The sequence below is a fragment of the Neolamprologus multifasciatus genome, chromosome 19 (genome assembly GCF_963576455.1).
Source record: "Neolamprologus multifasciatus chromosome 19, fNeoMul1.2, whole genome shotgun sequence".
NCBI classification, from domain to species: domain Eukaryota; kingdom Metazoa; phylum Chordata; class Actinopteri; order Cichliformes; family Cichlidae; genus Neolamprologus; species Neolamprologus multifasciatus.
This window is the reverse complement of record NC_140457.1, coordinates 16,881,170-16,942,117: the sequence shown is the minus strand read 5'-3', so window position 1 is coordinate 16,942,117 and position 60,948 is coordinate 16,881,170. Positions and strand designations below refer to the sequence as shown.

The 60,948-nt window shown below is 43.1% G+C and overlaps 4 protein-coding genes and 1 pseudogene across 5 annotated transcripts; 4 read left to right on the top strand and 1 right to left on the bottom strand.

Annotated features, from left to right (window-relative positions):
- Positions 1-1,801: 1,801 nt before the first annotated feature.
- Positions 1,802-7,766, top strand: LOC146496340 (peptidase M20 domain-containing protein 2-like). Its single transcript, XM_085142355.1, has 7 exons — positions 1,802-2,352; positions 2,738-2,886; positions 3,008-3,150; positions 4,137-4,291; positions 4,605-4,731; positions 4,904-5,011; positions 5,138-7,766. The coding sequence occupies exons 1-7, from the start codon at positions 1,939-1,941 to the stop codon at positions 5,272-5,274; spliced, it is 1,233 nt and encodes a 410-aa protein (XP_084998481.1). The 5' UTR covers positions 1,802-1,938; the 3' UTR covers positions 5,275-7,766.
- A 704-nt stretch (positions 7,767-8,470) lies between these two features.
- On the bottom strand, positions 8,471-22,981 carry LOC146496339 (gamma-aminobutyric acid receptor subunit rho-1-like). The gene is made up of 10 exons (XM_085142352.1): positions 22,344-22,981; positions 17,996-18,046; positions 17,802-17,908; positions 16,767-16,834; positions 15,291-15,514; positions 14,495-14,577; positions 14,090-14,230; positions 13,451-13,603; positions 11,198-11,394; positions 8,471-9,224 (listed from the first exon to the last, which is right to left on the bottom strand). The coding sequence occupies exons 1-10, from the start codon at positions 22,448-22,450 to the stop codon at positions 8,922-8,924; spliced, it is 1,434 nt and encodes a 477-aa protein (XP_084998478.1). The 5' UTR covers positions 22,451-22,981; the 3' UTR covers positions 8,471-8,921.
- Positions 22,982-25,787: 2,806 nt separating this feature from the next.
- LOC146496338 (tonsoku-like protein) lies at positions 25,788-40,271 on the top strand. Of its 2 annotated transcripts, XM_085142341.1 has the most exons (28): positions 25,794-26,557; positions 26,657-26,752; positions 27,733-27,875; positions 27,979-28,162; positions 28,246-28,375; positions 28,496-28,667; positions 28,760-28,874; positions 28,959-29,110; positions 29,231-29,383; positions 29,460-29,585; positions 29,698-29,896; positions 29,988-30,043; positions 30,135-30,224; positions 30,638-30,710; positions 30,781-30,944; positions 31,527-31,650; positions 31,749-31,987; positions 32,119-32,605; positions 32,686-32,891; positions 33,419-33,525; positions 33,663-33,819; positions 34,409-34,487; positions 34,576-34,883; positions 35,070-35,241; positions 35,340-35,515; positions 35,600-35,673; positions 35,793-35,926; positions 36,348-36,875. In XM_085142341.1, the coding sequence occupies exons 1-28, from the start codon at positions 26,533-26,535 to the stop codon at positions 36,542-36,544; spliced, it is 4,338 nt and encodes a 1,445-aa protein (XP_084998467.1). In that variant the 5' UTR covers positions 25,794-26,532; the 3' UTR covers positions 36,545-36,875. The 2 variants fall into 2 exon arrangements, with proteins under 2 accessions (XP_084998468.1, XP_084998467.1); XM_085142342.1 differs by lacking the exons at positions 34,576-34,883; positions 35,070-35,241; positions 35,340-35,515; ... (1 more) ...; positions 35,793-35,926; positions 36,348-36,875 and adding an exon at positions 39,833-40,271 and having other exon boundaries at positions 25,788-26,557.
- An 11,630-nt stretch (positions 40,272-51,901) lies between these two features.
- LOC146496337 (tonsoku-like protein) lies at positions 51,902-54,327 on the top strand. The gene is made up of 6 exons (XM_085142359.1): positions 51,902-52,342; positions 52,529-52,700; positions 52,799-52,974; positions 53,059-53,132; positions 53,252-53,385; positions 53,800-54,327. The coding sequence occupies exons 1-6, from the start codon at positions 52,007-52,009 to the stop codon at positions 53,994-53,996; spliced, it is 1,089 nt and encodes a 362-aa protein (XP_084998485.1). The 5' UTR covers positions 51,902-52,006; the 3' UTR covers positions 53,997-54,327.
- Positions 54,328-60,751: 6,424 nt separating this feature from the next.
- LOC146496336 (tonsoku-like protein) overlaps positions 60,752-60,948 on the top strand; it is a 2,921-nt pseudogene continuing 2,724 nt past the window's right edge.

Genomic DNA, 60,948 nt, shown 5'->3' with positions numbered 1-60,948 from the left:
CAGGGCAATAAATGAACAAATAAATAAATCGACCCCCTGAGGCTCATCTGTGTTTGCTTTTTCGATAAATGTTCAGTTCACTAAATTATTCAAGTTAACCCACGAAGAGAACACTGAACACTGATTTATTTTATTTTTTACTTTCACTAAGCAGAAGCAAAAGGAGTCTCCTACCAAACGTGGCTCTGGGTCCCTCTAGTGTGGCAACAGAGTGAGTAGAAAAGCCTGTGGAGTGTTTTCTCTCATCTAATCAGTTCCAACCGCACTGAGACCTCGTAACTGATTGGTATCGCTGGGTAATCGCAATTTCCATTGCAAGCAAAAACGGCAGTTTGGTTTATTGACATTATATTGTGAGAATTTTTTAACAATGTGGAATTACAGTTCACTTGTATCACGTAAATTATGAATATTCTGAATAATTTTAGATCTCCACCGATAATTTTGATTGATAAAAGCTATTAAGAGGAACATCCTTGGCACTAAATAGGAATTTATGCTCATATTAGACTCATTACAATTATATAGAGCATTTCTAAAATTCTAGTTCACTACTTTTTCACTATATTATATCTACACCTGTAAAGGTGCTTTGAAGATGAGTGGAACAAATTCAGAAATTCATCATGACATAAAAGTAGTCAGCAGTACTTTTCAAACCAAGTATATCACTGTGACATTTTGAGTCATTTTGAAGCCTCAGCATTAGCGTCTTAATGTTGACATGTCTTTTTTTGTTGGAGCCAGAGTGAACCATAATTGCACAAGAGGGCATTGCAAGTAATCTGCTAACACTAGCAAGTTTTGGTTGCAAAGTCCACCCATAAACTGAATATTGGTGCTTGCAGCGCCTCTTGGGGCCTTAGGCAAAATTCACAGGATTCCCCTCCGGCTACTATGACCAATATCACCCCACCAACAACAACATTCCTATTAAAGGAGAAGTAAAACACCACTCATGTTGTCCTTGGTTTTTTTTTTGTTGGTTTTTTTTTTTTTTTTTTTTTTTTTTGGGGGGGGGGGGGGGGGGGGGGGGGGGGAGTTAAGTACAGAATCATGGACACCACTGGGGACAGGATTAAGTGGATTAAGTGGGGTCTGCTCTAGTCTGTTCATGCTGGGCCTGCCCACTGCAAATTTTTCACAATGACACTGGTGTAGTTTAAATTTTGTCTTAAAACTGTGTTGCAGACTGGACGGTCTGTTAAAGGATGGAAAAGATGCTCCAAAGTCATCAGCAACACAAACACAGCGAGAGGTCAGGTTTTGTGAGTCGGGTGAAAGCTCTGTCTGCCTGTTTCAACATGTGTCAGTCAATATAGCTATGACACTAGCTAACGCTGTAATTAAGTTGTTGGGGTTTTTTTTAAAGAATATTATGTTCTTTTTCTTGCTGTAGAGTTGGGCGTTTTAACATAGGAGTTAATGGGACGACGTGGCCATTTGAGGGACTGCAGTTTTAAGCACTTAACCCACGGGTGTCAAACTCAAATACACAGGGGGCCAAAATTCAAAACTGGAACAAAGTCACGGGCTAACATTAATATTTATTGAAAAAAAATCTTCCTCTAGATATAAGAATGAATCTTTTCTTATGGACTCAAACAAGTTTTGCTGAAAAACTGAATATATATATTAGCTGTATAATACCAGTAGGCCAGCTCTAGTAGTAATTTGGTATGGCTTTGCGGGCCAAATGTAATTAGGCTGCGGGCCAGAGTTTGACACCTATGACTTAACCTGTTTGCGTTCATTTATTTAGGACATGTGAAGCCACAGCGGACGGCGCGCCCCTCTGGGTGATCCAATCTACCACCAGCCGAGAGCAAATTCATTTCAAATGTAGGCTACACGCCAGTCAGCCAGCAGAGGGAAGCACATCAATGCTTCACTGGGATACATTTCCTGTGCTTTTAGGAGTCCAGCTCAAACGCCTGCATGCTGTCGGGCGATATGGAGAAACGACAGCAGATGAAGGACGACCTGCAGCGGTGCATAGACGCACACAAAGACGAGCTGCACAGTCTGAGTAGAGACATTTGGAGCAATCCTGAAGTCGCCGGTAACGAGAAACATGCGCACGACCGGCTTGTCCGCTTCTTTTCTCAGGACCAGACATGGACGGTCCAAAGTCACTACAAACTTCCGACCGCGTTCAGGGCCAGCTGGGGTCCAGTTGGTGGCGGGGTGGGAGATCCAGTGTTGAACGTGGGGTTCTTGTGCGAGTATGACGCCCTCCCGGGTATCGGCCACGCGTGCGGGCACAACCTGATAGCAGAGGTGGGCGCTGCGGCCGCTGTGGGGCTGAATGCTGCTTTAGAAAACCAGACCGAGCTCCCGGTGCCTGTGAAGGTAACTGTCGCCGTGTTTAACGGACTTAAACAAGTCACACCATGAAAACCGAGTGCGACATACTGTGAAGCTGAAAAAAATCCCAAGCACTCCTTTAAATCCCCAGCTCTGTTTGCTGTGACTCAACAAGTGCAACAAATGTAACATGATGTGAATAATTAGCCTTATTTTTTATTTTTTCAATAATAGGAAATAAACTTCTATCTTTAGAATATGTTATGATTAAATGTCTCAAAGTGGTCTCATGTGGGGGGGGGGGGGGGGGGTGGATTTGTTACTCCAGTCTTTATTTAAAAGTGTTTCTGTTTTGATGAAAACCAAAAAAGAAACTAACATTCCAGTGAGCAGACCTGACATTAAAATATACTTTTACTCTTTATTATAGATAACTGTTCTGGGAACTCCTGCCGAGGAAGCGTTAGGAGGAAAGATTGAGCTAATCAATGCCGGGGCCTTTGCTGATATTGATCTCGTCTTCATGGCTCATCCAGCTCAGCAGGATGCTTCGTTTCACCCTTGCATCATGATCGAAGAGTGAGTTCTTCTTCACTGCTTCATTTCAAATTCTTTTACTTCTGTCTTAATCTCTCACAACGAACACCTAACCTTCACATTTTTTCGGGAACTCTTAACCGACCGTGCTGATGTTACACAGGATGTTAGTGAAGTACTATGGGAAGGCGTCTCATGCAGCTGCATACCCTTGGGAGGGAGTGAATGCCCTGGATGCGGCCGTCCTGGCCTATAACAACATCTCTGTACTCAGACAGCAGCTCAAACCAGACTGGAGGATTCATGGTGAGGAAAATCTGTCGCAGGGTCACTTAAAGCTTCAGACTTTAGTCTCGACCTTGGTGAAAACGAGCATCTCATCTTTGATCCATCCTAGGAGGAGACACAAATCCCGGAAGGAAAAAAACCCCTCCTCCTTTCAGTGCCGTCAGGTGCCTCCTCATCCTTTACTTCCTCATAGTTTATTAGTTCGTCTAGCCGATAGCTAGCTCATCATTATCTGTCTGTCCATTCACAGGAACTGGTACGCCTCCTTCAGTAGGGGTCAGAACTTTCATACAATGATCACCTGATAGGTCTTCAACTACATTTTGTTTGTTGTTTGTTTGTCATTTTAAAGGTGTTTTTCCATTTTTATATCATAACCTCCATGCACGCTGCTTATAATTTCACCAAGTTCTCCTAGAATCATTAATATGGTTTATACTATCACATGCTGATGTGTTCACATACATTATATAGACTATATGCATATTATATCATGCATAGTACTAAGTTACATATACTTTACAGCTGCAGGAGGTTCTCTGCTGTAGAAACACATGCCATGAAGCTCCCGGCATACAGTTTTTGTACTGATCTTAATGCCAGAAGAGGTTTGCACCCTGCTGTGTAGCTCTATGTGGTCTAACACTTCATGCTCAGCTGCTGTGGTTTCTGCACGTTTCCACTTTGCAATAATACTTCTTAAATTTGATTGTGACATATCTAAGAGGGAAAAAACTTCACAGACTGACTTGGTGCATCCTGCTACAGCACAATGCCCATTTCAGTGGGGTCTTTGGAACAAACCATTCTAAAACAATTGTTGGTCTTTGACGTGTCAGTGGATTTTAATACTCATTAGTTTGTGCAGTGCAGTCCTCCAAAGACAAGGCAACTTATGACTTTCTTTCTGTATCACACACTTCACAGTATCCTGTGAAGTGTGATTGATCATGAGCCGGGTGAGCTGCTGAATTATTGACGTTCTGATTTTGTCTTTGCTACAGGCATCATCAAACACGGAGGAGAGAAGCCCAACATTATCCCGGCATACACTGAATTAGAGTTTTATTTGCGCGTCCCGTTGCCCAAAGATCTTTGTGACCTGAAGGCTAAAGCTGAAGCTTGCTTCAGGGCAGCTGCCGGAGCGACCGGTTGCCAAGTAAGTTTACGTAAAAGCGTCTTCAGTTTGCTTTCCTGTATGTTGGAGACACGTAGAAGCAGTCTATGTTGATACAGCAGTGCTAGAGAGTACTGCTGTTATATAACAATCCCCCTTTTTACCACATCTCCATAATTACTGTCCAAGTGCTGAACTTGTGTTACATAATTCATGATTATCTTCAGGCTCCTTTTCTCCTTCGTCTGCATGTGCTTCAGGCAGGTTACATTACTATGCATGCATGGCCTTATGTGCTGTTACACATGACAGGCCAAATGTGCTATGGTCTTACATTTACTTGCATTTCCATTAGGTGGAGATCACCTTCCCAACCCCTACCTACTATAACATTCTACCTAATGCCACACTGGCAAGCCTGTATGAAAGCAATGGAAAAGCTTTGGGAATTCACTTTCCAGAGCAGACAGCCAGCTTCTGCGGTAAGCATAAATGACAATATTATAAATCACTTCTGTCCCTGCTCTGTGCAAAAGAACTGTATACAACGAAATGTCTAACAGCAGAACTGTAATCTAGTGTTTTTTCAGCATTGTTGTTCACTGAATCGACACTGAACCACTATCACAGTGAATTATATTCACCCCTTGGCAGGTTCTACAGACTTTGGCAACGTGTCATTCATAGTCCCTGGTATTCATCCGTTTTTCTACATCTGCACTGATGCATTAAATCATACGGAGGAATACACCGAAGCAGCAGGTATTTTGGCACGTGGCTTTTGTGAACTGATGTTTTATAATTAAACCGAATCAGACTGTGGTAAGGGAAATTTAGCCATCATCTCTTTCATGTTTACTCTGTGCTTTATATTTCTTACTCTGCCAGGAGCTGAAAAGGCCCAGTTGTACACCCTGAGGACAGCCAAGGCCCTGTCTATGACAGCTGTGGATGTAGTGTGCTGTCCTGATCTGCTTAAGAAAGTGAGAGACGACTTTAGACTGGCCAAACTGAAACAGAAGTGACTGGAAGGCAGTGATTGTCATGGTCCTGGGTCCTTTTGACCCAGCATTTTGTGTTTTCTATTAGTGTGATTGTTGGTTCTGTTCTTCCTCTGTTTAGTGTTTACTCTGTTCTGCCCGTGTGTTCCTGTATCAAGTCCGCGTTTCTTAGTCTGTGTCCTTGCATGTGTAAGTTCCTGTTTTATTGTGCAGGTCTGCATCTTATGTGAGTGTTTTCAGTTCGCCTCCCTAGTCTCGTCACGTTAATCACTCCCACCTGTGTGTAATCTCCCTGTGTTCTCTGAGCGTTTTTAAGTCGTGTCTTCTGTCTTAGTCGTTGCTGGTTTGTCTGTGTTGTTCCCCTCCATGTTCTCGTGTATTCTCCCTGCATCTCTGTTTCTCGACTCAAGGTTTCAGGGTTGTTTTTGCGTAGCTTTTCCCAGTTTAGTTTATTCTTAGGTTTTGGTTTTCTTCCTCCTCGTCCCTGTTTGTTTCACCCTTTTGTTAATAAAGCTCGCTCACAACTTAAGCAGTCTGCATCTTGGGTCCGTTTATATTCTCACACGGCCTGCCTCGGCACCCCGTGGCAGTGATAGAACTCCCTCATGACACTGAAATTAGAAATACATCTAGGAGAAATTATAAGGTTTAAATAACAACAAGTAGGCGCTTTATATTTTTTGCTGAAGATCCTTGAGCGTAAGAGAAAAACCCCACAACAATCAGATGGTCCCCTATGTCCAGGCACTTGGTGACAGTGAGAAGGAGAAACTCTGTTTTAACAGGAAGAAACCTCCAGAAGACTCAATATCAGGGAGGAGCAGAATCAAAAAGAGAACAAACTGAAAGCAAACGATAGAAAGAAAAAAGAAATGTAATCGCATGCTGTAGTGCATCATTGGAACTCCTCCAGCAGCTTGAGCCTATTGCAGCTTAATTACAGGATGATTCAGGGTCACGTGATCCAGCCTTAAATGTAAGCCTTATCAAAAAGAAGGTTTTAAGCTTAATCTCAAAGGTAGAGAGGGTGTCTGTCCCCCAAATTCAAACTGGGAGCCGGTTCCACAGAAAAGAGGCCTGAAAGCTGAAGACTCTGCCTCCCATTCTACATTTAAAACTCTATGAACCACAAGTCTCTGGTAGGACAGTATGGTACTATGACTTCTTTAAGATATGAAGGACTTTGCATGTGAGGAGAGGGATTTTAAATTCAATCGTGAGTTTAACAGGGAACAAATGAAGGCATCTAATATCTTTCTAGTCTGTGGTAATGGACAACATGAATTTACTGATGATGAGTTTGGCATACACTCACAGTTTTACACCACAAACCTCTAAATAAATCAACCCTAAATGTATTACTCTATCCACGGATAGCCCTAGTGTACTTGATTGCATGATCATACTAACTCTCTCTCAGTCATTGAGATTTCTAGGCGTACTTTCATCAGCTACACAGCTTGATAAAAAATCTTGGCTCTCAAGAGTGGGCCCAGATGTGGAAAATCAGGTTATGGACATCTTTTTGATGCTTTATCCTTTTCTGCCAGCTTTGATGTAGTGATGCCTTTGTTCGCATTTTTTTCACTAGATTAGAAGATGGTGCACAAAGTTTAAATTGACACCTTCGGGATGTTGCTTGGATCAAAAAAAACCAAAAACATGCTTCAGCATATCCCACTGTCTCACTTTTCTGTGAGGAAAGCCTTAATGTAATTGTATATGTATATATCCTTTTACACACATATGGGTTGTTAATGGCATTACATAATATAGTATATGATTTGTTTTAAATGCTCACCAGCACTCAGACATGTGCCAGAGCGAGAAGAAAGACCTTGGAGCTGTGAGCAACCCAGTGACTAATAACAGTAAATCCTCCAGGACTGTTTAAATATACTGTGTAAGTGAGCAGAAAAATGTGATTAAAATAAAGGGATCAACTGTGTTCAAATGATCCAAAGTGTTGTGTTTTAGGTTTTAAGCATCTCTCTGTTTCTACGATGTTCAGCACTCAAGCTCCGATTTTCAGAAACCAAAACATTTATTAAACATCTTCCTATACATGACAGTTTTAAATACCTGTAATATTTTTTTTTTAATATCTTTTGCCTAACAAAGTATAAAGTTGTTTTTAAGCTGAAAAAGACGTTAAAACTAGCAACTAACAGGTCACAGCGAACCTCAAAGCCTCACAACACCAAACAGAGGAAATGAGCTTCAGTTGTATTTAAAAATAAAAGAAGAAACATTAAAAAATAAAAAGAGTTAATATCATAGTCGGTGCATGGGACTTCTAACATACATTTTTACATTTGTTGTTTTAATAGACTGCATTACTTTGCGTTTTTTTACTCAACGTTGTCAAGTCACACAAACGGAGCGCAGTAGCTTGACAGTAAAATAACTGCATTGATACAAATTTCACAAGAAAATTGAAGCTAAACTGAATCATATTAACATGCTGCAAAGGAAACGTGGAACTTCAAGAATAAGCTCTGAATTAGTCTTTTTTTTTTTTAAATAAAAACATTTACTTTCATTCAGATGTTTATTTGCTTTCGTGCAGAGTTGGGAGAGTGGGTTGATATCACTTTCATGTCTGCAGTAAATATGAAGGTCTAGCCAGGAGACGGCTGAGCTGAGCACACAAGACTGGGGAAAAGGGGGAAGCAGCTGGGCGAAATTTGCCAACTACCACCTCAAAGGCTGACTAATTAACAAGATGTAATCTGTTTTTTTTTTTAAATCTTTATAAAAATTGACATTCTGTTGGGAATTTAATTGCCAGACTCTTTCTTGCCTCTGAGCGTTAGCTAGGCAGTCATACCGTTAGAAAAATAGTAGGACTTCTGAGTATTAGCTAAGCATTTATACCGGTAGAGAAATAGTAGCACTAATCCCCCTATAAAACCAGGCTTTTATGGTTGTTTCTGTATGGATTCAGTCAAAAGATATAACTTGCTGTAGTTATTATAGAAATGCTGGTAGCTTTGCACTGGATGGAAACATGTACCTTGGCTGTTTAACCTGGTTAGGGTTTTTATGCTAAGCTAACTGGCTATTACTGGATTTAGCCATATATTTAATTACAAGTATGAGAGTGGTATCAAGTTTCTCACCGCTAGATAACAAACAAACATATTTCTCAACATGTTAAATTATACCTTTAAATATTTTTAGTCTCTTATTGATTGTCAGGTGTAGCTCATAAGAAGAGGAAAAAGGATCCGTCTATTTGCTGGCAATGCTAGCCAATGTCAGTATGTTTTCAGTTCACACTTTCGGTGTTGAAAGTGTGCTTGGAGTCACTGCATCTAGAACTGAAAAGAAGTAGTTAGCCTGAAGAGTGACATAAGTCCATGTACGTGCAGCTCTGCGTCCTCAGGCAACAACAGCATCCAGACATCTTTCTGTCACCAGAACTAGATACAGCAGAAACCAGAGAACTAATCGATGACTGTCCTGTTTGTTGGTCGCTCATATTTCTTTTTTAATCATCGGTGTTAAGTGGCTGGGTCAAGAAGGCAATGGTCACCAATCTGTTAGTGGTCCCCATGCATCTCATGTGCAGTTTCTCTGTCCCAAACACTTCAAGTGCAGCATCATCTTTCCTGAGCTGAGCTCCTGTTGTCCCAGCATGCACAAAACAGCATTTCATGCATCACAGGTTACAAGTAGATGGACCAGTAGATGATGTTAAAAAGGATATAGGCTCCAGGAAAGACGACCCTTGAGTACTTGTCTATGGCATGGGTGTCTATCCAGATGTTCACGTAGCCTCTAGATGCCTTCACCTGGCCTGTGATCTGTGGGTCGTTCAGTGCCACTTGGGCCAAAATTCGTTCCTGGCGGCCCCCGTTTTCTGGCAACCCATAATTTCCTGTGATGTTGACATCTGTGGACCCATATCCAGTGATCTGGGGGTCGATCATCATTTCATCAGGGTTGCCAATGCCGCATGTACATGGAAGCTAGCGAAAAACACACGAAGAGTTATGAATTACAGTAGACTTTCTATCATTATAAATAAGTGAATTCCTCCTATATGTATGATTGTCTGCACACTCATGGCCTTTAAATAACTTTGGTAGGAAACATTTATGGAAGGATGTTTGTGCTGGAAATCTTCCTCGGGGTACGTGGGCAATTTGGCTCCATATGCCGCAGCAGTTGGCAGATGAAGAATACCAATATAGTTAAAGAGCTGTAGTCCCAGAAATAATTTGCCATAGCCTTGAGAGCAGCTTAAAGTAAGCCAGTTAAGAAAATATATCTGTTTATTGGAAATGCATATAAATTATTAAATCATGTTTTCATCAGTTTATAATTATTTTAATATGGAAAATATTTCAGTATAAAATTCAGGTCAGCCTAATCAGAGTCGACTTAGACGAAACTATTAATACGTCTCGTAAATGTTTCCATTCTTGGTTTTATTAACTGTCTTATTTGCAGTAACCACGTACCAATAACAAGATTTAAATTAAGAAAAGTAGAGCATTTTCACAGATTGGTAGTACAATTAAAATTGAGATATATTAGGTATATAAACATATACACAAAGTGCATCTGTTGAAGGTTGTTACTTGTGCGGCTCTGTAACATTTCCAGCTGCTACTTTTGACACTAACCACTAGTCTGCAGTGCACATTCAATGTCCATCAGTGTGTCAAAACAGAAACCCTTCATCTTGAATTTCAATTAGCATTTTGTGGAAGAGGAGGAAGTCTCAAGGACCACTTTCTCCAGCAATGTCAATTGAAAAGTTGAGCACACTTATCTTTGGGCTTGAACATTATAGACTCTTCCTCTGAAAACAGCTGCTTGGTCTCTCAGACCCAGCTGTCATCGATATGATCCTCTAAGTGAAAGCTTGTTCATTTTGACACTGATGTTGTTCACATTTCGTGCCAGTTTAAGGTTCGTAGGGGAAATTGCAAACTTGTGTCTGTATAATTTGTCAGAACAAACTTTTGATTGACTAAAAACAACTATGGTGGAAACAGCTTTGCTCTTTAAGGTATGATTGGCCAAATATAAATATTTTTTTTGTATAAACAGAGCATTTTGATCACTTCTTGTAAGCAATGACATATTAGATTCCCTTATTTATGGTCATGATGATAATGTTTTGAAACGTTCAGTTAATAAAGTAATTCCAGTACAATGCGAGGTAAATACAAACCTGAGATTTATGACATGGCCAAGAGCTTCAAATGAAAATTTTAGAACTACAAAGGGAAAAATGTACTGTACCAAATATATGACGTACTGTGGAAATTCGAAAATTAGAAATTAGAATGAATATCAAACAGGTAAGCAGTTACAGCGCCTAACCTGTCATAAAACAAGAAAACACATATTTTAGAATTCTGTAAAAAAACTTGTTTAAAACTAAAAATTTTATTATTATTTATTAGGTAAATAAATGTTTTATTCCCAAATCTGAGCCAGCACACAAGACTTTAATCAAGTATAATATTTTTAAAAACTAATAGTTCTGTTCAGGAAATGCAAGAAAAATAAGTAATTTGAGATTTTAATTAAAAAAATAATAGTGTGCTTTATTACTCTAAATTTGAAAATGAATGGATGACTAAAATAATTATATTTTAGCATTAACCACTAAATACATAAAAAATAAACCTTACATCGGGCAGTGGACAAACAAATTTGTTAAGTACGGTTTTAGGTTGTAGCTTTCACAGCTTATCCAAAAAAAGAAAAGAAAAATCAGATACTTGCATCCTTACACTACTTCTAAAACTAAAAAAATGTGTCAGAATAAAACATGCTGCTGCATAAGTCATTACACCGATGTGGTGAAGATAAAGTATCTGTGTAAAATTTGTCAATGTGAGCCATTAAAAAAAAATCAAAAGTTAAGTCTGTTCTTAACCAGAGGCAAAGTCAGAGGAGGGAAAAACATGAAAGGAACACTTACTCTCTCCCTCAGCTTCCTCTCTTTCCTCTCCTGTACGGTGGAGAGGTAGTTCACCGCTGCGTACTCTATCACCGAAAGGAAGACAAAGACAAAACTGACCCACAGGTAGATGTCCACAGCTTTGATGTAGGAGACCCGAGGCATGGAAGCATTGACCCCGGTGATGATGGTGGACATGGTCAGCACGGTGGTGATGCCTGAAGGGAATCGAACAAAGTTTAGTCACAGCTGTGTTGCTATTTAGTCTCCCACAGATTAAATAGCTCAGAAATGGCTACATTTGGGGTGTAATAAATCTGAATCTTTATGTTCACTATAGACTTTGGTGAGATTCCACTAATAGCTTCCACCTACTCACTGTGAAAGCTGATGGGAAACTGGGGGTCTGGACCCCCTGAAAGGATTTGAGATGATTAGTGATAAGGATAAGGAAAAAATGCACTAAATGTCTTCCCTAAAATTTTTCCACTAGTAAAATTTGTCCCAGCTCAGATAGTTATTACATAATACTGTGAAACGTACGATGATTCATGCTTTTCCTAGGCTGACTTCTAATAACCCAGCTCATGTCAGTCTTTTCTGCTAGCACCACTTGGCTTAAATTGGGGGTTTTGAATCAAACGACTGTCGGATGGATTGCCAAGTCAGCGCTAAACTCCCTGTATAACTTCACTATCAGCTAAAGATTCAGAGTCTTTAGTTTCTTAATAATTTTTTCTTGTGTTGGTAGCTGGTTAGCTAGCCTTACCATGCTAACACGCATAGTGAAAATGATACGCAGCGTTTACCCTAGTGTTTTCTAGCATAGCTGATAACTCTTTGCTTCAAGAATGAAATGGAAATTTTACTTATGTGGTACATTTGCCACTCCAACTGTGCTTTACATAGAAAGAAGTACCCACGTACAGTTTAGAACCTAACATGCAGATGTAGATGATGAAGCGAGATGGAGGCAGATGACCTGCTGTGGCAAGCCCTAATGGGAACAGCTGAAAGAAGAGGAATGATCCTAACATGCATGTCTGAAGAAACTGGAAAGCACCAGTAGAAAACCCACTAGGAGACAGGGAGCATGGGGAACACGCGAGCTTCACAAGCCCCAGCCAACCAAGAGGTTGTAACAAAGAAGCTTCTTCTATTATTTAACAGTGCCAACCACAGCATATACAGCACTATGCAAAAGTTTGGCTCATTGATTATTTTGCTAGGAAAATGAGAAATAGATACAGTAATTTATAGAAATATACAAACATACATGGGAACATTGCTGTAGACACTTATTGTTCTACCTCTTTCCTGATCTCTGTACACTGACAAAGATTTGATCCAAAAAATGTAAATTTAGATTCATCACTACATAAGACCTGTTGCCACTGATTTTTAGTCCACTTTTAATCCACTTTAGTCCGTTGTGTAATTTGCCTCAGCATTTTCTCATTGTTTACCTTCCTTAAGAATTTTTGACAGCTTCCACTGAGATTATTTCTCATTAAGCTTTAGCAATAGTTCACGTGTCGCGTCTTTGCAGGATATTTCTTCTGTATTTCCATATGTCTTTCCCATATTTCTTTTCTGTTGACTTTCAGATAGTGTTCATCTGCTGCAGATAGCTTTTTAGGCCTTTCACATCTTCTTTTCTCTCCTCACATTTTTTAAGGACACACTGCACATAATGCCAAGGTCAGCCAAGTTTCCACCAGTTAGCTCCTTGGGAAAGACTTGGTTGGTGCAAAAGATACTATTCAATGCATGTCAAGCTGTCTTATCTTATGGAGATTTTTCAAAGACTCGGTTAAATAAATGGGAACAAATGATGTGTTTTTGCTGCTAGTAACAACGTGCCTGAAGATATAAAACTGGTCATTGTAAAGCGGCTCAACAAACAACAAAACATTCCTCTGAAAACGTTCAAACACAAGGAATTAAAAAAATGTCCCAAGTGCTCAAGAGAGTTACGAGAAAGTCTGACTCCAATGAAGCAAAAAATAAAGAAAGGAAAGGTGGCTCAAGTCTTTTGCACAGCACTATAAACATGAAAAAAAAAACCCAACCCCACATATTGATTTACTTCATCGTTCATTTTTGCGCTTTATCTCACTCGGTGGTAATATGGCAAGAAATGAAGGTCATTTCATTGGATTTCTGGAATGATCTAATTTACTGTATTAATATATAATCTAGTCTTTAATCTTTAATCTCTAATTAAAATAAAAGTAAGGTAAAATAATAGTTGATTTGAGTAGCGCGGCGTACCTAGTGGTACCCTGGCGGGGACAGCCCTTCGGTCAATCCAGAACGACACCCAGGAGAGCATAACCATGAGAGTAGCAGGGAAGTAAGTCTGCAGCAGGAAGAAGAATATGTGGCGCCGCAGGGTGAAGTGGATGTACAAACGATTGTACCAGCCTAGGAAGAAGAAATATCACCATTATTCACACATTGTCATACGCCGGCTGGCATATATACCATACCAGCACTTTAAGCAGAGGTTCTCAGCTATTCTGGCAAAGAATGATAGGACACCAAATCCTTTTTATGCTTCAGGTTGCTCTGGAAAGTGACATATGATAATCAAAAGGCTGCCAGGCTCTCAGTGTGGCTTTCTAGCAGCATACAAGTAGTTGGCAGGAGTCTGATTGATTTTGTTTCGCAGTAAGGATAAAATATTAGTGTAGTCGTTTTGGTGTATAATTCAACGGACACCGTTTTCTTGTATGGAAGATTTGATCCTTTAGCTGAAAAAGACTTACAAAGGGAAATTAGAATTATTGAAGTTTTAATTCAATTGTGATTTAGTTTTGCATGCATTACGCACGCGCGTTTGTCGCATTTACATAATCGGTTTGATTTCGGTGTCTGACTTAGAAGTAGGCGGGTTGTGGATTACGGTACCTGTGCTGCTGTAGAAAGCCAGCTTGGTGGTGGTGTGAAATTTCTGGATGAGGAACTGGGACAGAGATATTCTGTCGTCTGTGTTCAGGGATTCGTTTCCTTTCTTCCAGTAAAGCATCAAGTCGTCATCTGTGTACGCATCTGCAGAGGAAATGTGAACAAACAGACAGATAACGTCAGTCCGAAATAAAAAAACAGAAGAAACACGACAAAGGTGCCGAATCCAAAGCCCCAGTAGCTTCTCGTAGATGCTGAGAGTTTCAATTACAATCCTAGGACTTTCCCAGACTTAGCACTGGTGAAGTTATGGGAATAGAATTAGAAAATGAAGAGAAAAGATTCCCAGAGAAAATAACAGATGTGTCTGACAAACATGTTTGACCAGATTCTGTTCAATTCACTCACAGCTCTCAATCTCCAGCGAGCAGGTTTGGGTGTCCAGGGGAAAGCGGCTGAGATCCATGTTGCACATAGCAGTGACTGTGACTCTGCAGGGAAAACAGGCAGGACACATCAGAGGAGCAGGAATGTCAGCTTCAAAAATCTCCTTATGCAGGTTTCTAAAGTTCAAACTTTTGAAACAGGTTTCAAAAGCTGGTTCTTTTGTGCATCATAATGAGACTCTGACTTGATGTGTCCCTTTTATAAAGCCGTTTTTGAAAGAGCATTATTAAAGATGTTTTTTTTTCCATGTCCCTTCTTATACAGTCTCCCACTGGAGTGTTGTTTGAGTTCTATCCACTCTCACACTTGTTTTCTCCAATTTTAATCAAGTGTCCTTATGCCACAGCGTCACTGGAACACAAACGGGTTTAGAAATGACTTTCCTGATTGAATAGAGGTTAAAAAAATGACTTGACTTCTCCTCTCCACTCTGCCACGCTGATTAGAATAATCAAATGCTGGTCCACGAAATGCTGATGGACCTGCTGCGATGTTCCACACGGGAAATCAAAGGCGACCTTTTTAGAGATGTTTGTATGACCTTCTTATATCTGGTTGTGTGTTTTAAGGTTGTTTTGTTTCTCTCTTTTTGGAATGAAACCTTTTTATATTGTGGTGGTTTTCATTATTTTCATTAAGCCTTCCTTTCACTGTGCCTATTAAATATAAAGTGCTTGCGAAAAGCACTTTCAGGGTTAAAAGCTCTCAGAGTGAGCGAGTCTTTCTTTGCCATGTTGAGACACGCCGTGCGGTTTACCTGAGACTGTAGAGCACATTGCCGTCAGGATAAACCCTCAGCATGACGTTGTCGGTGGTGGTGTCATGGATGAAAGAGCGCTTAGAGTGAACAAAGAACATGTCAGGAACCCAAATTTTCTTCACCAGGCGACTGTCGAAGGTCATGCTCTGGTTGTTGTTGCTTGGAAAGGAAAGCCGCTCGTCCTTCCAGTAATGACGCAGGTACAGCGTCATGGTAAAGTCCTGCAAGGGAGAAAGAAACGAGAGTGTTATAAAGTATTCGGATCTTCACTTTATTATAAACTAAAAAAAAGTCTAGCATTCGCAATCAATCTTGTGTCCCCTGCGAAAAAGTAAGTTATGATGCTGTTTGACTGATAATAATGACGATCAGTGTGTTGGTCACTACTTTATGGACAGTTTACGTGGTTTAGTCCAATGTTTCCCAACATAAAGGTCACAAAATAAATCCGTGGACTCTTGAGTTAAAATGAAAAAGTGAGTATTCGTTTAATTTGTGCCTTCTTTTATCATCTCACCTACCTTCATCAAACTCGGTAAAACTTCCTTAAACTGAGTTAAGAAATGGCAAGTTCTAATACTGCAGTAATTAAGGTGTAATTAAGGCTTATGTTCATATGTTTGAGTAGAAAACAATTCTAAAGAAGAAGAGAGAATTGTAGAGGGTTTAGATATGAGAATGGCACAATGTAATGGTATGCTTTTAATGTTATTCTAAAGGAACAGCAATATTCACACTCATGAGGTTGATGAGGTGTTGCTAGTGTTCCTCATCGCCATCTATGACAAAAGAAAAGTGCTAAAGCTGCTCAAACACTGGCTCAGTGGTTGTGATGGGAGTTTTTGAGAATGTCATTAACGCGCACTTCACCCAGGAAATACTCAGCCGTGGCATAGACTGCTATTCTTTTTTAAACTCCTGACGAGACTAGCGTGTGAAAAATAGGACGTGTTAACAAGATTAAAAGTTTTAAATAACAGCACTGCAATATTTCTCCTTGAAATTCTGCTGCCAAGAAACAGAAAGCAGCAAAAATAATAATAATAATGGATTGCATTTATATAGCGCTTTTCGAGACCCTCCAAGCGCTTTAAAATTCCACTATTCATTCACTCTCACATTCACACAGCTACAGTTGTAGCCACAGCTGCCCTGGGGCAGACTGACAGAAGCGAGGCTGCCATATCGCGCCATCGACCTCTCTGGCCATCACCAGTAGGTGGTAGGTGAAGTGTCTTGCCCAAGGACACAACGACCAAGACAGACAGAGCTGGGGAACGAACCAGCGACCTTCCGGTTACAAGATGAGCTTCCCAACCCCCTGAACCACGGCCATGAATAAAAATAAGTCTGCTCTTATGGAAGACGAACAGTAGTTGTTTTCCTCTGCAAAGACAGGGGCCAAAGTGCACCTACCTTAAAACTGCACTCGGTATAACAGCTGAGCACTGCATTGTGCAGCATCACGCTTACCATGTCCACCTCTGAGATGGTATCCAGACTTTCAACCTGAACATCTACACCAACAGGAATTGGAGGACCTGAAGGAAAATGGCATCATATAAGAAATGCATTAGTGCTGACATTATTTTTCAGCAAGCAAAAAGTAAAGATGACTTACTACGAGCAAGAAATCCTAAAGAAAAATGAATGCACTAATCGAAATAGGCAAGGACATGGTTTGTTTTTTCTGCCTGCTTATGGATGTGACAGCAGGTAGAGCAGTTAACATGCCCACCACCATTTTTTCTTTTATTGCAGAAACGCAGCTTCTGACAGGAACCGTGGATCTCACACACACAGAGCAGCCGCTCATGACATGATGGTTACAGTTTGGCTCCGATTTCTTCTTTTGACCTATTTCAGCCTTTGTACTCTGCATCACCACAATCATCCTCCACCAGCGCACAGATACAATCAGGTCATAATAACGGCTCAAAGCGGATCAGGTGAGTAAAATACAGCGCTAGCTTTCCCTTCTAGATGTACCTGCTGGTTAAACTCGGACACCGCCAAAAAGGATTCAGCGAGGGGTCATCTGGTGTTGTTTTCAGCAGCAGCAGATTGTCGTGTGATTAAAAGCGGTCTGACAAAAAAAAAAACAGCACGTGGCTTCCTACTTCTTTTTTTTATTTATTTACTTTTTTGGTTAAATAGGGCACTCTCTTATTATCTCGACAGACAGATGCATAAAGAGAGCTAAAAAAGACATAAAAACATTACTACTTAGTGTATTTTCTGAAACAAAAGCCTGTGTGCCTTTATTTCAACATAATCCTAAAGAAAGCTGACATCAAATCCCTCTAACACGCAGCGAAGCAAAAGGAAATGTGTTAACACTCTGGTGTTGTGAAGCACTGAACTGGAAAAGGAAACTCTCGCACAACTTGAAAGGAGGTTGTCAGTCAAGAGCTTAACGCTCACAAGGAAGCCGCACAGATCTTATTCAGCTGCACAGGATGCTAATGTTATCTCTTTTTCTTTCCTAATTAATTAAGAGCTTCTGACCTCCAAACGCTGGCCTCATGGTGAAATCGTGATCGTCTATTCTCAGGAGCTGCTCAGATTTTGTCATCAGAGATTTTGTCATGTCTGGGCTTCGCTTGTAAATTGGGCTGGAAAAAATAATAAATGCACAATAAACATGTGGTTACACCGATTTGAATGCTGAATATAACCCAGAAAAGACTTGTACAACTTACCTTCCAGTTTTGTGACCTCCTCCGCCATCCATCCTGGCGTCTCTTCGCAACCTGTTCCATTAAAATAGATACGCAAATGAGACCAGCTTACAGCGCAGCAGAGCTTTAATCAAAGATATTGTGATGCTTTCTTTAGTTTTACCTTAGAAATTCAACCTTTTCCTTTTTTTGTTGGTTGTAAATTCACATATTTATTTGAATACACAGAAATGCTTCGTGGCATTTCTCTAGGTTACCTTCGAATACTATTTTTTATTCAGTGTCTGGGATGATCAAAGGCCAAATACAGCAGAAACTGTGTTTGAATATTGAATACCAAGAGGCAGACAAGCAGAAAAGCACCCTGGGTATATTTTTCCAGATTTGCTTTTTAATCGTGTGGAGATTTTTTAAGGTTTGTCTGTCGTAAATAACAGCTTTTAAATATGGGTGACAAAGAAAAGCAAAATATTTTGCCTTGGTGTCTGTAAAAATGAATTTTGGTTCACTTTTTTTTTTACAGATTAAAAAAAAATAACGAGCCATTAATGAAAACCATCTGTCCCTGCACCCCACCCCAAACCTAAATCTATGCTGCTCTCATGTGCTGTTTTGAACCTTCTCCATTCCTAAGGAGATGTAGTACATCCGGTTACGTCAGGCACATTTCATCCACAAATCACACGAGGGCAAATAATGCCCATCACATCCAATTTAGAGCAATCCAACTCTTTTCTGGTGTCACTTTTCAAGAGGGCTGCCTCTGTATAGATGTCTTTCAGGCAGCATATTCAGTCCGCACAAACACACACACACACACACACACACACACACACACACACACAGAGCGAGAGAATGATAAACTCCAAAAAAGCATAAAATGGATTAATAGAGTAGAGCATGCTGTGACAGACAGAGAGCCAAATCCCTGTGACAACTACAGACGTGCATTAAGGAAATACCACAGAGGAAGAGAGAGAGAGATGGAGGAGAAGCACAAAGCAGAGAGAGAGAGAGAGCACAAGAGCAAAATGAAACAGTGAGAAGAGGGTTTCCATTGCTGCTGGCTCCAGCGCTTTCATGGGCAACGGGTGCTGGGCCCTCCTCGTGTGCGTCTATCCAGCAGCTGGTTCCTAATCCTCTTGGCAGAAATGCCTCTCCAATCCTTTCTCTGTCTGCCTACGCCACACAGCCTGTCTGCACACTGCTCTGCTCTATGGCCCCACATTGTTTGCTTTTTAAAATGTTTTTCTTTTTATGTTTTCTGCCACCGCGGGCTTGCGTACGCACGTCACTGCAGGGTCTGCATGAGGGTTAATGGGCCATATTTGCGTGGCGGTCGATATGGACACATTTATGTATGCCGGTCCACGAGGGCAGAAAGCAGAAAGAAACATTAAAGTAAAGAAGAGGGCGTTCAAAGTTTATAGAATGATTTGTTCATTTACATTTGAAAAAATCTTCACAACAACTAATGAACATTTGCTGCTAACGTCACAGAAATGAACCGCTTTACTCTTGGCTAATAAGCTAATTTGCTAACAGTTATGCACATATAAGCTGAATTTCTAGAATATTAAAACATATTTTAAAAAGCCCAACCAGTCAGCTTTAATCAAGCATGTAGCAACTAAATTTTGTCTTTGTGCGGCAAAGAGTGATTCTTTTTTCTCATTAATTTTTTTTCTTTCCAAGGAATCATTAGAGGCGACCATTAAAATTGATCCTTTAAATCTCATGAAGGTTTTTCCTCAGATCTTTTCTTATGTTGGGACTCTGCTGTCCTACACAAATCCTCCCCCCTCTCCCCACCGCGCAGCTCATCCTCCTCAAGGCGGCGAGTGAAGAAAGTAAAACAGTTAACACTCCCCCACAGCCCACGCCAGCAGCACACAGACGCTTCTGCGATTTCACACCCAAGAGAAGAGGAGTGGAGTGATGAGAAACACAGGGAGAAAGGGTTTGATTTCTAAATACGCATATGTGATCCCCCTTCCCCGCACCCCCCCCCCCCCCCCCCATGCTAGAAGAGAAATGGGAGATTTACATTTGATTTGTATTCACAGGCTGTGCATGTCAGAGCAGAGAGAGGACTGATGCGAGAGGACTTTTAACAAGTTCAACAAACAGCGAAACACAGATGTGATAAAGAAGACGACACTGGAATTTAAAGATTATGCAGCGGCTTTGAGCCAGTTGTGCTTCCTGTCTTTTCCAGATTTTCCACAGACGATTACGATTGTGCTCCTCTTGTGCTTAATGATCTTCTTAATCATCTCGGGGCTCAGAGGATCACTTTAAATGACTGGAATTTCATCGTGGCTTGTTTACATCTAAAGAGGCAGCAGACACTGCCTCCAATAGCATCACACACGCTCGCTTACTATCCTTTAAACCTAAGGACTACTAGGTGTATCAAAGACCAGCAGATACATCACGTCAAGCTTGTTTATTTCACTCAGTTTTAATGGAGAGCCGATTGCTGTTTGGCATCAGCTCGGATCTATAAATATCACCAGTTATAGCATGAAAAATTGATACTGTATCTAAAGGCTGGGGGATTATGGTTTGACAGGCTTTGTTGAAAATATTAAGTGGATGCAAATCATTCAACGCTGATAGCGTACAGTTTTGCACTTTGCCGCTTGGTTAAATCTTATCTTTACCAGAGATTAAAGCAAATACAGTTTCTCAGCTGGGGCAGCTCTAGGCTAAAGTTGAATTATTTGCACATATTCTACAAGAAAAGCATTTATTTGTAAAAGCTACACTGGAACAGGCCAATCTGCACTGGTTATTTATGGGGAAAAGTGCATTTATTTGCATTAGAAGCAGCAAAAATGTCAGGGGTGTGCGCTGATCAGAGTCTTGCTTTCACTGGGTTTTAACACCATCTGAAAGTGTGCAAATAATCTTGTAGTAGAGCTGATAGAATGACTTAATCAACCGATATCGTAATTTCAATAATTATTAATATTCTAGCCATTATTTACAAAAGGTCTTTAACATATTCAGCTTCAAAATGTGTTACGAAATGTCACGAAATAGCAAACTGAGTATTTTTTTCTGCTACTGAGTGGGCTGTTGGCATATTTCACCAAAAAAGGCACTTGAAGATATAATCACACTCTGCTCATTTGAAACACTTTTGCCGGAAATTTAAACTGTTGCTTTTCAAATACATGACGAACATATTTCAGAATTTTGATACAATCTCTTTTTTTTTCTTTTTTTTGTGCTTTCATTTGAAATTAATGAGTGGAAAGAAATGGTAACATTTTGTCAAAGTGTATGATACTTTGTTTATTTCCTACCAACGCGATTCAGTCCAGTTCAAGTGTATCTGCAGTGTAATAAACACCTGTACCTCTATATTTGCATACTGATAAAAACATGAAATATTCTCAGTGGAGCTAAACCAACATGTGAATGAATCAGGTACTTCACTGACAGGTTTATAATCTCCAAGTATTGCCAAAATTAATTACTTTTTTTTTTCAGGTCATTCTTTCATTTCTTCATTTTGGTCATTTCTTTAATTGTTACTTAGAGCCTTACTTTGTAAAATATCTTTAAAATTATATTATTTTTGATAACATTAAGATATTCTGCTTTCTATATACCTGACATCAGATTGGAAACTACATTCAAAGATTGAAAGATCAACGTCCTGTGGCTCAATTTTGATTTTAGTGTTTATGTTTTGTAGTGTGAAGGTCACCTTTCTTCAGCTACGCTACACAGTCAAACCGCAAAAAACAAAAAAAAAATCCCTGCTGTTTAAATCACTGATGTCAGAGCCTGTTTGATCAATACGTTGCAGAAATGAAGCGACTTTATTGATTCCCACATCTAGTTCAGTCCTAAAAAAAGGTGGTAGTGGGGTGGAAAGTGGGGGGTAAAAGTCTAATCCAATAGGTGCATTGACAAGGCAGCAATTAGCCTAAATAATCACCTGAAAATGAAATTGACTACAACTGCTGCCGGTAGGGAAAAACGGTCATTAACTGATCTGCAGCATTTGCGGGGCAAGAGAACACAGCATTCACCAACAATACATAAATAGATGTGGGGATTTAGGTCTCCCACTCTATCCTCTCTTCAATCTGCTGTCTGAAAAAAAAATCTATTTTCAAAGGGGGGAGGGAGCGGCACAGGTGACACAGGAAACAGTGGACAACACTGTGTGCACCTAAAACAAAAGAAAAATGAACTAGAATAAAATGAAGTTCTTAATGAAAAACTAAGAAAACTTCTGCAGATCGGTTTCTGTGCACATCTTCCAATAAATGATTCAGTTGAATCCTGCTGAGGCAATGCAATCAGTTTTTTAAAAAGCCCTATATATTCAACACCTTGTTGCTGTTACCTGCTTTGTTTGTAGGTTTCCAGCTTGTGACCTCTCGACTGAACCATCTTCCCAGCTGCGCCCGCCAGCCAAACACAGAAGAGCATAAACGCCGCATCCACCTGCATGGTTCACATTCCCCAGAGGACGGACCTCTCCTGTCAATCAGAATCCACTCCCCTCCAGGGTTCGGAGCACTCTGCCTTCCTGATACATTCCCTTCTCCAGCGCCTGAGCCGATAAGAAGGAGAAAAACAGCAAGAGAAGCAGCGGCGGCGACAGCAGCACACTGGGCTATTCTACGGCCTGAGTGGAAAACATCCTACGGTGCTTAATCTGCACAGTGGGAAAAGCAATTTTGACTAAACCCATAAATCCTTGAGCGTCAGATGGTACAGATTTGATCCCTCCAGCAGCGGATGTGCCTGCCTCTCTGTGCTCTGCTGCTCTCAGATACCCTGCACTCTGATGTGCTCTACTCCACTTTGCACCGCCCAGAAACACCAATTCTCACAGTGATGCAGTGTGCTCATTTGTAAGGTCAAGCTTCAGAGATACAGAGGCATAGAAGCTGAGAATGAAGAAGCTCTGAGGCTTACCAGCTCCTTCTGGTGCTGGAGTCTGATTTTGACACTTTTCCAAAAATGCATTTCTGCTTGATGCTTTTTGCAGGATTTCATGAGGTTTCATGACGGGTGAGTGATTATCTTCCATCCTGCTGTGGTGTCATATATATATATATATATATATATATATATATATATATATATATATATATATATATATTTATTTATTTATTTATTTATTTCAAGAGACACAGATATGGGAATATTTTTGGTGTCCCCCAAAAAATAATTACACAGGTAGATGTGTTGGCAGATCCAGCAGTAACAATGCCAACAGAGTTCCTCAACAAGGAATCTTTAAATCCACATCCTTCAGGTTATATATAATACTGAATATATTATATCAGTAAAGCTAATTATATTTTTATTATTTACCATGTTTACAATCAGTGATTTGGTCCTATGTATTGTCTTAATGATAATAAATATAAACACTACACGTATCTGGTGATGACAGCATACAACATTAAGTCTAAGCATCAATCGTCTTCCAAAAAAAAATGAAGCCAACTGAAAGTTCAGTGCTTGAGTTTATTCAGTTTAGCGACACACGTGCGGCTGCATCGCTATTTATCTGTCAAAACGTGCTGTCCGAGTGAGCCAGTCAAAAAAGGCCTCGCCGCTGACGTCACCATCCGCCCGGACATGTGTCCCCTTTTCTTTTTTTCCCCCCTTTTGGCACTCTGAACAGTTGGATTATAAGATCACGAATTTGGGTTAGCTCCATCTACGTCAATCTAAAAATTGGTGTAAGTAATGTTAAGCATGGTTTGTTTTGAGATTTGCAGATTTGTATTTATTCTTTTTTTTTTTTTACAGTAGTAGTGCTGACCGAGCAAATGCATCAGCTACCTGCTGCAAAAACTGACACAGACAATCAACACCCAGGCATGCAACACTAAAAACCAATAAAATCCATCCTTCTAGTTAAGTTTGAATCAAATTACAGCTTAATACCACGATCAGAATTTTGATTTCTTTTTAAATCGCTGTTATTATATTCTGCGAGGTTTTTAAAGAGTGAGTTCACACCAAATTTTGGAAAGATGATAAACATCGCTGCTCGTCGGCGGAGAAAATCCGATTATTGGGCTAACTGCTGTGACTCTTTGGTTCATATTTGTGTTTTAACACAGCCATGTTAGAAGCTGAATAATAAAGTCTGCCAGCGCTGGAGAAATTATTCTTTAGTCCCGGAAGACACACTTAAGAATTTCTGTCAAAGTTTTTCTTAGTGGTTCTGAAGTTTTAGCACAGCATGGCAATGCATTAAAGATGCATCTTTCAGTTCATTATCAAAGCTCTGATTTTTCCACAAAATTACAAGGCTCAGTGGGATGGTTTCTGTGTATATCACTTGTACATCTTTACTACTTCTTTTCAGTTATTAGCCAACATGTATAGCAGTACAAATATATCTGTGATTACGGACCTGATAACCCAATAATAGGCATGACATAGTTATTAGTTAATGAGTGATGTCAACTATCTGCAAATATGATGACATTTATAAAAAGCTGCATATCTGCCGTATAGAATCATTTTTGCACTTTAAAACATGGTGCCATAAAGAGCTAAGGCCATTAAAATGTTTCTTATGTGTCAAAAAGATGGTTTTTTAGCACAAGGGAAGGGGGAGTAAAAACAAAACACACAAACATACATACACACACATACATACACACACACACAACCCTCTGCAGTTCAAATTCAGACCAAATCCAGGAGTGGGTGATGCAATCATTTACATGCTGCTGAAAGCTTACTCCCATCGAGATAGTAACTGCATTGTGAGGATTGCCAATGTTTTATTTCTCAGGTGCATTTAATATGATTTAAGCTGCTGCTAGTGATAGAGAAAATACATAAACATAAGCAGACATGTCCATCATCTCATCAATTGCTGATTACCTGACAGACAGGCTGCGGTATGTGAGACTGAGCAGTATAGGAGCTACACAGGGGCCTGCGGCGTCTCCATACTCAGGTTGTGCACCTCAAACTTTTAGCACAACTCCAGGTCATGCCATCTACAGAAATACTCTGACAATTCTTCAGCAGTGGTTGGAAATGTTAGTGATGGGCAGGAGGAGTACAGAGCACTAAAAATAGTGATCGACGTCAGTATGAAGAGGACGGCTACAAGACTCGTGTCTATCCTGGGACAGGATGTTGATGTTGTGGGGGAGTACAAGAACCCGGCATCTACATTGACAACAACAACAAAAAAAGGGTAGGATGAGAAGGCTCTGTTTCCTAAGGAAGCTGAGATTCTTTGATGTGTGCAGCAAGATGATGGATCCTGAACCATACACACCGCCAGACAGGAGTGGAGCACATTCTCCAAACAACAATAAGAATGCATCATCATTTCAACTTCTGTAACAAAATCTTTTCCAAAAAGTATTTTCTCATTCATTCATTAAATAAACTGTCTTGGAACTGCTATTGGCACATACAAATGTGTCTTCCACATTCTCAGTAAAGCAATCATTTATAAGAATTTGTTTTTGTTGCATTAATATAGCATCCATGAGTGTCAGTCCCTGTTAAGACTGATATTGAAAGACTGGAATATGTTAATCTGTAGTATGACATCTATTTTGCGTCATGAGGGGCTGACATATTTTTTAAACTGTTATTTATTTATTTATTATGGAAATCGTCTTCATTCTCATGGCACAAACAGAGTAATAACACCAAAAGCAAAACTATCAAACTAAAAATATCAGTGAAATATGGGTCAAATTGCTATTTTAAAGCCCCTTGTTGCACAGACTTTCACAATAAGTGATTTTCTTCCAAACTGGCACAGGGGATTACAGTGTATCTTACCTGTTCTACCCCTCTGCTCGACCCACATACAAGAGGTCGCTGTGCACCGGTCACACACAGCATTAAGCTCCTGTGCTGGCTGCAACATCTGTGCCTTAATGTAGCCACAAGCTCTTAAAACACTCCCACGTGTTTACGCTGTGCCTACGAGTGATGGGTTTGAGCCCTTTTCCTTTTTTCCCTGCGCTGCAGCTCCGTCACACTCAAGCCTTAGCCAATGAATAATCGCCGTTCCAATTTTTGCTCAATTTGCCCTCAATTTAGTCTGTCAGACTGACAGCATGCCCGTTTTCTCACACTTTCTGCAAAATGTCAAATCATGTGTCCTCTGTTAAAATCTTAAAGGTGATCTGGACTGCATTTCCCACCTGTTAACGCCTTCCTTAAGTACGATGGGCTGGATTTGTGCCTGAGAGGCAACGATGGGGGTTAAATCGTGCTAATATTGTAGCTTAGTCATTGGTTGACGCAGTCCTGGCGCGGTATTGTAAAGTTTACTGAGAGCTCAAAGCTAAAACAGCTACGTGGATACTGAAGTCTTGAATATGTTTCTATGACATCAACCACGATCGGTTGCATAAAGGTTAGCTTAAACACTGCTACACAGTCACAGACGTGCTCTGGTGAAAATGAACTAAAGGTTTGTTTTGGTCGGTTTCGAGTTGAAGCTAAGCTAAAGGGAGGCGCGCTGGGTTGTCGTTTACTACCAGCTGGAAAAAAGTGCTAGCAGCACTGAGAGCTGAATCGAGATGAGTGTTTCACGGGAAATTAAACGTAAGTGCCGCTTTCAGTTTACGTTTTTTGGGCATGTTTAACGGCTATTGTTATATGACTATTAAAATTAAGTAACTGTTACATCTCGATTGTTTGCAGAGCTGCAGAAAGCAAAGAGCAAAGCCCAGAGCAGCAACAACTTAAAGGAGGAAGCCAACATCTGTAATCAGCTAGGAGAGCTGCTGTCCAGGAGCGGTGTGTATAGTCTGCCCAATATCAGCACTGTGTTATTTTAGCACTGCGAGTACTGCAGTTATGGATTGTTTTTGATCCTCAGCTTTTCCTGTCACAGCGTCACAATGTTTTATAGATCACCAACACTCTCGAATAATCTTGATTTTTCTGATCATTTTTGTCCCTTTACTTTATAACTGTGCAAGTGGATAAAAGTGCCATTACTTGCATATTTACTCCCACCTGGAGCCACTTGAATGTTGAGGATTTCAGTATTTTCCAGTTTGACCATGGCTGCTTCTTAGTACACAGCTGTGTCACTGTAGAGTTTAATCACGGGATACATTTCAGAGGCTTTACATTCATTTGCTTTCTTATGCTTTTGTCTTCAAGTGAGTCAAATTTCATCTGGTGCCGATCAAGGTTATTAACTAAAAGCCAAAACTAGATGTGAAAAGCATTTAAATTAACTAAGATAAAACTAGAATGTAGAAAAAATGTAATGATTTTTGTAAACTTGGAAAACTAAAACAATAAACGATAAATAGTGGACACTTTGGCATTTATTTGGTAAAAAAAATTTATCACAGCTTGCCTGATGAAGCTTTGAAATACATGTTTATTAAGATTCTGGATGTCAACAACACAGTGAGCCAACTCTTTTAAAAAGTTCTGCTTTCATTATGATACCAGTATGGATCCTGCCTCTGACATGTGCCCGCCATACAATAATAATTAAATCTAAAATTAGCCCTGAAACTAATAAAAACTAAAATGAAATGAGCAAACTGCAAGGTTATGTGCTGCACTACAATTCATCTGATGACTTTGATTAACGTAAACAGTTTGAGCAAAGGATGCAATAATATTCAATCTAGTAATTCATTTATTCTTTATACGCTTTTTCATACCAGCAACATTTTGTTTGCAGTGTAATTTTTTTCTTTTGCCTTCCTCATTTAAAGTGTAACATTTACCTTTCTGCTTTGTGTGTGTCTCAGGTGATTATCAGGCTGCCATTAGGGAGCACCAGCAGGAGTTGTCTCTCTCTGAAGTACTAAATGATGTGATTGGACGAGCTGTGGCCAATCGTAAGATAGGAGAGTGCTTTGCAGAGTTGGGCAACATTGAGGCAGCTTTAAAAGTAAGTAAACTGACGCTTCAAAGTTTATTAAAGCTTAAGTGATAAACTTCTAATTCAAGTGGTGTTTAGGACCTGCATAAGTGGATGCGTGTCTCTTCTTCAGCACCAGCGTCTTCACCTGGACCTGGCTCGATCTGTCAGAGATCATGCTGAAGAGCAAAGGGCGCTGGCCACTATCGGTCGGACCTACCTCTTCCGTTATGAAACGGACCAATCGAGGAAGAGCTTGGAGCAAGCAGAGGAGGCCTTCAGGAAGAGCTTGGGCATTGTGGATGACCGGCTGGAGGGTGTGTACTGTTTGTATCGTCCCAGTGGTTTTTAATGGGCGATTTCTTTGTTTCGTTATTCCTAATCCTCTACCTGGCTGCAGGGACTGTGCCACAGCGAGAGATCAATGAGATGAAGGCGCGTCTCTTCCTCAATCTGGGTCTGGTCTGTGATCATCTGGGCGAGCACAAACGCTGCAGCGAGTTCATCCGGCGAAGTGTATTTATTGCCGAGTAAGAACATCCTAAACTTTGCTCCACGTCTAAGCATGTCGATCTTTTTCATCGACAGCTTTTAAAATGCTTATTTTGAATAACCGTCAACTGAGATATCTCCGTTATTCCCCGGTAAAGGAAGAGCCAGTTGCTGGAGGATCTCTACCGTGCAAACTTTAACCTGGGCAACATCTACTTCCGTAACGGTCAACGCTCTAATTCGGTCCGCTGCTTAGAGCAGGCCAAAGAGTGCGCCCGGAAGATTAAAGACAAATTTAGTGAGAGCGAGTGCTTTCACTGCATCGGCAAGGTACGAGCTCCACCATATCCTCTTATTTTCTCCTGTTGCGATCATGCAGGTTTTGAAGTGTGTGTTTAATTGTTAACATGCGATGCTAACAGGTGCAGCTGTCTCTGGGTGACTTTGTAGCAGCGCGACGATCTCTGAAGAAAGCTGTCTTGCTGGGTTCCCAGCAGCCGCTGGACAGACAGACGGTGAAGAAAGCTTTCAAATATGGTGAGTGAACGGTTAGATATGTTTGTTTTTTTACTTACTTGTAGCTGCACGGATGGTACAGTGTATTTCTTTCCTATCACACAGCTGACCGAGGCTGTAAATTAGAGGAAGAGCTGGGGGAAGATCAGGGCAAAAAACCCAGCTCCCATCAGGCTGTCGAGCTGGCAGAGCAGCTCGGGGATCTCTGCTGTAAAGTTGGCTGCTACAGCAAAGCTCTGGAAGCTTATCAAGCTCAGGTGAGAAGCATCAAAAGAGTCACATGGCTAATTCTCACATTTTTTTCACTTTTCTTTTTAATAGTTGCAACGTAGAGTCTAAATGTGACTTGTCTAAAGCGGTGTTGGTTTGTTGTGTAGCTAAAGGGTGCTGAGGCGTTGGGAAAGCCTGCCAGGGAGCTGGCTGTCATCCACGTGTCCCTGGCTGCCACCTACGCAGACCTGAAACAACACAGCAAGGCGGTGGAGCACTACAGAAAGGAGCTGGCGTTACGACAGGGCAGCTCTACAGAGGTGATCTGCAAATTCACCCGTCTGCCCTGTGGTAGACATGAATGTGTGACTTATTACTTATATTTGTGCGCGTCAGGAGTGTAGCACGTGGCTAAACATCGCAGCAGCTCAGGAGGAGAGCGGCTGTGCTTTGGAGGATGTGGAGAGGAGCTACAATACAGCTTTACGCTGCGCTCAGGAGTCTGGACAGGCCAGGCTGCAGGTGAGAGATAAATTAGTCAGCTGTGTTGAAAACTAAGCAGAAATTTAAGATATCTTGTAAAGGCGCGGTCATGAATATCATGCACGACCAAAACGCACATTGACTTCCACAGAAGCGCGTGTTGAGGCTCTGGCTGGCGTACCAGAGACGAAGTGGCTCATCGGATGCTGACGACACCGAGGCGAGGCTGCAGGAGCTGTGTGCTTCGGAGGGCTGGAATCCAGATGGGAGTGATGGTGAGGAGGAAGAGGAGGAGGAAATGGACAACAGCGAACCGCTGGATGACAGTGATGTCATCCTCTCAGACTCAGGTAAAATGCGCGCGGGTAACTATCCGGAAAGCACTGACATCTCTATACAGAGGGATGCTTTGATTCACGTTACCTTTCATGTGGTTTGCAGACGATGATCTGGAGGGTTATGACAAGATGGTGTCAGGGAGGAGGAAAACAGGACGGGTGAGTGATGTGCGAGTTGTCATTTCTTCTTTGTAGACTACGGTTTAGATCTTCATTCTTGGCCTTTTTTGTGTCTGTCTTTCTGCTTTAGTGGAACAAGCGGAACGAGAAGGGAGAGACGTCTCTTCACAGAGCATGCATAGATGGGAATCTGAAGCAGGTCCAGTACCTGGTAGAACAGGTATAAAGAAGATGATTCATTATTTTAATTCAATAAGTTTTTAACTCTTGGAATCAGGAGGGAAAACGTAAAGTTGAGCACCATCAACATATAAACTGATTCACTCGTTGATGGTTGGTCACTATAATAAACAGTTCAGGCTTGAGGCTTTCTGCTTAACTCAACAGAACAAGTGCAGCAACAAACTTCTTGGACTTGAACTTCTTGTCTGAGTTTTTAAAATATTTACCACCTTAAAAAAACAACAACCCTGCATCATGCAGTTTGATGAGAACATCGGTTGGCTCAAATATAAATGATTTATTAGGAGTGTTCATGAAGGTTGTATGGAGGACAAAAAATGTACAGACAGAATCTGTAACGTCAAAGAGCCTGGATGATCTGATGAAAGCTTTTGTTTATTTGCATATCAGGGTCACCCAGTGAACCCCAGGGACTACTGTGGCTGGACTCCCCTCCATGAAGCCTGCAACCATGGTCACTATGGTAAGTCCTGTCAGAGTCTCTGGAAAACTGTACCCGCTCCCTCGCTCATCTTTCTCTGCTCTTCGTGCAGATATCGTGGCTCTGCTCTTGGAGCACGGCGCTAACGTTAACGACCCCGGTGGCCCTTTATGCGAGGGTGTGACTCCTCTCCACGACGCCGTCGCATGTGGCAATTTAGAAGTCACAAGGCTCTTGGTGGAACGAGGGGCCTGTGTCACACTGCGCAACTCCAAGGTTTGTGTGTTTGGCTGTGTTCAACCTGAAAGCCCATTTCAGCAGGATTTTCTTTGCTGGCAGAAGGTGGCGGTAAAACATCTTCTTTATTTAAAAAAAACAAAACAAACATGTCTTCCACACTTTAATGGAGGACTTTCCTAACAGTGTTACAAACTTACGGGTCACACTGACCACACTTACATACAGTTAGTGTGCACAGTCTTCATAGGTTCAAAAGTTATTGGACAAACATCATTTTAAATATAAAGACTGTTTTTAATACTTGGATGAGGAAAAATCTATTTAAAAAGTGGTTGTAATTGTAGGGTGATTAAAATCAGAGTAATGTGTTCATTTTTCCTGCTTCTCGCTGCTGAGGCTGATTATAAAAATATTTTTAAAGTTATGAATCTCTCTGATAAAAGTTTTACTTTCTGTTACTGAGGAATGATTGAAAATTTGTGCACGCACCCTCTGGTTGGGAATGAAATCCTGGACCATGCTTTCTGTTGGCAATATTGAAGTCACCCCCACCTCCTTTGGAGAAAGTCCAGTCTGCTGAACTTGCGCGCCTTAATCTCACATTTTTATCTCCACCAGGGTGAAACTGCTTTGGACACCTTGCGTCAGTGGCAGAGGACCTACAGCAGGGAGCTGGATCATGAGACCAGGCAGAAGTGTATTGCTACAGAGAGACTTCTGAGGAAGGCGCTAGCAGGAGGAGGTGAAGCTCTTGCATCATCGCACTGCGTTAGCCTCGGTCTGCCTTTTTAAACCTGCTTTCAAACGCTCGTGTTTCGCACTTATCTCTGCCGACCACAGTGCCTGAAGCTCCGGCCCCGGCCAAGCCTTTTGATGCCCTGCAGGACAGCCAGCTGTTTGATGCGGAGAGTTCTGAGCCACTCTCGACCACTGGAGGGGGCTCTTTGTCCAGCCAAGACTGGCCGCGAAGCAGGAGCTCGGGGGTGAAAGCGTCAGGCGCCAGCCGCAAACAGCGGCAGACCAATGGCTCAACACAGCGGCACAGAGCCAGGGGAACAGAAGCTGCTGTACTGTATGGGGTAATGTCTGATGATGCTTTCAATGTGGACAGACAGAATACATCATGTCTTTTCACAAGTGTAGTAGATTCATCTATATTGTACAAGCAGAATTCTTCAGATCTTTGATGTGTAATATATATATTTTTTAGATTAACAGCAGCAGCTCAGATGACAGCGAGCCTGACACCCCGGTTAGTCCTCTCCGTCCTGTCCGTCCTAGACAAGGTTTCCCAGCAGCTCAGAGTCAGAAAGAACCTCCTGCGAACAAAGAATCTGCCTCAGTTCCCACCTCAGGACAGGAAGGCATCAGGCAGGCCTCTACGCCGTCTGTGTTTGCCCGAGAAGAGTACCACAGTGCTATCAGAGGCTTGGGCAGCGCCAAAACACTTCTCCAGGGTCTCTCGCAGCCTCAGCTCTCCAGCACACCTGCCATTTCTTCCAGCAACAAATCAGCTCTTGTTCCCGAGGACGAGTATCTGGCTGATGACTGGTTGGAAGACGATTTGGTGGAGATCCAGCCGAAGAAAAAGCGGAGGCTTCGAATGGAGCAGAATGGGCCAAGAGTAGAGGAAACTGCTTCGTCTTCTGCAGCTCGAAGTCAAAACAAGCATTTAAACTCGGACACAACCTGCAGAGGTAATTAGTCTGGATTTGTTTGGTTTTTCTTTTTCTTGGTTTTGCCAGTTTTGTAGCTTGTTGTGCCCTTTTTCTTTCAGGATCTGCAGTTTCCTCCCTCTCCAGTAGAGGCCTCTGTCAGAGAAAGAACAGCTTGGGGAAGCCTCACCAGGTCAAAATGACTCAGATACCAGGTGTGGCCAGATTGGGGAGAAGAGAAGTCAACCGGTCACACAGTCCCACCGTTACAGAAGATGACGATTCCAGATCAGACACACCGCCCCCACCTCTCCTTATCCATGCTCAGGTCAGAAGTTGCTGTTTGTTAGTTACGGATGGAGTAACACTAAGGAAATACACACAACACAGTGATTGTGAATAAGTCACTCCAAGTGTGGAAAGGTGATAGTCAGAGTGAGACTACACATGAATTATTCAGGAAATGCACACTCAGTAAGAGAATAACTATAATTCAGTGTCACTAGGCGATATAACTTGAAGATGATGTGTCTTCATTTCTGATTCATTTTGAACAGTGATGAATGTAAACGTAATTGAGCACGAGCTCATCAAAACAGGGGAGCTGTTTTTACATATTTCTGCAGCCTGGATGCCGTGGGCTTTGTCAAGAGTAAAAGATGACATCGCTCATTTCGGATCTTATATATAGTTATACCTTGGTGTTTCGTAGCATCACCTGACAAACTTTTACTTTCCTGATGTTTAGACTTTCTGATCCCTCCACAGACTCTGCTTTGTCTTTCTACTAAGAGTTGACGACATTGAATACAGATGTTTTAACAGGGCTTGAATGTTTTATTTTGTTTACTCTAGCCTCCAACTCAAACTTTGGCTGCGCCTATGCCCACGTCACTTCCTCCACCAATCAGAATGAGGGTCCGGGTTCAGGAAGACGTCTTCCTGATCCCAGTTCCACAAAGGTCGGTGAAAAGTTTTAAGTTTGAGCAGTATATAAAAATAAATCCCAATCTGATTGGTATAGTGTTTTGTTGTTGTTGTTGTTGTTGTTGTTGTTTTTAAATTCTGTTTAATCACCTCCCATTGCTCTGCATCCCAGTGAGGCCAACTCCTGCTCTGTGTCGTGGCTGTGTGAGCAGGCAGCTCAGCGTTACTACCAGAAATGTGGCCTCCTGCCTCGTCTCTCTCTGCAGAAAGAAGGCGCTCTGCTCTCCCCGCAGGACCAGCTACTGGCCGTCCTGCACACAAATGAAGAGGTGAGGTGACACTGAGGAGAGCCAGAAGTGACCATACTTGGACCACAGACAATTTAAAAGATGCTGAAGACTGCCATGATTGGTTTATGAAGTCTGATCACGAGTCTTTAAGACAAATGTTGTCACCGTTGCCATCTTAGATTTAAAAAAAAAAACAGTGACAAGAGGACGGCTATGACTGTGAAACAGCCAGTGAGCATACTCCTTTTCTTAGGCACAGTATGACCCAAATTCATAAAATAGACTTTCTCGTAGACACAGAGGTCTTTTTGAAATCACTGATAGAAGGAATGGAGGTTCTAGGTCCTTCCACAATGACTTCATTTTTCTTACCCAGATGAGGCGTGCAGGTTTTAGACTGTATGATTCTGGTAAGAAGGTGAAGGGCTGACTATGTTAACAAGCTGCCTGAGAAACTACAAACTGAGAAACTGTAAAGATTAGAACCATTTCTATTACCAGACTGGATGCTGACTTGCTTTTGGAGCCAACTTCCAGGTGACACTGAAGGAATCACAGTTTTTGGGATTGAATCCTTGGCTTCACTTTCCCGCACTAGTGCAGGATAACTGATGGGTTTGTGTTGCAGGTTCTGGCTGAAGTTTGCTCGTGGGATCTCCCTCCTCTCCCTGAGCGATACAAGAAGGCCTGTCAAAGTCTGGCAGTGGGTGAGCAACACAGAGGAAATGCATTATACAACGCACACATGTGCATTTTTGTATTCTGTTATGAAGTAGCGTCTCTTTCTACCTGTAGATGAGAACAAGCGTGTCTCCCGGCTATGTGAGGTTCAGGACCGGGGTTCCTCCGTGTCAGTGTGCGGACTCGGTTTGGCTGCCTCTTCCCTCGGCCCGCTCCTCCGTGCCCTAAAACTTCAGGCCAGCCTCACCGAGCTGCGAATTTCTGGAAACCGTATGTCTGACAATCTTCTCCCTGAGCTGATTGCCACAACGCTCACCATGCCTCGTCTGCAGCTGCTGGACATTTCTGCCAACTGCATTACAGGGGACGGCCTGGAGAAGGCTGTAAATGCTTTAAAGGGACAGAGTGCACCTGCATTCCCGGTAAGGGCCTCAGCTAGCCAATACTGGCAGCTCCAGGTTTACCATCTAACCTGTATTTAACTACCTCTGGTCTTAATAACTACCTTAGATCTTAATAACAAGCTAACCTGATTCGTATCAATGATATCTGTCAGAGAGAATTGGCTCTCGTGATCATTTGCTTTTTCTGCTCGTTTCCACTCAAAGTGCCTGGAGGAGCTGGACCTCAGTATGAACCCACTGGGGGACGGCGTGTCTGAGTCTCTGTCCTGTCTGCTGTCCTGCTGCCCTGTGCTAGCCAAGCTGTCTCTGCAGGCCTGTGGCCTCACTGCTCGTTTCCTTCAGCAGCATCGACTGCTGCTAGCCAGCGTGCTCACAGGTGACTCTCTAACAAGCAGCTGACTGAAGCCTTAAGCTTCACTGAACTCCCACCCATAAGCAAAACTGCAACTAACTTTACATCTTCTGAACGTTCAGGCACAGGCCATTTGAAAGCAGTGTGCCTGTCCCACAATCCCCTGGGCTCCACCGGCTTTGAGCTGGTGTTAAAGACTCTTCCCCTCCACTGCCTCACACACGTGGACCTGTCAGCTGTCTGCAGAGGGCCTGCTGATTACCCGGCACTGGAACACCTCGCCAAAGTCCTGTCACAGGTGTGCACGCAAAAATCATGCAATGTCATTTATTGTCGAAAGATATAACTGTGCAATCAGGTTAAGACTTTTGTGTTTTTGCAGGACGAGTGCTCTCTGACCCACCTCAGCCTGGCTGCAAATGGGCTGACAGACAGCAGCGTAGCTACCTTGGCGAGGTTTGTGTGTGAGGGCGTCATTTCTACGGCTCAGTTATTACTCATGTTATTAGGGCTTTGCCTTTGTTTAAATTGTCACCCTTTACTGGCCTGTTGGACTTTTTATTATTATTTCACAGGTGCCTCTCGTCGTGTCCCACACTGGTGAGTCTGAATCTGTCAGGAAATCCGTCTGTTACATCAGCGGGACTTCACAACATCCTCGCGTCTGTCAGAGAGGCCCGTCGACCACTGACACTTCTAAACCTCGAAGGTATGCATATGTGTGAACTTGGAGATACTCCATGGACATGGAGTTTCACACTAATTCACAATTTGGATTTCTTTGATGTTTTTATCACCTGTGCAAAGTTGTACTTGGCAACAGTTTGTTTCTTGCTATCAGTCTGTTTCCTTTTGACACATTTCTAAGTTTGAACATTTAGTATGTATGCACAGAGGTGTTACATGGTGAGTACACACACAGACATTACAATATAGAAGTGTGGTTTAAAGATTGGAGAAAAAAAAAAAGATTAGTTGTGAATTAATTTTCCATTTTATGGAGCAGAAAACATTGCTGGATGCTAGCTAATAGGCTACATTTGGATGTCAAATATTTATAGGGGGGGGGGGGGGGGGGGATGGAAATTATGGATATGAAATAAAATGTTTCTTTGTTGCTTAACCTGCAGGTTGTCAGGTCTCTGGCCCCTGGGAGAGTCAAGACCTGGACAGTTTGTCAGAGCTGGTCCAGGATATCCGTCTTTGCTCTCAGGCCCTCAACAAGCTGGACCGACAGACCTTGAAGCAGCGATGGGACAGGACTCGGTCACACGGACACTTTCTCGACCGAAACTCCAAGTGCCTCCTCTCTGCCACCTCCACTTGAGGGTGGCAGGTGTGTTCATAATAAATAATTAATAATCAATTATTAATTTCATAATAATTCATAATAAAAGTGGTCATTTTTATAAACATTTTGTTTAATGAGGCTACACCAAAAAGAAACTAGATGAAAACAAAATAAAGTGACATGGTGTCCACCAACAGTCTGATAGCTTGTGTTTTATGCATTTTTGTCTGCCTTATTTATACATGTAAAGCTCTGTATCTGTATAAAGAGTTTGTGTTAGTGTGTGAGAGGTTTTGTGTCACAATGGTCCTGTTTTGTAGGATTTGATTAAAAAAAACAAACACAATTAAAGTAACCGACGATGCTATACGTTGACATTGTTCTTTCACTGTAAGACTCAGCAGGCTATGGTGAATAATCACAGCGATTTTCAGGTCTCTGAAGAAATCTATCTAGAATCTATGACAGTGTAAAAACACCCTGCATTTTTAAATGTGCGGCGACATTTGAATGAGGCGCATAGCAGCAGAGGGAGCCAACGCACCACAAATGGTACACAGCCACAGATGCGCTTTGTGCAATGTATTTGTGACATGCAGGAGTGTCAATGTGGATAAGTTGAAAATCAAAAGCTAAAGAGCTCATTCTTGCACTGTTTTGATCAGAACACATGTGGGAATTTTCAAGTGTTGAGAATTTGTAATTATAAAGTGAATTAGGGAAAGATATTAGATACTGCCACTGGCTAGATTTCAACCCGGGTCTCTCGCTCCCAAAGCGCGTTCTCCATAATATATTTCAAGCGTTTACCACAACTGAGAGGTGAAAACTGCTGTTTCTTCGTGTTACAAAATGTTCTGTAACTCCAAAAGTACACGGGCTGTCGACATCATTCTTTCACTGTAACAATCAGCAGGCTTTAATAAAAAAAATTTAAAAAAATCAAGGCGGTTTTCAGGTCTCTAAAGAAAAATACATCTAGAAGATATGACGAGTTGAAAACGCCTCGGTTACAGAATTTCAGCTGTCATTTTCACTCAAGTCTCCATATACTTTGAATGTGGACATTTTTTAACTGTGTTGCTTCGAGGCCATATGCAAGAAAACGGCAACTCCTACAATAATGACAGTGTCATTTTGTGAAAGGCAAGAAAAATAGCTACGTTTTGATGTATAATTTGTGTTAATGAAGGCAAAATAGAGCGTTTGTTGGGACATGAAGAAAAGATTGAGAAAGCGACAATGGGTGGCGTGTTTGGCGTCCATAGCAACCATAACAAGCAATATTGATTGATGGAAAAGAGATTTTGAGACAGTGGTAAAAAGCAGAGAGAACCCATCTATAGGCTCGCCTGTAGGCTTCTAAGCAAGCCTAGCAGGTGAATTTCAGAGCCAGGGATCTTGGAATATTTTTTTTTTTTTTTTTTTTTTTGTCCCCTACATATGGTCCGCATGGGATTCGAACCACTGCCCTCTGTCTTCAATCTCTGCCATAGGGCCTGTCACGTTCCCATGTGCCACTTGGGCGGCCCGGTAACACAGGGCAAAAGGGGTATATTTAAAGTGCACACCCGTGCACAGCCGCACCCCCATTTTCGCCTCTTTTCATTAGCTGGACACCAGGCCTTATCTAGTCAGCCGTGCCAACCACATCCCTGGCAATGTGTACCTACTTCAAGCTGCATACAAATGTAACGCTCACAATTTTCTGCTGTCACTCTAACCGTCTCCATAGACTTTGAATGTGGACATTTTTTTTAACTGTGTTACTTCGAGGCCATATGCAAGAAAACGGCAACTCCTACAATAATGACAGTGTCATTTTGTGAAAGGCAAGAAAAATACCTGCGTTTTGATGTATAATTTGTGTTAATGAAGGCAAAATTGAGCGTTTGTTCGGACATGAAGAAAAGATTGAGAAAGTGACAATGGGTGGCGTGTTTGGCGTCCATAGCAACCATAACAACCAATATTGATTGATTTTCTGCTGTCACTCTAACGCAGCAACTTAAGTGTTCCTGATGTCACACCTATGCGTCACTGCCCTCTGTGGAGAATGGGACAAATGTGCTTGCACATCAACCTATGGACTCAGACGGACTGTAAATCATCATCTTCCTCACTCAAGGTAACCTTATGGCTTGTAGGAACACTGCACATGTATGATAAGACTGTAGCCCTTCAACCGGCCCTTGAAAGGTTGCTGAAGACAGTGAACACCGTGGAATTCCCAGTATCACTGTGGTCCTGGGTTTTTTCACCTTCCTGCTAAGTGTTTCTGCCACCTCCTCTCAACCACTGAATACAAGCAGTGTTGCCAACTCCTCAGTTAGCAAAATCGCTATGCTAGTCAGTGTGGCTGCTCTACCAGGTGTAACAATGAAGTTTAACACCCAGGCATCCATGAAAAAAGAATTTCTGAAATGTAACAGAGTTAGAAGTTAGCAGAGAGTTAGCTCGCTAGTTTCCATCTAAATATAATATACCAGGTTCTGACTGAGGGATTTCTAAAACAAATTAAAAGGCACAGCTCTGCTATCACTTCCGACATACATGAAGACAGGAAAGTAAGCAGCAGTGATGTTTGTAGGGTTACTGAAGTTTGGCTAGCTGGTATATAGTGATGTGCTATGTGACTAGCGAAACAGCTATGTTAGCATAACATTAACACAGTGATGAACGGGAACTTTTTTTCCACTGGATAAGAGTTAAGGTGAGGGTTCCCGATGGTTAGGGACAACTGCAGTGGCATGGCAGGATGCTGTAAACGGACCAAACAACTGAGATAATCCATCCACATACGAGGTTAGTCATTAATGTGCTGCTGCATTGCCTGGGCTGTAGTTACATGGTAAGGTTTTAAAAACTGAGCTTTAAAATGAATGAAATCAATATCCTTATTTTCCTTATTATATTGTTTTATGTACTTTAATAAAGAAGGCTTATAGAGCAAGGCCACTTTTGACTCACAAAGTGCTCACCCAGACTAAAAAACAGGAGGTTTTAGTGCATATTAATAGATAGACACAGAAAGGAGGAACTATCCATATAAGCAATGTTTGAAAGTGTGTGTGACGTCTGAAGTACAGAAATAATACCATATAAGACACATGTTGAGCTAAAAATGTTAGAGCTCTTGCAACTGGCGTTTGAGCTGTGCAGGGGTCTCTCTCTTCCGGAAGATGATTGAATAAAAAGAAATATAAATGTTTTAACACACTATGAGTCGGTTTTCTGTGTTCTATCATGGGGACAAAAGAATCGGGGTTTAATAATGTGCATTTTTGTATTCTGTTATGAAGTACCGTCTCTTTCTACCTGTAGATGAGAACAAGCGTGTCTCCCGGCTATGTGAGGTTCAGGACTGGGGTTCCTCCGTGTCAGTGTGCGGACTCGGTTTGGCCGCCTCTTCCCTCGGCCCGCTCCTCCGTGCCCTAAAACTTCAGGCCAGCCTCACCGAGCTGCGAATTTCTGAAAACAGTATGTCTGATAATCTTCTCCCTGAGCTGATTGCCACAACGCTCACCATGCCTCGTCTGCAGCTGCTGGACATTTCTGCCAACTGCATTACAGGGGACGGCCTGGAGAAGGCTGTAAATGCTTTAAAGGGACAGAGTGCACCTGCATTCCCGGTAAGGGCCTCAGCTAGCCAATACCGGCAGCTCCAGGTTTACCATCTAACCTGTATTTAACTACCTCTGGTCTTAATAACTACCTTAGATCTTAATAACAAGCTAACCTGATTCGTATCAATGATATCTGTCAGAGAGAATTGGCTCTTGTGATCATTTGCTTTTTCTGCTCGTTTCCACTCAAAGTTCCTGGAGGAGTGTTGTGGAAGTTTTTCCACTTAAATAAAGCCTGCAGACGAGCGGTGAGCGGTAGCTAACATTCTTTTAATCCATGCACACAACATACAAACAAGCTTGTGGAGCCTCCATGGCCGCGGGACAGACGGTCAGCAGAGTTCTCACTGAGCCTAGCATAGCTCTCAGTTAAATACCTTCTCCAGGAACAAAGGCAGTACACAGCTGTTTCACCCCTTAAGGTTCACACTCCCTTGCTACTTCCCAGAGTCCTCAAGAGACAAAAGACTGGTCCTCTGGAGTTCCTGTTTCCCCAACATCTTTGCTACACCCCCTACCATTTGTCTCAAGTATGAGTGTCAGACATGTTAATACAATAACATAATGCGATTAAATACCTAGGTAAAAGAAATTCCTATACAATCCCACCCTTTGATTCTAAAATCAAGAATCACATTAAAACCAGAATTTCTTTCCTGACATTCTGTATATCACATCAACATTATTGTACACTTAAAGGAGTTTCACACTGTGTATCCTCACTTCACTGTTCTCCCACCACCCTTTGTTCATCTTTAATCTTCCCCACAATCTAAGCTCTCACATGCAAATGGAAACACCAATGATACAGAGGAAAGGTCTTCTCCAGAGTGTCAAAGTACTTTGCATGGCAAAGTGAAACAGCATTAGGTGGTCATTCTCTGTCACAGTCATGGCTCCTGGTGTCTGTGCCATTTACAGAGTCATAATTCCAACGCTGATCTTCCTTGCGTTGTCACTTTTGGAGCTTGGCACGCTCTCTCCATCCCTCGATTTCTGTTCCAACGCGGCTGTAGATTTAAGGCAGAGCACGTCGTACACCTTAGTTGTCTTCCTCAGCGTCAACGACGAAACTCTTTCATTTTATTTTAAGATTTTGCTGTTCAAAATCTCCTCGTGATAATCCTTTGGAAGCCCAGTGGTGCAGTCCACTGTCGTTTGTCAGTTGTCCTGGCGATGGTCCCTGCTTCTCACTGGTCCTCTTGAAGCGTTGTCTCCCAGTCATGGTCTGCATCTGCGCCTCAGTCAATCCTTCTGTGGCAGGATGAATGTTATTCTTTGGTTCCACCCACTTTCAGCCTGGCGCATTAGGGGGCGCTAGTATAAATAGTGGCCCTGTGAGCATTCCTGGATCGCTTACCTGAGATCTCCTTTTTGGTCACCTGACTTCCCCTTGGTGTGGCAGAGATTATTCTGAAGCCTCCATCGCGGCTGGTAGGTGTTTACCCATCGTAGTGTGTGCATTACCTTACTTGATGGTAAACGGATATTGTTTTTAGGTCATAGCTGTGGAAGCCTCCTATGACCCCTGCTCATGTTTCATGACGCGGGGTTACTCGGTATGTAATTCAATTTCGTCTCGATCCTTGCCTTTTATTGTTTGTTTTATAGTAATTATTTATTATGCTTTGCAGGAAGTGTGGGCCTTGGTTTTACGCAACGCCACACTAACTGAAGTGCTGCTGCTTTGCTTTGCTTGGCTTTTACCGTCTGTTCCCGTTGTGAAGTTTCTTTTTCCTGCTGCTGTCCGCTTTTTAACGTGGACGTCGGCGTGGACAGCGGCCATATGCACGCCGGTTATGGGAGTCAGCTGGCGTACATATTGATGAGCGTATGATTAATTTATAGTCGGGCAGACGGCTAGTTGGAGTAATACGGCGATCCCGGTTGCTCCAGATTTTAAAGTTTTATCCAGATTGTATGTTTTTCTGTTTTTATTTGTAGTTTGGATTTTTGTTACACCACTGGTGGGAGGCCCTTTTTATAGCTGCAGATCACCAGTGTGGTCCTGCAGTAGGGTTATCCCCCAGCGCTACATTAATTTTGTTATCTATTAAAATTTTCTTTGTTTCTTTTATTCAGATGCGGAGTGCCGATGTGGAGGAGACCAGGGTGCCTTGGTGGTGGGATCCCTTGAGTGTACACACCTGCCTTGTTTAGTTTATTAGTGTGAGTGTGTGATTTTTGTGTTGCACTTGTGTCTTGGTGTGTTTTCTTTTTTTGAGTTTGTGCGTGGCATCCCTGCCCCTCCACTGGTAAGCCTCAGCGCTGAATATATTTTTAAGCATATTTGTACGTGGATTTTTATGACTGTGTTTTTATACGGTGTTTTAGATAATTGTTAATAAATTGTCAATTTGTTTTAACATTGAACCTCGTCTCTGTACTGAGTATAACAAACCTAACTGCCTTCGTGGTGATTAGTGTTACTGATTATTCTCTGGGTGAAATTCCCAGAGTGGCGTTGTCTTTTAAAACTGAAGAGTATTTACTTTATTCTCACCTCGTGCTGCCACAAACTTGGCGTTGTCGACAGGACATACTCTTTAAAAACAGAGACGTGTGTTCCTTTTTATTTATTTTTTTATTATCTGGTGTAACGTAAATTGTTTTTAATTTATTTTGTACAGGATAAAAGCAAAGCAGCAGCTACTTTGGTGTTGGATTCCACAGCTGTGTTACAGAGATGGAGGAAGAGTTACAGGAACTCAGGGACTTGATTGCGCAGCTAAAAGCAGACAATGAGAGGCTGCATCAGGAGAGGGCTGTTGGGTCAGGTACAAGTGCTACACCTTCTACTTCAACTGCATCATCTGTTAACCCCCCAACTGCTAGTGTCTCTGTAGCAGAGAGACTAGTTTTTGTGCCCCGTGACAGAAAATGCCCCATGTTTAGAGGAAAATCAGGTATAGGGTTGAATGAATGGTTGGAGGAAATAGAAGGTTGTGCTAGGGCACGTCATTTGTCTTTGGCTGATAAAGCATTTTTCCTGTTTGACCACCTGGAAGGGGAAGCACGTGAGGAGATCAAATATCACTCTAGTGCAGAGAGGACTGATCCCACTAAGATAATCACTATATTGCAAGAACTTTATGGCTGTTCAGACTCCTATGTAGCATTGCAGGAAGCTTTCTTCTCTAGAAAACAGCAGGAAGGTGAGACACTGCAAGAGTTTTCCCTTGCCCTCTTGGGTCTTATGGAAAAAGTTAAATCGAGTGCCCCTAATGGCATGCCCAATGCTGATGTTTTACTAAGAGATCAATTTGTTGAACAGGTCTTAGACAGTACATTGCGGCGGGAGTTAAAGCAGCTAGTAAGGAGGCAGCCAACCCTGACATTATTAGAGATTAGAGGGGAAGCTATTAGGTGGGAACGTGAAGGGTTGCCTAGTGGTGTTAGACATAGAAGTAGTTCTGTCCCTTCTGTCTATGGCATTCAGTATGGGGTCCATAGCGGTCCTTCAGGAATAGCCCAGTCCACCCATCTGTCTGAGATGAGTGAGATGAAGGAATTGTTAAAACGCCAGCAGGAGCAACTTAATCAGCTCACTCAGAGCATTGCTCGATTGCAGGGCCCCCATCGAATGTCTCGCTCGGGACGGAGCGATGCCATTATATGCAGACGTTGTCAGCAACCTGGACATTTTGCTCGGGAGTGTGATGGGGAACGTGTTCCTCGTTCCCGGCCTCCTTCGCAGGCCCCTCGGCATAATCGCCGGCACTCTCCCTTAAATACGGCTTCGGAAAACTAGCACCCTCCGTACTGCCGAGCCACAGTTCGGGTGGGGTGTCTATTGGCTCAAGGGTTGCTTCCAATGGTCCAGAGGCAGTCTCCAAATTAGTTTCATCCTGTCCGCATATAGATGTGGACATGGGCGGTATAAAAGTACCTTGTTTGGTTGATACAGGGTCCATGGTGTCTACAATTACTGAAAGCTTTTTCCGCCAGCACTTTGAGTCCTGGGGCCAAGAACATCTCCAAGCTTGTCATTGGTTGCAGCTTAAAGCGGCTAATGGTTTGTCTATTCCCTACCTTGGCTATATAGAGCTAGGTGTAGAGCTCTGTGGTAAGTTTATTCCACAGTGTGGCGTGTTGATCGTTAAGGATCCGCCAGGTGCAGGACCTTCTATGGTTCCAGGTGTATTGGGGATGAATGTGATTCGGAAGTGTTACCACGAGCTTTTTGGGCAACATGGTGGAGCATTGTTTAGTTTGGGCTCTGTCATAGAGGCCCCTAAACCCCTTGTGCATGCGCTGCAAAAGTGTCATGATGTTAGTACAAGAGCCCCACCGGATTTGTCTGGCCATGTGAGAGTGAGAGGTAAGCGAGCATGTTGCATTCCAGGTGGTGTAATGAAAATGGTGGCCGCCACCTGTTCTGAGCAATATTCAGGCGCCACAGTGTTATTTGAACCCAATGATGTAAATTTGCCTGCTGGACTTTTAGCGTCCCCTGCATTGGTTCGAGTGGTTAGAGGTACTGCATACATACCAGTTGTTAATGTAGGGACCACAGCGGTTTTGCTTCATCCCAGGACCATTATGGGGACCCTGGAGGATGTTCACATTGTCAGTTTGCCTGCTGGTGTGACAGAAATACCCCATAACATAGCCACAATGGCATCTCACACCACCACTCCTACTGTGCAGGATCAGATGGAAGGGATTGATTTGTCTAAACTGTCAGCAGAGGAACAGGGACAGGTGAGGTCTCTCCTTAAGAAATACAGCTCGGTCTTTTCTGCTCACGACACTGATTTGGGTTGCACTAACTTGATCTCCCATGACATTCCGCTCTTAGATGATATCCCCGTGCGGCAGCGTTATAGGCGCATCCCCCCTTCAGAGTATGAGGTTGTGAAAGAGCACATTAACCAGTTACTAGGCGCTAAGGTGATTAGAGAGAGTAGCAGCCCCTATGCTTCTCCCATTGTGCTTGTTAAGAAAAAGGATGGCAGCCCACGCATGTGTGTTGATTATCGGCAATTGAACAACAAGACGAGGAAAGATGCATTCCCCCTGCCGCGCATTGAGGAATCCCTAGATGCGCTGACTGGTGCGCGTTGGTTTTCCACCATGGATTTAGCCAGTGGCTACAATCAGGTCCCAGTTACGGAAGAGGATAGGCCCAAGACTGCCTTCTGTACTCCTTTTGGCCTATTTGAGTGGAACCGAATGCCATTTGGGCTCTGTAATGCCCCTAGCACCTTCCAGAGACTAATGCAACGCCTTTTCGGTGATCAACAGTGCCAGTCTCTGCTTCTCTATCTTGATGACATTATAATCTTCTCATCAACAGTACAGCAACATCTTGAGCGGCTGGATGTGGTGCTAGGTCGGCTTCAGCAGGAGGGTTTGAAAGCAAAGCTTGCCAAATGTGCCTTTTTCCAGCGGGAGGTTTGCTACTTGGGCCACGTCATCTCCGATCAGGGTGTCTCCACGGACCCTAGCAAGGTTGAAGTGGTGGCTAACTGGCAGCCTCCTAAGACTGTTTCAGAACTGCGGTCCTTTCTTGGGTTTGCCAGCTATTATCGCCGTTTTGTAGAGGGTTTTGCCAAGCTGGCGGCACCTCTGCATAGACTGGTGGCAGAATGGGGAGACAGAAAATCAAAGAAGAGGTCAGAGCATGGTGTAATGGAGAACTGGACTGCAGAGTGTGCTCAAAGTTTCGAGGCATTAAAGACTAAACTGACAACAGCACCAGTGCTGGCATATGCAGATTTCACTTTGCCTTTTATTTTAGAGGTAGATGCCAGTCATGGCGGCCTAGGGGCAGTGCTCTCCCAGGAGCAGGGAGGTAAGGTGAGGCCAATAGCCTATGCCAGTCGGGGTTTGAGGCCTACTGAGCGCAATATGCTAAATTATAGCTCAATGAAGCTGGAGTTTTTGGCACTTAAGTGGGCCATGACTGAGAAGTTTAGAGAGTACTTGTTGGGCCACAAGTGTATTGTTTACACTGACAACAATCCTCTTAGTCATTTGTCTTCTGCTAAACTTGGGGCTACTGAACAGCGCTGGGCAGCTCAGCTCGCTTCATTTGACTTCGACTTAAAGTACAGGTCAGGAAGGAGTAATAAGAATGCAGACGCTTTATCTCGCCAGCATCCACCCGATCCTCAGGAAATTAAAGCCATGGTTCCTGGTACAGCCTTGCCTGAACCTCTTCAACAAGCCTTGCAGCTAGGACCAGTTGAGGTATCCCAAGCTGCCATTACAGTTTTGCCCCATCTCACTACTCCTGATCTTCATGCCCTCCAACAGGTTGATCCAGTGATAAAAGAGATCCTGGGGTTCTGGAGACGGAAGCAGCGACCTAGCTTCGAGGAGCGGCAGCAACTTGCCCCACCTGTTCTGGTGCTGCTACGACAATGGGATCGTCTGATTGAAAGGGATGGAGTTCTGTATCGTCAGGTTCATCGCCCTGACGGTGCCGAGGTAGTACTTCAGCTTTTGCTGCCTAGTTCACTAATGGAGCAGGTGCTGACCCATCTTCATCAGGACCATGGCCATCAAGGTGTGGAAAGGACCCTAGCGCTTCTCCGCTCACGGTGCTACTGGCCAGGGATGTCTGCTGAGGTAGCTCGTTGGTGTCAGAGATGTGAACGTTGCCAAGTTGCAAAAGACACCCAACCAGCAGCTCAAAGTTTCATGGGACATTTGTTGGCTTCTCGACCAAATGAAATCTTGGCCATTGATTACACCCTGCTTGAACCTTCCCGGAATGGGTTGGAGAACGTCTTGGTAATGACTGATGTTTTTAGCAAGTATACATTGGCTGTCCCCACTCGTGACCAATGTGCTGCTACAGTGGCCCAGGTTCTCGTAACAGAGTGGTTCTCAAAGTTTGGTGTACCGGCGCGTATTCATTCTGATCAGGGTCGTAACTTTGAAAGCTCCCTGATCCAGCAGCTCTGCAAGTTTTATGGTATTGAGAAGTCCCATACTACTCCTTATCATCCGGCTGGAAATGGTCAGTGCGAACGCTTTAATAGGACTTTGCATAATTTGTTGCGGACCCTGCCAGTATCCAGGAAAAGGGACTGGAATGTATGTTTGCCCCAGTTACTCTATTGCTATAACACCACTCCCCATCAGGCTACTGGGGAAACTCCATTCTTATTGATGTTTGGACAAGAACCCAGGTTGCCAGTGGACTTTCTGTTGGGCAGAGTACCGGATCCCATCAGTGGAGATGTGCATGAGTGGATTCAGGAGCATAAAGCCCGGCTACAGGTTGTCCATGAAGGAGCCAAGGAACGACTGCAACTGGCTGCCGACCGCAGGAAGAGGCACCATGATAAAAAGGTGAAAGAGGCACCATTGAATGAGGGGCAGTTGGTGTTCCTGCGCGATTTGAGTGGAAGAGGGAGATGTAAGATCCAAGATCGATGGAAACCAGCGGTATATAGGATCCTGAAGGCACCTAAAGCAGGTGGGGCAGTATATACCATTGCACCTGCAGATGATCCTAGCAGTGTGAAGCATGTTCATCGAACGTTGTTAAAGGCTGTGGTAATAGCAGCTATACCATCAGAAGGGCCTGCTCCGAGCAGTAGCCCACATGGCCCAGAAATACCATCCTCAGAACATGACTCATCAAGTGACAGTGACCTGCTATTCCTGAGCGTAGGAGCCCCTCAAGTAAATGTTCTACCATCTTATAGCCCAGTGGCTGTGCTTCCAAGTAGCTCTGGGTTGTTGCTCTCACCAGAAGACCGGCTTTCCCCCGTTCCAGCCATTTGTACAGCGACCCCGAGTGCAGCACCAGTTCCATCCATGCGAAGAACAACACGGTCCACGGCTGGCCAGCATTCAAACATCCATCATCTCCCAAGACCAACAGGGGAGGTGGCACCAGGGGCTGCAAACTCTATTTCTGAGCTTAGGGTGCATGCTGTCTCTGCATTGTTTAGGCCTTGGGATTAACCTGGGTGTCCTTGTAATCCATCGTCGGGGCGACGATGCAAAAGGGAGGGGTAGATTGTGGCAGGATGAATGTTATTCTTTGGTTCCACCCACTTTCAGCCTGGCGCATTAGGGGGCGCTAGTATAAATAGTGGCCCTGTGAGCATTCCTGGATCGCTTACCTGAGATCTCCTTTTTGGTCACCTGACTTCCCCTTGGTGTGGCAGAGATTATTCTGAAGCCTCCATCGCGGCTGGTAGGTGTTTACCCATCGTAGTGTGTGCATTACCTTACTTGATGGTAAACGGATATTGTTTTTAGGTCATAGCTGTGGAAGCCTCCTATGAGCCCCTGCTCATGTTTCATGACGCGGGGTTACTCGGTATGTAATTCAATTTCGTCTCGATCCTTGCCTTTTATTGTTTGTTTTATAGTAATTATTTATTATGCTTTGCAGGAAGTGTGGGCCTTGGTTTTACGCAACGCCACACTAACTGAAGTGCTGCTGCTTTGCTTTGCTTGGCTTTTATCGTCTGTTCCCGTTGTGAAGGTTCTTTTTCCTGCTGCTGTCCGCTTTTTAACGTGGACGTCGGCGTGGACAGCGGCCATATGCACGCCGGTTATGGGAGTCAGCTGGCGTACATATTGATGAGCGTATGATTAATTTATAGTCGGGCAGACGGCTAGTTGGAGTAATACGGCGATCCCGGTTGCTCCAGATTTTAAAGTTTTATCCAGATTGTATGTTTTTCTGTTTTTATTTGTAGTTTGGATTTTTGTTACACCACTGGTGGGAGGCCCTTTTTATAGCTGCAGATCACCAGTGTGGTCCTGCAGTAGGGTTATCCCCCAGCGCTACATTAATTTTGTTATCTATTAAAATTTTCTTTGTTTCTTTTATTCAGATGCGGAGTGCCGATGTGGAGGAGACCAGGGTGCCTTGGTGGTGGGATCCCTTGAGTGTACACACCTGCCTTGTTTAGTTTATTAGTGTGAGTGTGTGATTTTTGTGTTGCACTTGTGTCTTGGTGTGTTTTCTTTTTTTGAGTTTGTGCGTGGCATCCCTGCCCCTCCACTGGTAAGCCTCAGCGCTGAATATATTTTTAAGCATATTTGTACGTGGATTTTTATGACTGTGTTTTTATACGGTGTTTTAGATAATTGTTAATAAATTGTCAATTTGTTTTAACATTGAACCTCGTCTCTGTACTGAGTATAACAAACCTAACTGCCTTCGTGGTGATTAGTGTTACTGATTATTCTCTGGGTGAAATTCCCAGAGTGGCGTTGTCTTTTAAAACTGAAGAGTATTTACTTTATTCTCACCTCGTGCTGCCACACTTCCATATCCCTCATGTCACAGTTCCTGCAATTTAAAAATGAAAACTTCCCCGGAAAAACCCTCTTTTGCCCTATGTTAGCTTATCGCAATTAGACATACACAATAAAGTTGTGCACTGTCTCTTAAAAATTCTCAGGGCTTCTCCCCTGAAGTAGCTTCACTCCAGGCCCTGTTGTAAGAAAAAACATTAGCCAGTGGTGTGTCCTGCTGTAAATCATGTGATTAGATCATATGATTAGCCCTCTGCTGTGGAAAAAGTGATATAGATGTTAGCGCAGCGCGTCTGTATGCACACTTTCTCACAGTGACCTCTGCACTGTAAACAATACAAGGTCATGAATAACACACCGCTGGTAAATTCACAAAGACACAGAAAGTGGCATTTAAAAGGTTAAGTCAGCACGGCTCAAAAGCCCATGCAACCCGTTGCTGTCACCTTTCTGCTCCTGTAAAAAGAAACATACATATATACATCCACCCTTTTGTCTCTCTGGGTGGAGGTGCAATCTTGCATATTGGTGTCAAGTCAGTCAAGTTTTTGTCAGTCCAGTCAATCCCCGTGTTTATTGCTGATAGCAGAACCTCTTGTGTCGCATTAAGTTTCTACTGCCAGCAATGACGTCATTTCAAAAAGGAAAAAAAAAGAATTTAGACTGGATTACCTCGCTGAATCCTTTTTGCCAGGGACTTGTTTTCTGATTGTCCCAAATAAGTGGCTTTCTCCCGAGCCCATTTTAATTTTGGAGGAGCTCACTTGCGATTGTTCAACATGTTGTGTAGCGCTTTCGATTCCGATCTTGCAGGCCTGCTTGAAAAAGAGAAAATTGCCAAACAAAAATCTCAGTGCACTGTTAAAAATCAAAAAACATGAAGGCCTAGTTTTAGAAGTTGTCTAAGCGTACTCTCTTAGAATGATAAAAAAAACAAAACTAATTGGCAGGTTCAAAGTGGTACCAAAAGAAAATGCATCAGCCACGTAAATCCCCAAAACTTTCATCCACCAGTCACACACCTCACACAACAGCAATATTCTATTAGAAAATGAGTTTTTGTTTTCCCCATGTACCCAGATGTGTGTCACGATAAGACCTCCCTCACACATCAGAAACCAGAAACTCAATAATCTATTAGTCTCCACTCATCTGACCCTCCCGCAGCATTCTGTTCACCGCTGATTCAATCATCCTTCCCCAAAAATAATACTAGTTCACTCGTCTATGTATCACTTCTTAACCTACTAAGCTAACCGGACAAGATGATGGTAACAGAAATGCTTAAAATGCTATTTGGTCTTCATGAGCTTCATTGCATGTGTGTATGTGTTAGTAGGATTAATGCATTTTTCTGTTTGTGTAATTTTTGTGTACCTCTCCTTTTTGCGGTGCTCCAGACACTTTTCAATTCTCCACGCAAGGCAGTCGTTTTTTTCCTTCCCAGTTTCCTAAACCCAAATTTCATTCCCACACTACAGCTTCCTCCATGTTGTCCCCTGCTCCTTTGACTGTGGTCTCGTCTCATCTCTCCCCCTTGCAGCAGTCCAGTGAGAGTCAGTTGTCTTTCAGCTTTGTCCTGTGTCTTCCACTGTCTCATTTTGCCATTTTTGCGCCGAAAGTGGCAAATGTCCAACTCAAGCAGTCTTTTCAAAAGTCCATTCACACAGTGAAGTTGCAGCTCCTTGGAAATGCACATCCATCCATCCAGTCATGATGATGCCATTTTTCTCCTTGCTGTTGCTGTCTTGCACAGCTGTTGCTGCTGGACCTTTTCTTCACTGCTCAGGATACTGCTGTGAGCTCTCGAGATCCATCTCGTTGTTCTGGAACTGCATTTCTTGTCTTCAGGGAGAGATTCTTGGAGCTTGTGTTCTCAGGGTGACAAACACATGGAAGTTAAGCTGTAAAACAATTCAGCCAAAACTTGGCTTGAGTGTTTCTAATGATGTTAACCTATCATTTTCTTCCGACTGCTGCACGTGGAAAATTGATCCAGGTCTGCTCTTCACCTGCAAGTGACACACTGAGACATTTTGATCATTCTTCTCATTGCTTAAAACAACACATCTCCCCTCTCTGGTTCTGAACTCCCCTTTCTTAAAAACCCAGAGAGATTGTAGTTGTTCTACGTTGAAAAACACCAAACCCTCTTCCTATTTTGCTTATTTTTATCAACAATTCTGCTAAAAAAAATTTCGTGTGTGTCCACCCTAGGGGAGCTGGTGGCCTGCAGTACCACCTTCTCCCTCTAGTTGGAAACAACTGTTACACACATTTCTCCTCTCTCTCTTTTTTTTTTTCTTGTTTTTGTTGAGTGTCAGACATGTTAATACAATAACATAATGCGATTAAATACCTAGGTAAAACAAATTCCTATACAAGAAGCTGGACCTCAGTGTGTGTGTGTGTGACGTCTGAAGTACAGAAATAATACCATATAAGACACATGTTGAGCTAAAAATGTTAGAGCTCTTGCAACTGGCGTTTGAGCTGTGCAGGGGTCTCTCTCTTCCGAAAGATGATTGAATAAAAAGAAATATAAATGTTTTAACACACTATGAGTCGGTTTTCTGTGTTCTATCATGGGGACAAAAGAATCGGGGTTTAATAATGTGCATTTTTGTATTCTGTTATGAAGTACCGTCTCTTTCTACCTGTAGATGAGAACAAGCGTGTCTCCCGGCTATGTGAGGTTCAGGACTGGGGTTCCTCCGTGTCAGTGTGCGGACTCGGTTTGGCCGCCTCTTCCCTCGGCCCGCTCCTCCGTGCCCTAAAACTTCAGGCCAGCCTCACCGAGCTGCGAATTTCTGAAAACAGTATGTCTGACAATCTTCTCCCTGAGCTGATTGCCACAACGCTCACCATGCCTCGTCTGCAGCTGCTGGACATTTCTGCCAACTGCATTACAGGGGACGGCCTGGAGAAGGCTGTAAATGCTTTAAAGGGACAGAGTGCACCTGCATTCCCGGTAAGGGCCTCAGCTAGCCAATACTGGCAGCTCCAGGTTTACCATCTAACCTGTATTTAACTACCTCTGGTCTTAATAACTACCTTAGATCTTAATAACAAGCTAACCTGATTCGTATCAATGATATCTGTCAGAGAGAATTGGCTCTCGTGATCATTTGCTTTTTCTGCTCGTTTCCACTCAAAGTGCCTGGAGGAGCTGGACCTCAGTATGAACCCACTGGGGGACGGCGTGTCTGAGTCTCTGTCCTGTCTGCTGTCCTGCTGCCCTGTGCTAGCCAAGCTGTCTCTGCAGGCCTGTGGCCTCACTGCTCGTTTCCTTCAGCAGCATCGACTGCTGCTAGCCAGCGTGCTCACAGGTGACTCTCTAACAAGCAGCTGACTGAAGCCTTAAGCTTCACCGAACTCCCACCCATAAGCAAAACTGCAACTAACTTTACATCTTCTGAACGTTCAGGCACAGGCCATTTGAAAGCAGTGTGCCTGTCCCACAGTCCCCTGGGCTCCACCGGCTTTGAGCTGGTGTTAAAGACTCTGCCCCTCCACTGCCTCACACACGTGGACCTGTCAGCTGTCTGCAGAGGGCCTGCTGATTACCCGGCACTGGAACACCTCGTCAAAGTCCTGTCACAGGTGTGCACGCAAAAATCATGCAATGTCATTTATTGTCGAAAGATATAACTGTGCAATCAGGTTAAGACTTTTGTGTTTTTGCAGGACGAGTGCTCTCTGACCCACCTCAGCCTGGCTGCAAATGGGCTGACAGACAGCAGCGTAGCTACCTTGGCGAGGTTTGTGTGTGAGGGCGTTATTTCTACGGCTCAGTTATTACTCATGTTATTAGGGCTTTGCCTTTGTTTAAATTGTCACCCTTTACTGGCCTGTTGGACTTTTTATTATTATTTCACAGGTGCCTCTCGTCGTGTCCCACACTGGTGAGTCTGAATATGTCAGGAAATCCGTCTGTTACATCAGCGGGACTTCACAACATCCTGGCGTCTGTCAGAGAGGCCCGTCGACCACTGACACTTCTAAACCTCGAAGGTATGCATATGTGTGAACTTGGAGATACTCCATGGACATGGAGTTTCACACTAATTCACAATTTGGATTTCTTTGATGTTTTTATCACCTGTGCAAAGTTGTACTTGGCAACAGTTTGTTTCTTGCTATCAGTCTGTTTCCTTTTGACACATTTCTAAGTTTGAACATTTAGTATGTATGCACAGAGGTGTTACATGGTGAGTACACACACAGACATTACAATATAGAAGTGTGGTTTAAAGATTGGAGAAAAAAAAAAAGATTAGTTGTGAATTAATTTTCCATTTTATGGAGCAGAAAACATTGCTGGATGCTAGCTAATAGGCTACATTTGGATGTCAAATATTTATAGGGGGGGGGGGGATGGAAATTATGGATATGAAATAAAATGTTTCTTTGTTGCTTAACCTGCAGGTTGTCAGGTCTCTGGCCCCTGGGAGAGTCAAGACCTGGACAGTTTGTCAGAGCTGGTCCAGGATATCCGTCTTTGCTCTCAGGCCCTCAACAAGCTGGACCGACAGACCTTGAAGCAGCGATGGGACAGGACTCAGTCACACGGACACTTTCTCAACCGAAACTCCAAGTGCCTCCTCTCTGCCACCTCCACTTGAGGGTGGCAGGTGTGTTCATAATAAATAATTAATAATGAATTATTAATTTCATAATAATTCATAATAAAAGTGGTCATTTTTATAAACATTTTGTTTAATGAGGCTACACCAAAAAGAAACTAGATGAAAACAAAATAAAGTGACATGGTGTCCACCAACAGTCTGATAGCTTGTGTTTTATGCATTTTTGTCTGCCTTATTTATACATGTAAAGCTCTGTATCTGTATAAAGAGTTTGTGTTAGTGTGTGAGAGGTTTTGTGTCACAATGGTCCTGTTTTGTAGGATTTGATTAAAAAAAACAAACACAATTAAAGTAACCGACGATGCTATACGTTGACATTGTTCTTTCACTGTAAGACTCAGCAGGCTATGGTGAATAATCACAGCGATTTTCAGGTCTCTGAAGAAATCTATCTAGAATCTATGACAGTGTAAAAAACACCCTGCATTTTTAAATGTGCGGCGACATTTGAATGAGGCGCATAGCAGCAGAGGGAGCCAACGCACCACAAATGGTACACAGCCACAGATGCGCTTTGTGCAATGTATTTGTGACATGCAGGAGTGTCAATGTGGATAAGTTGAAAATCAAAAGCTAAAGAGCTCATTCTTGCACTGTTTTGATCAGAACACATGTGGGAATTTTCAAGTGTTGAGAATTTTTAATTATAAAGTGAATTGGGGAAAGATATTAGATACTGCCACTGGCTAGATTTCAACCCGGGTCTCTCGCTCCCAAAGCGCGTTCTCCATAATATATTTCAAGCGTTTACCACAACTGAGAGGTGAAAACTGCTGTTTCTTCGTGTTACAAAATGTTCTGTAACTCCAAAAGTACACGGGCTGTCGACATCATTCTTTCACTGTAACAATCAGCAGGCTTTAATAAAAAAAATTAAAAAAAATCAAGGCGGTTTTCAGGTCTCTAAAGAAAAATACATCTAGAAGATATGACGAGTTGAAAACGCCTCGGTTACAGAATTTCAGCTGTCATTTTCACTCAAGTCTCCATATACTTTGAATGTGGACATTTTTTAACTGTGTTGCTTCGAGGCCATATGCAAGAAAACGGCAACTCCTACAATAATGACAGTGTCATTTTGTGAAAGGCAAGAAAAATAGCTACGTTTTGATGTATAATTTGTGTTAATGAAGGCAAAATAGAGCGTTTGTTGGGACATGAAGAAAAGATTGAGAAAGCGACAATGGGTGGCGTGTTTGGCGTCCATAGCAACCATAACAAGCAATATTGATTGATGGAAAAGAGATTTTGAGACAGTGGTAAAAAGCAGAGAGAACCCATCTATAGGCTCGCCTGTAGGCTTCTAAGCAAGCCTAGCAGGTGAATTTCAGAGCCAGGGATCTTGGAATATTTTTTTTTTTTTTTTTTTTGTCCCCTACATATGGTCCGCATGGGATTCGAACCACTGCCCTCTGTCTTCAATCTCTGCCATAGGGCCTGTCACGTTCCCATGTGCCACTTGGGCGGCCCGGTAACACAGGGCAAAAGGGGTATATTTAAAGTGCACACCCGTGCACAGCCGCACCCCCATTTTCGCCTCTTTTCATTAGCTGGACACCAGGCCTTATCTAGTCAGCCGTGCCAACCACATCCCTGGCAATGTGTACCTACTTCAAGCTGCATACAAATGTAACGCTCACAATTTTCTGCTGTCACTCTAACCGTCTCCATAGACTTTGAATGTGGACATTTTTTTTAACTGTGTTACTTCGAGGCCATATGCAAGAAAACGGCAACTCCTACAATAATGACAGTGTCATTTTGTGAAAGGCAAGAAAAATACCTGCGTTTTGATGTATAATTTGTGTTAATGAAGGCAAAATTGAGCGTTTGTTCGGACATGAAGAAAAGATTGAGAAAGTGACAATGGGTGGCGTGTTTGGCGTCCATAGCAACCATAACAACCAATATTGATTGATTTTCTGCTGTCACTGATGTCACACCTATGCGTCACTGCCCTCTGTGGAGAATGGGACAAATGTGCTTGCACATCAACCTATGGACTCAGACGGACTGTAAATCATCATCTTCCTCACTCAAGGTAACCTTATGGCTTGTAGGAACACTGCACATGTATGATAAGACTGTAGCCCTTCAACCGGCCCTTGAAAGGTTGCTGAAGACAGTGAACACCGTGGAATTCCCAGTATCACTGTGGTCCTGGGTTTTTTCACCTTCCTGCTAAGTGTTTCTGCCACCTCCTCTCAACCACTGAATACAAGCAGTGTTGCCAACTCCTCAGTTAGCAAAATCGCTATGCTAGTCAGTGTGGCTGCTCTACCAGGTGTAACAATGAAGTTTAACACCCAGGCATCCATGAAAAAAGAATTTCTGAAATGTAACAGAGTTAGAAGTTAGCAGAGAGTTAGCTCGCTAGTTTCCATCTAAATAGAATATACCAGGTTCTGACTGAGGGATTTCTAAAACAAATTAAAAGGCACAGCTCTGCTATCACTTCCGACATACATGAAGACAGGAAAGTAAGCAGCAGTGATGTTTGTAGGGTTACTGAAGTTTGGCTAGCTGGTATATAGTGATGTCCTATGTGACTAGCGAAACAGCTATGTTAGCATAACATTAACACAGTGATGAACGGGAACTTTTTTTCCACTGGATAAGAGTTAAGGTGAGGGTTCCCGATGGTTAGGGACAAATGCAGTGGCATGGCAGGATGCTGTAAACGGACCAAACAACTGAGATAATCCATCCACATACGAGGTTAGTCATTAATGTGCTGCTGCATTGCCTGGGCTGTAGTTACATGGTAAGGTTTTAAAAACTGAGCTTTAAAATGAATGAAATCAATATCCTTATTTTCCTTATTATATTGTTTTATGTACTTTAATAATGAAGGCTTATAGAGCAAGGCCACTTTTGACTCACAAAGTGCTCACCCAGACTAAAAAACAGGAGTGTAGCACTCTCGTGTGATGCGACGAGCCAATAATCACTCTCGATGTTAGTCCGCTGTGAAACTTTAATGCGTACTCCAGCACACGACAAAACACCCAGACGGCACCGGAAGAACAAACTCCCCCCACCATACTTTTCCGGTTGGATTAGTCCCCCACAGTTATGGCAGGTCTGCACAAACAAATATTGCTTGGTGATCATTTAACCAATGATCTACATCTTCCCCATTTAGCTTGTAGCACCTAACAAAACTAATTCACTCACAAGTTTCTAAACAGTGCTTCTTAACACAACTTTAACTTAACAATGTTTTTTTGCTTGGAGTAACCCCACACCTTAACATAACAGCAATTATGAAAAATGCAAATAGCCATTAAGCATCATATTTCAACATACTGACAACAAACTGATTACACCTAAGGCTTCCTAGTGTTTTCCATTTACATGTATCTTGGGTTGGGTCTGCAGATGCGACCTGCACGTGTAGTGTATGGTGTCTGGTTCACAATGTTCTGGCCGGGCACCTGCACAGCAGGTTGGGGCTGAGGAGGGGATGTGTTTTGTGAATCTTCGTTTGAGCGTGTGTGTGATTGCGGTGTGAGTGTGGAACTGTCCATTGTAGAATGGTTAGTGTCCTCGCACTCAGGGTCATAGTCATGGAGTGGTGGCGGCGGCGGTTCTGCCACTGGGAGGATGTGGCGGCGATTCCTCCTGTAGGTTCTTCCATCGACCTGAATGATGTAGGATCGTGGCTCCTTGCTCTTCCTTTCCACAATTCCCAGCTTGTCGTAGCCTTTCTCTGTCTGCACGCGGACCACTTGTCCTTCTTGCAACGGCTGTAGCGTGCGACTGGACTTATCATAGTGACGCTTCAGTCTGAGTCTTTTGTCGCGAAGTCGGTCACAGATCTGTCCTGTGTCTTTTGCAATGGGTGCCAACAGCTTGCTGCACACAGGAATGCCCGCGCGTGTCTGACGAGACATGAGGCGTTCAGCAGGGGAGCCTAGTTGTGTGTCACGGGGAATGTTTCTAAGGTTTAGGAGGTCAAGAAACACGTCGGTTCCATCTCGGTGAGATTTTTCCATGAGGTGTTTTGCGCTGCGCACCGCTCTCTCAGCAAGACCGTTTGACTGTGGAAACTCTGGGCTGCTGGTTGAATGGGTGAAGTCCCACTGTTTTGCGAAATCAATAAACTGTTGACTAGTGTATTGTCTGCCATTGTCAGTGAGGAGCGTGTGCGGTGTGCCATGAACTGAAAAGTGTCTCTTTAGCTTGGAGATGACCGCTGCTGTGGTCAAGTCACGGAGAAGGTCAATCTCAATCCATCCTGAATAGGATTTGCAAGGACCTGGTATTGTTTTCCATGCCAGGTAAAAATGTCAGCAGCCACCGTTGACCATGGGAGGTCTGGAACAGGGTGCAGTTGTAGCGGTTCTCTCTGCTGATGTGTCTTAGTGCTGTTACACACAGTGCAAGAGAGCAGCTCTTCTGCGATGTCTTTTGACATTGCTGGCCAAAAAATGACACTCCTAGCTCTGCGCTTGGTTGCTTCGGTACCTGGATGGCCTTTGTGTACGATGTTGATGTACTCTTTGTGCAGGGACTGGGGAATGACAGTTTTGTGGCTTTTCATGATGATCCCATCCTCCATGCTGAGCTCATCTCTATATGGAAAAAAACGGAGCTAGAGCGGGCTGTACTTGGCTCTCTCTGCTGGGCCATCCTCGCTGAATGACTGTGCTGAGCGCTTGTAGCACATCATCTTGTGCTGTGTGCTGTCTTAGCTCCTCCAGGCGAGCAGTGGAGATGTAGCTCACTGTCATCACTTCATAATCAGTGTGTTCAATCGGGCAGCGTGACAGCGGGGCGAGCGGGGCTCTTGAAAGGGTGTCGGCTAGATACATGTATTTCCCCTTTTTGTAGACCAGACTGATGTCGTAACTCTGTAGTCGCAGTAACATCCTCTGGAGCCGGGCAGGGGCGGCATGGATTGGCTTTTTCATTATGGTCACCAGGGGCTGGTGGTCGGTTTCAATGATTGTTGCTTTGCCATAGACATAATCTTTGAATTTCGTGCAGGCAAACACCACGGCGAGGAGCTCCTTCTCTATTTGAGCATATCGCGTCTCTGTGTCAGTGAGAGCACGCGAGGCGAAGGCCACCGGTCTGCCATTTTGCAAACACGCGGCACCCAGTCCATAGCATGATGCATCACATGTCAGTGTGACTGGCTCCTTGACATTGTAATACGCCAATACTGGCGGGCTGGAGAGGCATGATTTGAGGTGGTCGAAAGCCTCCTGGTGCTGTGGGAACCAGCACCACGCAGTCTCCTTGTGGGTTAGTTTCCTTAGGGGTGCTGCAATCTCACTAAGGTTTGGTATGGATTTCCCAAGGTAATTAACCATACAGAGGAAGCGCTGTAGCGACGTGACATCCGTGGGCACCGGCATTGCTCCTATTGCTGTGGTTTTGGAGGGGTCTGCTTTTAGACCGTCTCTTGTGAAGATGTGGCCCACATATGACACTTGATCTAGGCGAAATTTGCACTTGTCAGGGTTTAGCCTGAGTTTGATCTCTCGAGCACGTGTCAGCACTTTCTTCAGGTTGGCATCATGTTCGGCCACTCCGTGTCCTCCGATGATGATGTCATCCACGATGACAGAGCACGGGTAACCGGCAAACAGCTGTTCCATGGAGCGCTGGATCACCTCACTGGCTGAATTGATACCAAAGGGCATCCGCAGAAACCTGTATCGCCCAAATGGGGTGCTGAATGTGGTCAGCATTGAGGATTTCTCGTCGAGCCGTATTTGCCAGAAGGAGTTTTTTGCATCTAGCACTGAGAACACTGTCGCTCCTGACATCTGTGCTGCCACTTCCTCAACGCTGCGCATTGGGTGATGGGGTCTTTTCAGTGCTGTGTTGAGGTCTTTTGGATTTATGCACAGTCTGATCTCATGCTTGTCTTTCTTGTGTGCTGCCACCATTGAGGACACCCAGTCAGTAGGCTCGGTGACTGGTGTTACAACGCCGATGCGTTGCATGCGTTCAAGTTCAGCTTTGACTCTTTCTTGCATCGCGACGGGGATGCGGTGAGCTGGACGGACCACAGGCTGTACATCAGGGTCTAGCATCATTGAGTATGTGACTGGAAGTTCCCCCAGTTCATCACTGAACAGGTCATAGTATTGTGTGAATATGTGAGAGCTGAAATCTGTGCTGCTTTCTGTGCTGATCTGGTGGACCTCAGGGCTCATTTTCACAATGCCCATTTCCATGCATGCTCGAAATCCTAGCAGCGGTTGCACTTCTCTATCCACCAAAAAGAAAGGCAACGTGTGACACTGCTTCTTTAAGCAACAAGGGAGTGTAACAATTCCAGTGGTCTGAATTCTCGTGCCTCCATAGGCAACAAGGCTCACAGGATTCTCTTGTTTGACTGTCTGTCTTCCGCCATTCACTGTTTCGAAAGTCTTAAGTGACATGACATTGCATTTTGCTCCTGTATCTACTTTCATCTCAGTGGGCTCGCCATTTATGTGAATTGTGACAAATCCCTCATCTTTTTTATTAGCTTTAGTGTGGATGCAGTCAATCTGTCTGTCAAGCTCTACACCATCCACGTAAAACGTGTCATCCTGAAGTGGTGGCTCACTCACTGTTAATTCGTTCACAAGCCGCCTTGCAGTCTGTCTGTTAGGGTGGGCTCTGTGATGGCTGCGTGGTTTAGACTTGCAGCAACTTTTGTAGTGATTCAGTTTTTTACAGTTGTGACACTGTTGTCCAAATGCTGGACACTTGTCTCGCTTGGCCACATGGCTGCCTCCACAATTGGAGCATTTGGTGACAGTCTGTGGGAATGGAAGGGGCTTAGGCTTGTGCTTGCTGTTCAGGAATGGGCTTTACTGCGTCGACACTGGTAGCTTGTGTAGCTAGTGTCCTTGCTGTTTTTTTTCAGTCATTTCGTGTATTCGACACACCGAGATAGCTTTAGCAAGTGTTAGCTCGCTGT

Excerpts from the sequence above, each read along its gene's own strand:
- LOC146496339 (XM_085142352.1), bottom strand. The coding sequence starts at position 22,450 with ATGCAGGTGGATGCGGCGTTTATGCTCTTCTGTGTTTGGCTGGCGGGC. Across the intron at positions 18,047-22,343 it reads GAAACCTACAAACAAAGCAG|GTTGCGAAGAGACGCCAGGA; the intron begins GTAACAGCAACA and ends TTAATGGAACAG. Across the intron at positions 13,604-14,089 it reads GGCTTTCTACAGCAGCACAG|GCTGGTACAATCGTTTGTAC; the intron begins GTACCGTAATCC and ends TCTTCTTCCTAG.
- LOC146496340 (XM_085142355.1), top strand. The coding sequence starts at position 1,939 with ATGCTGTCGGGCGATATGGAGAAACGACAGCAGATGAAGGACGACCTG. Across the intron at positions 2,887-3,007 it reads CCTTGCATCATGATCGAAGA|GATGTTAGTGAAGTACTATG; the intron begins GTGAGTTCTTCT and ends GATGTTACACAG. Across the intron at positions 4,732-4,903 it reads GCAGACAGCCAGCTTCTGCG|GTTCTACAGACTTTGGCAAC; the intron begins GTAAGCATAAAT and ends ACCCCTTGGCAG.
- LOC146496337 (XM_085142359.1), top strand. The coding sequence starts at position 52,007 with ATGAAGTACCGTCTCTTTCTACCTGTAGATGAGAACAAGCGTGTCTCC. Across the intron at positions 52,701-52,798 it reads GCTAGCCAGCGTGCTCACAG|GCACAGGCCATTTGAAAGCA; the intron begins GTGACTCTCTAA and ends CTGAACGTTCAG. Across the intron at positions 52,975-53,058 it reads TCGTCAAAGTCCTGTCACAG|GACGAGTGCTCTCTGACCCA; the intron begins GTGTGCACGCAA and ends GTGTTTTTGCAG.
- LOC146496338 (XM_085142341.1), top strand. The coding sequence starts at position 26,533 with ATGAGTGTTTCACGGGAAATTAAAC. Across the intron at positions 29,111-29,230 it reads TGGAAGCTTATCAAGCTCAG|CTAAAGGGTGCTGAGGCGTT; the intron begins GTGAGAAGCATC and ends TTTGTTGTGTAG. Across the intron at positions 33,526-33,662 it reads CTGATCCCAGTTCCACAAAG|TGAGGCCAACTCCTGCTCTG; the intron begins GTCGGTGAAAAG and ends TCTGCATCCCAG.